This window comes from Python bivittatus, unplaced genomic scaffold (assembly GCF_059951505.1).
Source record: "Python bivittatus isolate LINGU-HERP-01145 unplaced genomic scaffold, Pbiv_v1 ctg000590_np1212, whole genome shotgun sequence".
In the NCBI taxonomy this organism is placed as follows: domain Eukaryota; kingdom Metazoa; phylum Chordata; class Lepidosauria; order Squamata; family Pythonidae; genus Python; species Python bivittatus.
Window position 1 is genome coordinate 11,172,720 of NW_028277086.1, and position 72,089 is coordinate 11,244,808.

The 72,089-nt window shown below is 41.4% G+C and overlaps 1 protein-coding gene across 4 annotated transcripts; it reads left to right on the forward strand.

Moving 5' to 3' along the window:
* Window positions 1-23,980: 23,980 nt before the first annotated feature.
* On the forward strand, window positions 23,981-44,009 carry LRATD2 (LRAT domain containing 2). 4 transcript variants are annotated; one of them, XR_015797559.1, is made up of 4 exons: window positions 23,981-24,406; window positions 28,601-36,090; window positions 40,962-41,200; window positions 42,734-44,009. XR_015797559.1 is itself a non-coding variant. In XM_088148968.1 (2 exons), exon 2 carries the CDS (start codon window positions 28,606-28,608, stop codon window positions 29,500-29,502), a length of 897 nt encoding a protein of 298 aa, XP_088005094.1. In that variant the 5' UTR covers window positions 23,981-24,406; window positions 28,601-28,605; the 3' UTR covers window positions 29,503-37,853. The 4 variants fall into 4 exon arrangements, 2 of the variants coding, with proteins under 2 accessions (XP_088005094.1, XP_088005096.1); XR_015797558.1 differs by lacking the exon at window positions 42,734-44,009 and having other exon boundaries at window positions 40,962-42,512; XM_088148968.1 differs by lacking the exons at window positions 40,962-41,200; window positions 42,734-44,009 and having other exon boundaries at window positions 28,601-37,853.
* The last annotated feature ends 28,080 nt before the right edge of the window (window positions 44,010-72,089 follow it).

The window sequence follows — 72,089 nt, forward strand, 5'->3', positions numbered from 1 at the left end:
TGGGATGAATGCTGCCCTCCCACCGGTGTCTTCCCAACCCAAGAAGAGAAACTCCACGTTCATTCATGTCCTAGATCCCACGTACTAGTACAGAGGTGAACAATTTATGCTCCAGAGGTGCATGTACCTTCAAAACCTTAAAGACAGCTGTGTCCTCACCAAACCTTAGTGCTGCCCAAAGACCACACACACAGTGATGTCATCATGCAAAGACCACTGTTAAGTACCTGCCTCCCAACATCTGACACAAGGGGTGGTATCTGTATGATGATGCTGTCCTGCACATGTCACCCTATGCCTCCCTTTCAGGAAAGTTCCAACTAGATCTAACCGTGTTCAGCTTCCAAAGCCCTTAGCTTAGCCAGTTCTGTCATCTGCTCTGACATCTTTCTCTTTATAAGTTATAATCTTGCATCAGTCTTGGGGAAGGTTTTGGGAGGGTGCAGTTAAGGATTTCAGGGGGCTTCCTGTTCTGTCCCATTGCTTTGCAATGAATAAAGTATGATGATGCAAATGCCATCACCCTCCCTCTTCCTCCACATTGTTTATTCTGCTATCAGATCAATGTTGTATTTCTTGCTTTACATTTTGCTTCCTTTTTCAGCGTTGCGATCTCCAACAGCTCAGGAACAAAACGACGCTGAACTGTTCTGTCGGGCTGTATTGAAATTTTCAGTTGACTGCACTGTCAAAAGATATTTGTACCAAACTGGATGACAGCACACGGAAGGAGAGTGTCCTACTTTACAAAGGGCAATGCTCTCTTTGAAGGAGTAGGTCTAGCGCAAAGCTGGATTAAAGTAAAACAAGAAAGACGAATAAGAACCTTGAAATTGCTCTGCGATTAGGCATTAATCAGTGGACCCTTACTCATTTGTGGCTGTACATACTTTTATAAAAAATAAAAACACACCTTTTTCATATTCAGGAATGAAAGCAATCTACTGCATCAGCAATTCACACCAGGATCACGAACTGGGAAAGTGCTGAGACGTATTTTATCTCCACTTGAATCACGGCGATTCTAAGTTGACATCTATACCTATAAATTAGCAGGTGGCAATTAAAGGTTGATCTGTACTTTCTTCAGCCTTTTTTGGACAACATGTAGATGTATAATGGGCTATTCTAATACAGAGCAAGATAGGATATTGCATTGCATAATTTAGATCCCACATTTCCTCCAGAGGCCAATGGCTTACATGGGGAACATCCTTTGTTTATACCTGTAACAGCAACTTTGTGAAGTGGGTTGGATTGAGACAATCACCCGGTGAGTTTCCATCACTGGTTTACGCCATGATGCATGAGGTTTTATGCATCCATGTAAAACCTCTTACATAAGGGCACGACATAATGCAACAGCCATATCTCTCTGGCCTGAGAGCTTAAGAAAAGGAAGGTCAAAGATAGATTCTATATATTCCTTCCTACAATGCCACTGAGCACCAAGGCCAGATAACTCCTAAAGCTAATCCATTGTTTATAGTCACCAGAAGGGCAATGGCCCAGTTCAATTCCTGGTAGAGAGTTTGAACCCCTTAGAACGATCTGTGGTGATGTGCTTCATGTCTCTTCTAACAGCTCTTTGAAACTCTTTGGTAAGTTCCTTTCTGAGATGTTTGTCTTTCTTGGCATTGGCTTCTCTTCTCTTCTCAGCAATTTGCATGGTTGGTTCTGACATCCAGCTTGCTTTCTTCTGCTCCTTCATTTTTGGCAGTCTCTTTTCATATCCATCCTTAATTACTTCTTTAAGTTCATTCCATAATTCTTCTGCTTCTCTATCAACGAAGTTCAGGACTTCAAAACAAGTCCTGATGTTCTCCATGAAAATGGTGGATATATGTTCATATCATGGAAACTGACTGGCTTTCTTCTTCTTCAGCTTAAACTTAAACCTTTGGTCTCCCTTAATTCTGTTCCTCAACTTCTTCATCCTAGTCAGATCCAAGTCTGCAAAGACATAAATGTCTAGAGAAGGACCATAACTAGTTAGCAGAGCAAATGCTTTGGTTATTAAGCCATCCAGATGTTAGAGACAGAAATCACAATTTTGTGGCCTCCCAGAAACTTCCAAAAAGCATTACCAAATTTTAATTATTCTTGTGACAGATAAGGACATTCTTCATGACTAGGGAATGGTCACCACTAACTATGTATATTGGTTTTAATTCAATGTAAATATAAATTTAGTCAGGTTTAGTTTCTATCCTGGCTGCCCACAGATTTTTGGACTGCAGTCCTCTGCATGATATTTATTTATTTACTAATCCAATTTGTATAGCCACCCATCTCACAGAAAAACAACTCTGGATGGCTTACAACAATCCAATAAAAACAACATATACATAAACAATCAATATAAAAATGTAAAAATAAATATTAAAAAATAAATATGATAAAAAACAAATATACAAACCCTAGACAAGAGAGAATAAGGACAGGTAACTCAACAATGGAGCCATCTAAGCATGTCTCCAGTTCCCTGGAAATAAATAATAACATTTAAAAAATCAAAATCAAATAAAAAAATATTCAGCCCTTGGCCAGGAAAAAGTTAGTCTTCTTTTGGTTAAATCCTTGGAAATCTCAGATAAGTCAGGTGTTTAGATTTGAGCAGCTTTATATATTCACTCACTCACTTACTTACATATTAATCACATTTATATGGCCGCCCATCTTGCAAAAAGCAACTCTGGATGGCGTACAACAATCAGCAAAACCACATATAAATGCAAGTACAAATACATAAAAAATAAAAATATAAAAAGTCATTATTAAGAATAAACATTTTATCAAAAATTCAAAATGTACAAACCACACGGAGAGGGTAAAAAGATCGACCACAGTAGAGCCATCTAAGAATATCTCCGGTTCCCTGGGACCCCCCAGGCCTGGTGACATAACCAGGTCTTGAGGGACTTCCAGAACATTAACAGGGATGGAGCTAACCAAACTTCAGGGAGAAGAATGTTCCATAAGACGGGCACCACTATGCTACACAGTAATACCTCAGTTCACGAACGCTTCTGTTCACAAACAATTCAGTTTGCGAACAGCACCGTTCGCAAATTTTTGCTTCTGTTCGCAAACTCCGCATCGGGTGATGACCACGACCCGCGGCCATCTTCCCTGCTCTGACATGTGGTCGTGGCTTCCTCTAGGTGAGATCGCGGTCACAGACAGACACTTGCTGTGAAGCTTTTTGGTGTCACCTCAAGCAAGGTTAGTGTTCTCTCTCTTCATACTGCACTGTACTTTGTTTCATATTTTGTGGTTAAAAAAAACAAACATATGGTTCAGAACGGATTAACCTTATTTACATTGAACCTTATGGGAAATTTTGATTCGGTTGGAGACCAGAATCGTGGAACGAATTAAGTTCGTGAACCGAGGTACCACTGTACTATAGTGTCGTGCTCTAGCGTAGCAGCAATAAAGTCTTATAGTAAAGACTCAGTTGTAGTAAAGTCTTACTATAGTATAGAAGCAAGAAAGTCCTCTAAAAGTGGCATAGAGATTGTGGGCTGTCCCCTCTAGCTGCAGCAGTGAAGGACATGCACAGCAGAACCTATGCTACCAATTGTGTGGAAAAGAACATTGTGAACTGTTGTTATTCCAGCTAATAATTACAGTGGTACCTCGGGATACGAACTTAATCCGTTCCGTGACTCTGGACGTATCCCGAGTTGGTCGTAACCCGAAGGAAATTTCCCCATAGGGAACCCGAGGCAATTTTCTCTTCAGAGCCTTACTCCCGCCAAGCCTGCTCTGCATTTTCTTTGAAGCTATGCTAACATGCACACCAGAAACCTTCGCAAAACACCGCAAAACACACACAAGCCTCACCGAACGTCTCCTTGCTACCGCGACCTCGCCCACAGGAAGCCGCGACCGCGTGGCAGCAGGAAAAATGGCTGCAGATCTGGTTTGTAAGTCGAGGTAAATTTTTCCTGCCGAAGCTGGTCATAACCCGAAATGCTCGTTAGTAGAGGCGTTCGTATCCCGAGGTAAATTATGCAACTTTACAATTCGGTGCCTGGTTTTTTCTCTCTCCTTTCCCATTTCCTAGTCCTGAATTTGAATTTTTTTTTTTTTTTTTTAGCTTTGCATTGGGGGCAGCACCATGACAAATGTTAATTACTATACTTCAGTGTTTTTCAACCTTGGCAACTTTAAGCTGTGTGGACTTCAACTCCCAGAATTCCCCAGCCAGCACTGCCGGCTGGGGAATTCTGGGAGTTGAAGTCCACACAGCTTAAAGTTGCCAAGGTTGAAAAACACTGCTTTCCATAGTGAGGAATATTTAATAATAATAATGCATAGAACAACAAGAACATGTAAATTAGTATGCATTTTGTTGTCTGCATCCCCTATCCCCTAATACTGAGTAGAAATGTGATGCAGAAATAGTTTTTCAAAAAAATACACAATCTGTGTATTTTTCAGCCAAATGCAATACAGGATATAACACCAGCGAGGAAATAAATTACATTTCAGCTTTGGTTTCCCTGTGCAAGACTAATATAACTGAGCACTCAGCATGTTCCAGCCTGCGATCAGCTTCCAGCTGAGATGAGTATACTGCAAAAGCCCTTTTTTGCTTTTCTCACATCTGTACCTTTCATGGATGCCATGAAAGACTGCTAATATATATTTCTCTTCCATTACCATTTTGCCTTTTTCACCTCTTTGACACAGAATCTTTGATTTCAATATTGTTGGGGAGAAGCTGACTGGCCAAAATTTGCTTGCCTCAGTGCACATGGAAATGCGAGAGCAGATAGCTGAGTCTGAATCCTTCCAATCTACTATGCCTCAGTTGTGGAGCGATAGTGTTTACACTTGTATTATTTAAATCAATGTTTCTCAATCTTGGGAACTTTAAGATGTGTGGACTTAAGGTGGCTGGGGAATTCTGGGAGTTGAAGTCCACACATCTTAAAGTTCTCACGGATGAGAAACACTGAACCATCACTGTGTGTTATCACTGTGTGTTAACCATCACTGTGTGGAATGGCTACGGAGCAAAAGGCAAACTGGAGGTCTATTTACCATCCAACTTTCTCCTTCTGTCCTGAATTGCCACAGTCAAAAGGAAATGCTGTAGAAAATAATATCTTTTACAATTGTCACTTCCCTGTATACAGGGATTGGCAAGGCCCACGTCTAGGATCACATGGAGCCCTGGGTTGTGGTTCTTGAAGTCTAAAGTAGAGAAAAGTGGAAAATTATAATGCTCTTCGTTTTGTCTGAAGTATTCTGCATCAGCACCTTACTTCAATCCACAGTGGGTTTTGACCACTCAAACCCCACATGATACATGTTGCCCAGGCAGCTGGTCCTTACAAATAATAGGATCTGTATGTTTCATTTTCCCCCACAGGGAAGTATTTTTAATCCAATTTTCTTTCTATCCTGTCTAAAATGGAGTTCGTTCTTTTCATCAAGATATATATTTTTAAATGTCATAAATCGCCCTCAACTTCCATTTCCCCTTACAAGGGCCCATCAAAGGCAGGGCCCCACCCTAAGATATTTAGTATATTGTGTGAACGTAGAGGTTGAGGATGGTAAGCCATTATTTATGGCTTAGCTCTATATATGAGCCTCTCAGTTGTGGCTTGTTCAGCCCATCATGGTGGAATCACAGCTGGCTCTGTGTGGAAACTTGACAGAGTCACACTCCATTATCACAACTGTATTGCTTCAGAGATTTTGCAAAAAGTAACAGCTATTACTTGATATCTTCTGACAGAAAAATTGCAGGGACTGTAACTGACACAGGCTTCTAATATAAGCCATGATGACTTCACAATGCCTGTGATACCACTTGCTGCCCCCTGCAGACACCCATTGTGATTGAACACCAATTGAACCCCTTCCCTGAAAATCTTGGATTTATACTTAAACCCTTCAGTCCTGTGATAGATCCATGCCCACCATTCCCATTCTTTTATATTTCTTCTCTAAACAAAGGCCATGCCCAGCAAAACAACTCAAAATCTATGTGAATCCACATTCCCCCATAATTTCTTCTTTAAGTATCAGTTCTAAGGCTACATACTGTATATATTATGGAACATCAGAACATCCATATATTATGGAACATCAGAACATCTAGCCCTGCTGGATCTTGCCAACATCCATTTTAATCCAGTATTGTGCAAGTGGATATAGCTAACACACTTGCAAAAAGTTGCTGTAGATCTACCCTTCTCCTGCTATTGTCCCCCTGCAACTGGTATAGGCTGCTCTCCCAAATCCAGAGGTAACACTGAGTCTTCAAGGCTAATAAGTCTTGATAGCCTTCCATTTGGAAAGCATCTGAGTAGGTCCCCAAATCAGTTGCATCTGCAGGGTTGGGTTAAAATTTGCAACACAGCTGATTTTGTGATCCAAGACTCACTCCTCTTGTACAAGCTTCAATATCACACACATATATGAAAGGGGCAAGGCTTGGATTGCAGAGTTTTTGACCTCCCCTGCAGATACCCATGATCCAAATATTGACTAGCTAATTTGAATTTCTCTTCTCGGAAACTTCTATAAGATCCTTTTGAGGATCATCTCTAACCAAGGAAGTTATCGGCTATAAGAATATCTTGGAAGAAGAAAACGGCAAACCATTTCTGTATTTTTGCCCCCCCCCACCAAAACAAAAAAAGAAACTCTGCAGAGTGATGTCCATGAAGTCACCAGGAGTCAAGCTTAACATGAGGAAGATTTTTTTAAAAAACAGCCTGTTTTCTCCAAGTGCCTGGAGAAGCCAACTGGCCAATTCAGGCTATAAAGTCCAGAGGTTAAGATTCGTGATAAGCTTAAGTTAGCTAAGTCTACATTTTATTTTCTTTTAAAAACGAGTGGATATCTATGACATATCTCTGCCTGATGCTTTGAAAAGTGTGCAAAATTGGAAGTTCATGATGATGAGTGCCTACGATGCTTACCAATTATTTATGGAGATAACAGGAAAGGTCTGAAACAAGGGTTTTTCCTTAGTCCTAGGTGCAGAACCCTTGGGCCTGGATACTTATGGGTTCAGGCTGAGATTTATTGACTATTACGATTCACAAAAGGGGTAACAGCATATCTACCTCTGTGAAGTTGTCAAAGGGATTCTGGCAATGGTGACAAATGTTGGAAAATTGCACATGCTGGGATCCTAATGGATCCCAGGCATCCTGAAACTCATACCAAAAGCTTTTGATGAAGAACTTTGGATCAGCAATCAACTTAAAGAAATGGTCATAAAGATGTACCCATCAGTCTTTTCCCACTAAATCATTCAATCTTCCAAAGGGGCAGCACCTAGCACTCCCAACCCAAAGGCCCCCACATTAAATATTTGCTGTAATTAAAAAAAAAAAAGATGGAAGATGATGGGAAGACACAGCCGAGTTACTTTCAGAGAGTTGTATTCCCATTTTACTCTTCCCTCCTTAGCAATTTTACATGTCTTGCCTCCCATCATCTTTTAAATCAAAGCAAACATCACCAGAGGTAAAAATGACCTAAATTGTTCACTCTCTTCAGAAAATAGGACATCGCCTGCAATTGCAGTCTCCTGAATATTATCCCTGCATGAGCCAAGATTTCATACTGACAATTATTTGCCTTTATTATTAATTTGTTTGCCTGGGAATACCTAGATTCCAGGATACAGTAGGATAGGGATCGGGATTTGAGGCCAAAGACTACAATGGAGCTGGAGTTCCAAAATGCAGCGCACTTCACCTCTCTCCTTTGGCTTTCCAATACTGTGCTTTCTCCCAAAGTCAGTAAAGCAGTCCAAGGGGAAAAGGCAGACAAGAAGATTCATAGACACATGAGACATATTTATTACCATTGGGGATGTAAATTTATTTCTGAGTCCAATTTGGTGGGCTCATTTCATCCAATAAAGCTCATTATGGCGTTAGCAGTTAGGACCTGATAAATATCATTGATGCATGCCCAAAGGCAGGCAGGGAACAGCCTTCTGAGGAGGTTGTGGTTTCAACAGGTAGGTGTGGGTGCAACCTGACAACCCCTGCCAGGCCAGTGGGCAAGGTTGTGATTTGCTTTCCACATCTCCCTTCCTCCCTTCCTCCTTTTTTCTTTTCTTTTCTTTTCTTTTCTTTTCTTTTCTTTTCTTTTCTTTTCTTTTCTTTTCTTTTCTTTTCTTTTTTCTTTTCTTTTCTTTTCTTTTCTTTTTTCTTTTCTTTTCTTTTCTTTTTTCTTTTTTCTTCTTTTTTCTTTTCCTTTCCTTTCCTTTCCTTTCCCCTTCCCCTTCCCCTTCCCCTTCCCCTTCCCTTCCCTTCCCCTTCCCCTTCCCCTTCCTTCCTTCCTTCCTTCCTTCCTTCCTTCCTTCCTTCCTTCCTTCTCTTCCAATTTTCAGCAGCAATGGTTGGATGGAGCTCCAAGGACTGCACACAGTTATGGCTAGCTTGACTATTTTTGTCCGTGGAGGAGCACCGAACTTCCACCAGTGCAAAGGACACATCAGCCTTTGTGTAGCATCTCAAAAGCTGTATTCCAAAACTGAGCAGGATTAGACATTTAAGGGGGAGGGAGAGATTTTAGGAGGTTTAAAGGGTAAGCAGAGTGTGTCAAGCTTCCTACAAGGCTTAAGGCCGAAAAATGTGGCCCTACCCCCTTAACATGGCTCAAGACTAAAAAGCCTACTGCATACTGATGGATATACTCTGGTGGGTTGGTTTTTTGCTTTTCTGGGGTTTTTTTGTGGGGGGGGGAGGCGGGTGCCTTAGAGTCTGTGTTGACTCCTGGTAACTGCCTAGACTAGTTCCTGCTGTTTTCTTGGCAAGGTTTTTTGGGGAATTGGTTGGCCATTATCTGCTTCTAAGGGCTGAGAGGGACTGGCCCACAGTCACCTGACTTTGTACCTAAGGCAGGACTAGAACTCATGGTTTCCCAGTTTCTAGCCTAGTGCCTTAACCATGACATCAAAGTGGTTCTCACTCAGGTAGTACTCTCCTGATATATGATCTTAGAGTCCATCCTATTTATTCAAAAAACTCAACAAGAAGTTATTAGAAAGGAGATCTTCTTGGTGCCCCTCTCTCTTTTTGGGGAATAGTCACCTAGTCTCCACACCAGTTTCTTTTATACCTTGGCCATTCTGCTTCTGTGACTTTGGACTGATCTCAAGAAGCTGAGCAGGATTTGATCTAGTTAGTATCTGGATGGGAGACCAACCAGGAAATCCCAGGGCTGTAGACTAGATTGGGAAGTTGAAAAAATGTGCCAGGAGAAAGCAGCTTCAAACAACTTCCATAATGTGGCCAAGAAAACTATGGGGGTACATCTGCTAAATCACCAGCAATTGAGCTTGATTCAAGTGAGACTTTACCTCTTTATTTCATTTCATTTCATTTATTGATTTAATTTATATAAGAGTATGCAATATCCTTTATTTGGCTTCCTATTATTTACCAATGGTTTCAACTCTTGCTTTTATTTCTGGCTGTTTTTAAACTCCTTGGATTATTAAATCAGATTTTGTCTGCTTCCCTTTGCATTGTGATTTTAGCACTTTGGATTTAGAACTTGCATTTTGACTTGTTGACTGTTCACAGTTCTGTTTTTACAGTTTGTTTCTCTTTAATTGACTTAGTGTTTTATTTCCATATTGGAATATCGGAGTGGAGAAAGAGCAGAACATACAACTATCAGGCGGGTTTCTGCTTCCAGTATAGTGTACCAAATTTTGTTCTCAGAACAGAAATGACCAGCCACCAGCAAAAGAATGTTGGCGATGTATTCACCATTAACTATATTTCCCTTATATTTATACCTATATGCATCATGTATTTTCATATTAATGCTTAATGGCTGTGGATTACAGCTATTGTAATGAAATGCTGGTAATAACCCAAGGAGATACAACTGGTTGATGAAGAAGGAAACAGAGCATGCATTACAGTTGAGTTGATTTTAACAATAGTTCTTGCCTTCCACCTGACACAAACAGTTTTGGCTCAGTGGCTACATATTCATAAAACCAGCACCTGCAATTATACATATCCCATGGCCTGTATTTTGTTAGGACCAGTCAGTGAAAACAGCAACTATTTCCTTCCATTGATTCACATGCCCTTGAGAAAATTGTTTTTATTTTCCAAGTCAAGGTTGAACTTGATCTCCTGCAATCTTCTTTCTTTCTTTTTATTTTTTACTCTTTCTCTTGAAATAATATCCTCCCTTATTAGCAAAATGCCTATTGGGGGCATGAACCTTCAGAGAAAAAATATTTAATAGCAAACAGAAATTATACTAAAAATAGAGGCAAAAGAATATGAAATCTAGGTGGGAATTAGTGCATTGCAGAGGTAGGTCATTTCTCCAGGTATTAGCTGAGAAAGCAGAACTATGGCTCTAATTGATCATTGCTTTTTAAATCTGAAAATGAGGGTCCCCAATCCAGAGAGGAAGGGCTTCTTTTTTACTTGGGGCCTCTTCTTCATACCTTCTGATCACACGCTATATTCTGAGCTATTGTTTCCCCTGCTTCTAAATATCCTATAACCCATGTTTCCAGGCCTTTTCCAACCTTCCCCAGCATATTCAGGCTGCCTCACGTTGGCATCACCGTGGCATCACCATGGCAGCTCGTCTGTGGCTTCCTTCCTTCTGCACACCTTTTGGCAGGACAGTCAGTTCTACACTTCACACCACCTTGCTCAGCTACAGTTTCCCTGCCCTATTACTCTGCAGCCAGCTCAGTTGGCAGCAGTCCTTGCGATGAATAGCTTATCTGGTGAACCAACAGCAGATGGTTGGCTCTGTACACAAATGCCCCAGTCACATCTGGAGCAACTAACTTTGTCAGGATCCTGGCCTCCTTTGCAGAAGCTGGCTAGATATCATTTGTCATTCCTTGTTATTCTTTCCAACCCAACAGAACATTAGAATTAGGGAAAGGAGGTCAGGTCTCTGTCCCTCTATCCCACAGAAGAACAACTCTCCAGAAACTGAACAGAATGAGGCCAAATTTGGCGCAGAGGGTGAAGCCTGTCGGAGAAAGATTGAGTTCAAAAGTGGGCTGGATCTAGCTCACAAATGCAAAGGAAAAGATTCCAGGAGAAATTCCCACAGTGGAACCTCATGGAAGAACTCGTTGGCCAGTGGCTTGGAACACTGGCAACTGAGCCCTTCAAAATCCCCTTCTGCTTCATCCAGATCACATGCCCCAGAGCAGAAGGTGCACAGCCCACCTAGGCTTCCCAGTGCATTCACGCAAACATCTTGCCACTGCAGGTAAAGGAGTTGGAAAGAATTCCAGCAGCTATGATCAGCAGGGTTCCCTATTTTTTTAGTGGCAAAATAAGGTCAAATAAATCCAATCCATAAAGTCAAATTGAGGTCAATACTCCCATGGACAGGCTGGGGGAGACTTATCCTCTTCATTGCCATGCGTCCACATGGGAGAAAATAAAGAGAGCGAGAGAGAACGTTTTAGAGGGGGGTGTTCTAGACTTCTGTCCAGAGGCATCTGCAGGAAGATTAATGACAAAAGCAGCCTTGCAATGACATGATGCAAGCCCCACCCTTTTGATATATGCATCTTAATGTTGCATGCATATACAAAAGAGACAGAGTGAGCACTGGGACGGGTAACTGGGTCCTGCAGTTGCTTCTGCTCCTGCCTCTATGTCTGCAACCCAGAAGACTGGGCTAACCTTATGGAAATCCCTTTTTCCACGCTTGTATGAGACATGGCTGATCTTGCAGTTGTTTGGGATCCAAACTGACCCTGTCTTGCCCTCGTGTTGACTGGCTTTTGATGTTCACACAGCACACTGGCTCCATCTTTGACCGACTGAAGCGTCTTGCATTAACTGGGCTGTCAGGCCTAGAAGGACTGTCTTGTGGGTCCTCCATTCTTGTGTTGTCCCTCAGATCCTTGCTTTCAAAGACAGGAGCATCCATTAGCCAGATGCTCAGGCTCTTCAGTACTGCTGTTTTCACCAACTTCTTCCCAAGAAATGATCTACCGTGGTCGGAGGCTGCCATCTTGGAAGATGAAAGCAGGTTGATTACTCTTTAGAAATGTGACCAGCAACAAGCATGATCAGTCATGCTGTCACCAGTATGACATCATAAGTATTCAGTAAAACCTTTAGGCTTCATATACTTCCCCAGGTCATGGGAGCCTTCAAGGAGGAGAGGAATCTAATGGGTTTCTTGTCAACACTGAGCAGCAAGGTTGTTCTGGACGCGGTGCCTTCTTGCATAATTTGATAGTCTTCCCTTCTCACTTGCTGTTTGGTCTGTGAAGGAATGAAGCTGGGGTTGCTGTCTGCGCTTGGGAAGGGTAGCTGCACCCAGGCAGAAACACTTCTCACCCCATTTCCCTCATTCATTCATTCATTCACAACTTTCCCCCCAAGCATCCCAGCCGGTGCTCCAGCTGCCTTGAGAATTGAGCCACACCCTGGCATTTTCAAGGACCTGCAGTCCTCCAGAGGCAGCCTCACCCCACCCAGGCTCTTAACTTACAAAAGCAAATGCTAAGACAGAGTGGAGAGGAGTGTGTGGAGGAGGAAAGGTGACAAGCAAACTGAGTGTGGGGACTGGCAGCTATTACAAGCAGGCAAGAGGACTATCATTCAACTGCCAGGACCACAAGTTATGGTGAGAAGCACATCCTGGTGGGAGTCCTGCCTGGAGCTGGGAGCTTTGCTGGGAGCTCAGTAGCAACTAGAAGAGGAACAACCCCACTGAAGGAGCACCTCATCTCAACTAGTGCAAGAACATTTGGAAGGAGGTGAAGGTTGCATTCCACTTTACAGACTTATAGACTTTTGCTTGAACGAAGTATTAAAGGACTGAGTATTAAAGACATATTTACATGGTAACATCACCTTGCAAGTCCTAGAAGGGTGGAGAGCAATAGCCTGTTGTTGGGGAAGGTGTGTGCTGTAATGAAGTATTTTGTGCAGATTTGCTACACTGTGGTGTGTCCATCCCCTGAAAAGCAAAGAGCCCTCACATGGTCATTCTCCCTTTTTGTTATCTCAGGCTAAAAGTTTGTCTTTCCGTCATTTAAAATACAAGTTTTATTGTAGCCAGTTATCTCTGATCGATGCCAGCATTATCTTGGGTATCTGTTGGTGGAAAAGCTATTTAGAAGAATTTAAAATAACACAGTTCACTTCTGAAGCAATGAGCATGAGGGACAAAGATGAGCTCCAAAAGTGCCCGCTATTGCAGAGAAGTCAACTGAAGGATGCCACCCTCACCCTCTGGAAATTGAAACAAAGTTATTGTTTCTCTTGGAGGAACGTGAACAACAGCAACAAAAAAATTCTAAATGCCTCTCTCTATACACCAAGGGTATTTGCACCTGGACACCATCTAGAATCTTCCATAAAGGATGGAGTAATGATTATTTATGTTGGTGTTGCAAGAAATTTGACACATATGTTATGGTCATGTCAGCGCTTTGAGGTAGTCCAGACATGAAGCACAAACCATGAGTACTAACACAACCTTTATTGTAAGGTTACAGTAAGAGAATCTTGCAAGTCTGAAAGCACTTCTCCCCTTCCTCACCTTTACTTTCCAGGGAATAAGGGGGGGGGTCTCTTCTGAGGCACTTCTCATACCCCTTTTCCTTCTGTGGGCTGAGATACCTTTTGCATGATGGTTGCCTAGGCTGTGGCTCTTCCTCCTGTCTCCCAAGGTCATTCCCACATACCATTCCAGATCATGCTGTTCCTTACACCCTTTTTGGAGTAAGATTATATAATACATTGACAAAGTTACTGGGAAAACTCTGGTTTTTAAAGACATGTATTGAATTTTATACTGACTACTTGGAATTTAACAAGTTCAGAACAAAGATGGGTTTTTCTGAAGATAATAATAGCAAAAAGAATAATCCTTAGGAGTTGGAAAAATACCATAATTCCAGATATAAAGAATTGGAATTCAGAGATGTATAAGTTAGCGATTTTAGAGATATTAATATGCATTAAAAAAAAGAAAAAAGAACATAGACCAAAGCTTTATTTAGGAGTACATTTGCAATGGATGAGACACTGGGATCAAGAGCCTGGATTTGGAAGTTGTCAGGCTGGTTTTCCTAGAAGACAGCCTCTAGCCTTGACCTTGGATACCTACATACAGGCAAGAAGAGTAGCTGAATTTGGATCCTATGGAGTTTTGAATCAAACAAAGGGTGTGCCAAGAACCAGGTCAGTGTGTAGAAACACAGTAGCGATGTGCACTAACCATAAAATGTGGTTCAGGCCTGATTTGACAATTTGAAAAATTGCTCGGAAGAGTTGGATCAAATCAGAGGTTGCCTGATTTGATTTGTATCCAAACAAGGTGCAGAAAGAAAAACCCGCCTTACCCTCACAGAGACTGCATTTGTTCATCACACTAAGATCATGTTTCTTAAACTTTTCAAGACCAAAGAATACCAGCATTGTTGCATTGCTTACGAATGCTTAGTATTGTTTCTTTTCTTATAGAACACTGAAATAAAATATTTTAAGAATAATCTTATTTCCTCTTGCATTTGAAGAATGCATTTGAACCTCTCTTAATGGGATGTATGAAGTTGCGTCAATAGCCTATTTCATCAATGACTGGAGTGAGATTTGCTCAAAAGGGTTTTAAGAGTCAGCCTACTTTAATATTTGGACTTGTTGCAAATGCTGAAGATCCTCTTTCACAAAGGTAAATTGCTGGAAAATGTAATTTTTATTTTTCAGAAGTTTCAATGTGACATACGAAGAAGGATCTGCCAAGGTCTCTTTTTCATTCCTGGGTAAGGTATTTGTTTGGTCTATGGAACTAAATGGATCTCTCAATTACTCTTATCTTGGATCTTAGAAAACCTTGAAGTTGTTTGGGGAATATTGCTATTTGGCTTAGCATTGCCTAAGAAACACTGCACTAAACCATGGTTCCTTTCACTCTCTTTCACTGAATAGAGCAGAATGGCTCATACAACACTTTAAGCCATAAACCATGATTTAGAAACTGCAATGGTAGGTTTCATGTTAAACCAAAACCACATAAACCACATTATGGTCTTGCATGTTATATGAATCCTGCTACTGTCTTTCTGAAACTCTTCAAAATGTCAGGTTCTTCCCAGTGTTTTTTTGAAGCCTCCCATTTGGTTCTCACTGGAAGATTCAAATTTTATCCAAATCCAGGCTGTATTCTTAGACTGTAACCAATGGATAGAATGTTGAAGGGCAAGATTTTGGCATGGTGGTGGAACGTGTGCCTTGCATGCAACCGGCCCCAGATTCAATCTGTTCAACTAAAGGCAGCAACTGCAGCAGACAGTGGGAAAGATTTCACCTGAGTAAGGTTTCACCTTGAATTTGGCAGTTTCCTACATTCCTGAAGATATATGATCCTCAGCCTAGTTAATGAGAGCTTGGAACTTTATACTGAACAGTAGAGGGTGTGCAAACATTTTTAATTGGAACTGTTTCAGGCTTAAAACATTTTATGCACCACCATTGGGACAGATTGCTTTTGTAAGGAAAATGTTGAGGCAATCATGGTGGGAACCCTCCACTTCATCCACTGGGGTCTGCATTTAGCAGAACAGATGGACATGGTAGAACCAAGCTCTTGAAGAGTATCTAGAGACAGATGCTTTAGCTCCAAAAGGAAAAGTAAGGCTTATTAAGGAAATTGCATGTTCTCATAGATGCCTGCATCCCTGAGTTCTCTGAGGGAGGGAGGGAGGGAGGAAGGAAGGAAGGAAGGAAGGAAGGTTGGTTGGTTGGTTGATTCTTCATGGCTTAGAATCTGGATGTCTATGGGACCACCTTCTCCTGGTGGCTTCTGCTGTTGGAGAGTGTCCTATCCAGGATCCTTTTCTTACAGATTATCATCTTCTCAACTGCAGCCCCCTTTTATGGAATATCATACCCCACCCTCCTAAATTAGATTATTCCCTCACCTTCCCCTTAGGAAGGCCATTAAAATGTGGCTTTTCCAAGGAGCCTTGAGGATGGAACAGTTCTGAGTCATCTTGAAGGTTTCCTGAGTGCCAGGGGATTGTAATTTTTTTTATATCATATTTCATTTGTTTTTAACCTTTTTTACTCTAAGAGGGTCTAGTAGCTTGCTTTGATTGCACATTGCAGCAGCCATCTTGACTTTTTTGACACACACATACATACACTCACACAGAGTCACTGCAGTTGAGATGAGTTCATGATTCTAATCTTTAAATTTCCTGATCCTGGACAGCTCTTTCTTAGACACCTGTTGTAACAGTGTTGATCGCCCTAACCAATATAATCTCTGGTTCTAAGCTTTTCAAGCAAAAAACAGTGATTCCTAGGACAGAAATATTTCTCCTGAACTGTCCAATTGTGTTTAGCCATGTTACATTATGTGTTTCACTGCAGCTCTGATGACCAGCTGTGGCCTATTTTGTACAACCAGAACAGTTCAGATAGCTGAACTGTTCCTGGATTGCAGGTAGGAGACATGCAGTGAATTTGTACATTACATTTATCCCTTAGTTTACATAGCAGCTGTGAGTCAAGAAGAAAGTTCATTGTCTCAATGCATTAAAATTGGCTGGAATTAACGGTGAGGGTGGGCAGCGTTAGCTTCACAGCAACAGCACTGGAATTAATGATATGCTGCAAAATTATCCTGCATTTTTTTTTCTTTCATTCAACTTGACAAAATGAAATTTGGAGTCAGTGTTCTTGTACTTTATAGCTGGGTTTGCTAAAAAAATAAATTCTCCTTCAAGTCGAGGCCAACTTCTGATGACTGCTTGGACAAATCTATATACAATAGTTTTCTTGGCAAAAATGTGGAAGTGGTTTGCCAATGTCTACACTTCTGGAAGGTTTTCGTTCAACTTCCTAGTTTAAACTATAGCCCTAGGCAGCCTACCATCCAGGTACTAACCAAGTTGGGTCATCATTAGCTTTTTAATTAGATAGCCAACTGGGTTAGTCACTGCCAGATGAACTGGGCAACAGTATACTAAAATAAGCTATAATAGGATTGGGTAGTGTGTGGATCCACATGCTGTGGGAACTCAGCCTGTGACTGAATCAGAGTTTGGGTTGGATGTGCTACACGAACCAAGTGATTAAGTTACAAGATGACCAAGAGAGGCATTCCTTTGCCCTTTCATTACTCAATCATCTCTTTAGCAGTTGACATCCTCCCTGACTTCCAAGACTTCTGAGGACACTCCACAGCTTCTTCAAACATGGAACGGGGGCTGTCAGGGAGGCGTCCAAGCCACAGATAGCAGCAGCTTCCCCTGCCTTCAGCAGTGAACCTCAATCTTCTCAAACACCAGCCAAGAAATCTAAAAGCAATTCTCAACTCCCTTTAGAATCCTGCAGAAACACAGAAGCTTTTTTTGCAAAAGGGAAAGAAAAGTTTTGAGAAACTGCAAGGCAGAATGGCACGCAGCGTTAGTAAGGGTGGACTTCCTTTACTAAGGATTATACACCCATGAGAGGAAAAAAAACGACTCTATTTCCTCTCTAAAAAAAGGATTTGCCTTTTTTCCCCTTTTCGTTAGCTAATTTCTATGGGAAAAGATTGCTTCAAATTATTCTGGGGAAGGGAATGGGAGAGAATACCCTTAGTAAATCAAATATGTAGCCATGAACCATTTACAGCAGAGCAAAAAACCTCGCCCACCTGCCCATTTTGAGAGATATTTTTTTCAATATGCAGAGTGTGTAAAAGAAAAGAGAGATCCTACTAGTCAGTACACATTTCCACACCTCTCTACAACCCTGCAATCTATGTATTCTGTGATCGTATCATTCTGGCAAAGCTTCCTTGTTCTTTACCTTGCTTTTGATCTATTTTCGTACCTGCTCCTATCACCGGAAGGTTTTTCAGGCTTATTCCTTCCTGTCTCTAAGATGGAGCAATGTAGCTACATCCCCAGCTGATGAGCTACAAAATTGGTGAGGCCATAATATGGGAGGAGCCAGGAGTTTTATTTTTCTTTGCAATGTTGTGGGGTCCTTCCTTCCTTCCTTCCTTCCTTCCTTCCTTCCTTCCTTCCTTCCTTCCGTATAAGCTTCTCTTAGGACAGTGTTTCTCAACCTTGGTAGCTTGAAGATGTGTGGACTTCAACTCCCAGGATTCCCCAGCCAGCCTTGCTGGCTGGGGAATCCTGGAAGTTGAAGTCCACACATCTTCAAGCTGCCAAGGTTGAGAAACACCGTCTTAGGACTTAGAACTTTTTTTCTTTTTACGGTCTGTTTTCTGCTTCTCAAAAGCGGAAAACTGCACCGCTGATTTTCAGCCACCATGGCTGAAAGGATTCCAAAATCTCATTTGAGAGCTGCAGACTGAAATACAGCCACTCATCAGAACAGCTATCTGCACACACAAGACCGACTACCATAATAACAACTTATTAAAATGAATCTGACAGCAATCAAGATATAATTATCTGTGAGTAACACCCACAGAAGTCAATGGCACTTATTTCTGACTGCGTAGGTTCAGACAGTGAAAAACAGTGGCTGTGTTCCCACTTCACTCAACCATGGCTCACTTGAATGAATGAAGGTCCTGCTAAATCAGTAATGTTCATAGAGATGCAAGAGGAAACTTCTTCTGAGAATGGATTGCTGCAGAAAAGCAGGAAGGGGAAGGGAAAGGGAAAGGATGCTAGTGTGTCTGGACCAGCATCTGGAAATAACTGGTAAAGAAATCCACTGGAAATTCATCCAATCAATGAAATTTTCCTGACCGTAGACTGCCCAGCTCTTGGGCAGAAATCCTCATTTTAAATATATCTCCGTCAGCCCATGCCTTTTAAAATTTATTTTATTTGAAACATTTATATCCTACTCACTATTTGGAGGATCTCATGGCAGGTTTCACTCCCTCAAAACAAGATTAAAATCAAGGTTTAAGGAACGAGTTTAAAGTATGCAACTTAAAAGCCACAATAATTAGCAAGCGAGCCTGAGAGAACGGCTGTTAAGGGACAAAAGGCACGATCAGCCTAGGGTCACTAAGTCCCAAACATAGACTGGAAAGTTTAGTCCTCACTTACGCCAAAAATATCTGGAGCAGATCTGTCCTGCTCTTAGATACAATTCATGACCACAAGGAGCACACGCTCCAGTGCAGGTTCATTTAGAAGTCACCTTCAACTCAACAGGGTTGATACCCAGAGTAGTGAGCAACAGGATGTAAGATGTTTGAGGTGGTCAGAAAAGCTAACAATGGCAGCCATAACCAGGCAATGAAAGCCCTGCCCCTTTTTAACGCCCCCCCATGAGGTACATAAAAAAGGGGTGGAGCTTCCATTGCATGGCTACAGCTGCCATCTTGATGTTTTGACCCCCCTGACAGGTTGCCACACAAATCTCTCCTTCAACGACTGGGGAACCACCCTACAAAATAAGCTTCAATACTGTCCAGCTTGAATGACTAGACTCAAAGGACAGGCTGAACTTGGTTATGGAATTAACCCATTTTTGAGGTCCATGGAGCAGTTGAACCATAAAGCAGCTGAACATCTTGAGCTTATGGAAGACGCAGTAACTAAACAAATCTCTAATCAAGCTCCACATATTGTCCAAATGCAGACGCATGGTCTTTCAAGCATGCTATGGGCAAATGCAGCCCACAATCATTTGTTATTACCCTTGTTCCTACTATTATTATACTATACTGAGCTGACAGCCTGTATTGGATACAAATCAAAGAAGCCAACATTTAAGAGATGCAACTTTACAACAAGAGAAACTGAACTTTTGGAAGCTTTATTTATCTATGGATGTGCATATGGCAGGGGTTAAGGGGTTTCCAGGGGCCCAGCTTAGGGAAGTCTGAAAGCTTATTATAAATTGATTTTAAATTTACATTAAGGCGAGAGAGGTTAAAACAAATTCCCAACTAAAGCTTAGGGCTGATTGTCAAAGGCAAAGAACTTTTGAATTCAACTCAAAATAAATACCCACTTTTTTGAAGAAAGGGGGACAAGCAAGAACAAGGTTGGATGGAAATCAGTCCAGAGGTTCCCATTAAGTTAGGTGTAGGGCCTTTACTTAAGGACAATGTCTAGCATCCTTTGCCTTGAAGGCAGTGGCTCTTGGGAGTTGTAATTCAGCACTCCAAAGCAAAGAGGATTTCAGTTTTTTCAGCCCTACCTGCAAGTTGAATTTCTAGCTTTGCTGGGCAGTGGGGAGCAAGAAGAATGGATAAGGTGGCTAATGGAAAAGATGAGGACCTGTTGGCCATATTCACATAACCTGCATAATCAAGACAAGTTAAAGAGTACCTGCCTTCATTAGGATTTTTTCCTGGTTTAGCAAATCCAGATTCTTTGCTTAGTTTTATAATTCAATAAATTCTACAAACCCAGAAAGCAGGCTTTTTGACTAAGGTCCCATCTACACACCTTCCCTGGTGCTGAGATAGACTTGTTTTTCATTCGTTGAGGACATGTTCTCACAAGAGGACCTTCACTTTGGGGCTAACAAGCCACTGAGGAGGCAGAAGTCAGATCCTGGTGATCTGGCATGAAAATCCATTGAAGAATGCATCAACCTCTCTTAGGAAAACACTCTGTGTTGCATGGAGGAGGGACCTATCTGCCCTCTGCCAGGATTACACATGCAGGGAGTCAGACTTAGATCAGATGTCTTTAACACAGCTTTACATCTCACTCCAGTAATGGAATGTGAGAGTTCAGGAAAACTAAACAAGCTTACTTCAGAAGCCACATTTCTGTGCAGACAGATCCAGGAGTCTGAACCAAGTGTAGTCTTTCCCAGTCCAGAGGGTCATTCTGCAATCAGGAATAGCACATGTTTAAGTCCAAGGCTGGAAAGTTGTTTGTCAATGGAAGTCTGATCATGTCTCTTTCCTCTGAGAAGCCTCACTGAAAGACTCTGTTCTAGTCAAGTGATCTATTTGATCTGATTCAGCTTCCTGTTCTTCTGCAACAAGTAGCTGATTACCTGACTGCTCCAGACCTGCAGGCTTATCCTCCAACAGGTTTTGCTCTCTCTGAGCCTCATCTACAAATATCTAAGAGCCCACTGGCTCCTGAACTGTACGATCAGAATCTGACCAAGCCTTGCTCCTCCAATTCAGAGTCTGACGCATCAGCCAAGTCCATAACACCAAAAGAGGTCAGCAACCTGCAGGAGTGCTCCCCCCCCCGCCACCGCCCCAAATCTGGTCACAGGACTTTGACCCCAGCAATCTTTTTTTTCTAGTCACAGACATATTGGTTTTACAAAACCTTCCATGAGGTCAATATTCCTAGTGGAGAATACTAAGCAAGGAAGGAATTCCAGTGCTAACAATAACACCTGCGATATTGCAAGTTTTTTCCAACAGAAAAGAGGGGATAAGGCCTTCAATTAAAACTAAAAGCTGCCTTGGCTTTCTTTCTTTCCATTGTGGGAGTGCCTTACCAAGTAATATAACGGGAGGGAACACCAGGATCTTCCTAGATGTATCTCATACCAATGATTCTCTGGTTCTATGGATCCCAAAGCAGAGAGTAATCAAACTGACCAAGTTTTGGTTTGGACCAATGTAAAAGTTGCACCTTGTAGGAAAAATAGGAAAGGGGTAGCAGTGATTCAGCTCTGGTCTCAAGAGCAGCCAGTACCTTCTGAAGGACATCGATTCCCCAATACTCAGAACTCCTGCTTCCAGTCCCCCTGCCCCGAGTCCACCACTTTTTGCTTAAGTAGGTAAGGTAGCATCTCTCTCCATATCATTGCCCTAGCCAACGCCATGTGAGGGCAGCAACTCTGCATTATTCATTTCAGCAATGAGTGAGAAGATGACCAAGGGGAACTATTTTCCAAGAAGCATACTCTCCTATCTCCAGGACAGGAGAAAAGCACATTGCTAAGGACATTGGGAAGAGCATTAAGTGATGGGTTGAGTGAACACAGTCAACTGGTAACTCTTTTGGTGCTTGTAGGACAGACAGAATCGCTGGAATGACAGCTAGTGACCCTCCTGGATGCAAGGTAAGTTTCTCTGGGTGCCAAGGTATGCATCCCAGCATGATCCAACATTCATATGGCTATTTTCATAAGATAATACCTGGCAAGGGCATTATCACCAAGATTGATATCCTAAATAAGCTGGGTAGACTTGCAAACACTTTGAGGCCATGGACACATTTGAGAGGATGTCACTCATGTTCTCGGTAAGTGCTGACCATACTATACTGATCATTTACAAGGCAAACTGGCAAGGATGGTTTCCACCACTCCGAACTTCAGACAGTCAGTATAGTATAGTGGTGAAGGTACCAAGAGAAGCAAATAGGTGTACCTCAGGGTTGAACTGTGGAGTCCTTGGGGCTCTCTGGGCTTGGTTGTTTTCTTGCAAACACTTCGTTACCCAGCTAGGTAACATCTTCAGTGCTAGAATGAAGATTCTAGCACTGAAGATGTTACCTAGCTGGGTAACGAAACGTTTGCAAGAAAACAACCAAGCCCAGAGAGCCCCAAGGACTCCACAGTAGTGAAGGTGCTGAACTGGCATTAGGGAGACCTGGGTTCAAGTCCATCTCCAGCCCTGGAATCTCCTTGTCTGACTGTGGTCCAGTCCTTCTCTCATTCATCCCAACTTCCATCACACAGTTGTTGCCATAGGAGTAAAACAGGAGGAAGTAGTGCTATGCATACCTCTCTGACCTCCTGAACAAAAGGCATGATATCAAGCTGACATAAATAAAATAAATGGCACACATTTTTATTTCCTAAGAACGTCTGTGGGAGATGCACGCCTTCTGAAAAATAGATGTCAGGATTTGCAGCACAACAGCTTCCTAATTCCTTTTCTGAAAAAAAGCATTATTTTTAAAAGATCTTTTTAAAGAAAATCTAAAGGGAAGGATTCTGGCAGGCAGTGAGGGAGTTACCACCAGCAGTAGTTGGGTCCCCAATTTTTAACACAAGCCAAATTCTGGGAGTCTCTAGAAATGTGGACTGAACTACATGGAACGGAGTTAAAAGACTGACATCGTTTTTCCATCTTCTTTTTCTTTCCTTCTCCTAGACAGCCCTCTCGCATCTTTAAGAACCAGCCAAATCTGTGGATGCTTAAGGGCACCCCTGAACGGGCAAACATCACCTTCCTTTCTTTTCCACACCAGCCAGATTTCCATATGCCACACATTTAGGATCACAGAGCAAATCTTCTAAAACAGATGGCATAGCCCCTATATAGGCCTAGAGCACCGGCACAACTTTTTTAAAAAATTAAAAGATAACAGCAACCAATACACCAGTCAGTGGTCTTCGAGACATGTCTAGCTTAAAGAATGACTCCCAAACCACTTGGAAATCTTAGTAAGTCGACCACTGAGACAAAGTTGCCTTAGTCCAGGTTAGTCTGTTTATCATATAGCCCCAGTCCGGGCGGGGGGGGGGGGGAGGCGCTGTTTCTCGCCACCTAGAGCAGCTCCTGAGGGTAGGATTGCTTTCTGCAGACCACGCGTGAGCCCTACCCCTGAACTCCAGCCTGCCCGAGGAAACTAGCCTTGCCGGTCGGCTACGAAGACAGCAAACCGCCCGGGCCGATCTCCACCTTGCAACTGGCAGAACACCCCCGCTGCCCACGCGCAGCAAGGAACGTGAGAACCTGCTATACGTGCTCCCCGAACCGAAAACCCGGCTTCCGTCGTTAGTACAGTTACGATTCCCATCTGAGGGAGGGAGGGAGAGAGGGGGGAAGAGAGCGCGGGCGGGGGAGGGGGAACTGATCCGCAGCCAGAAGCGGTTGCCGGGTCTGTCATCCATGCCTGGCGAGGAGCGGTCTGCCTCCCCCCCGCGCCCCAAGGCACAGGAGTATAAACCTAGCAGAAAGTTGCCTGCCCCCGTACTCACTCCCTCGCCGCCTGGACAGCCACCGGCGCGGCCCGAACGCACCTCCCCTAAAGCGGGGGGGGGGGGGCGGCGTTAACTCCTCCTCTCCCGCCCCCGAAGGAAAGCTCCCTCCGCTGGCGGCGAGCGGTGCTGCGTCGGGAGCGGGGCACGCGGCGGAGGAAGCGCCTGGCGCCGCCGGGCTCTGCCGCCGGAGCGCGTGGCACGCCGCGGACCGGGAGGGCAGCGAGCGGCGCCCTGCTCCTCTCCCGAGGGGCGAGCGGCGCCTTTAAACGCGGGGGGCGCTCCCAGCCGCAGGGAAGCCGCGGCGGGGTCGAGCCTCTCCCGGCGCCCCCAGCCCGGGCTCTCGCTTGTTGCTCAGGCCGGCAGGAGAGGCGGACGCGCGCCGGGAGCCCAGCGCAGGACCATGAAGAGGGCGAGCGGCAACTCCGGGCTGCCCGCTGCAAGCAGCTGAGGAAGCGCCCGCCGGGGACGGGGACAGCCCTCGGCTCCCCCCAGCAGCCGCGTCCTCTCCTCCCGGCCGCAGCACCGCCAGCAGCCGCCGCCTGGTAAGTTTCCAGCGCCGTCGCCTCCATCATCAATCAGCCGCTCAGGACGGCGGAGGAGGAGGAGGAGGAGGAGAGGCGGGGGCAGGTATGGGGAGTGGATCAGGTGACGGCAGCAGCCCGGCGCACCTGGGCTGGTCGACGGGTTGTTTGTTCTGAGCAGGCGGCGGGCCAGGTGAGTGGGGCTCTGGCTGGCGGCCCTGGGGCCGGGCGATCCCTCCCCGCCCGTATACTTTGATCCCAGGTGCTCAGGGAAGAACCTGATGGAGAAAGGGGGCGGGAGGAGCTGCCCTTACAGAAAGTTTTCAAGCGCCGATGAATAAATAAAAGGCAGGGCGATCAGGCAAGTGTTATGGGGTCCTGAAATAACGCCCCCCCCGGCTTTCAAAAGGGGGGTAGGCAACGCTGGCTTAGGTTTGGAGTAAGGCTTCCATTCTTTCAAACTCTCAGTTGTTCAAGAGCAGCTTCAGCTATGCCTCTTCCTTGATGTTTGCTCTGCTCAAAAGATGTGGCGGTTTATGGTGATAAAGCTTGGGCTGAGACTTTCTATTGGAACCCGGTAGTCTATTTGGCCGAAACAAAGTTCTGCGACATTTCTTTGGCCTTTAGCAAATGTTCCTAGGATCCTGGGGCCTTCGACTTTATTCTCAGCTTCGGCCCCAGGCCAACAGTGACTGACTTTTAATAAGGGCCTACTGCACAGGGTTGTTTTAAGGTAAGGCAAGCTGGAGTGATTAGCAGGAAGTGCTGTGGAAAGGCAAAATAGAAATGTCATTTTTATTATGGCTTTCTCATCTCCATAGCTTGTTTACTGTCATGTCCTGCTTCCGAAAATCTTCCAAAAACAACTGGCTGGCAGTTGGGAGAAACAGGAGGCTAGAATGGGCAGGTACCTTGTCCAGCCCAGTGTGACTCCTGTAATGCTCTTGCTAATGAAGAGGATGGCTTTTGCCTTTGATTGTGATGATACACACTTGAACTACATGGGAACCTGGTTAATAGGCTTCTAACCTTGTTTCCTCAAATCTAAGGCCCCACTGCCTGATGGGACTTACTCTCCAAAAGGCTTGCAGCTGTAAACTTGCCCTGTCTTGACTCTCCTCTTTGCAGAAAGCTGGTCATTTCCAGCTTTCAGCCAGAAACAGATCTAAAGCTTCACTTTTCTCCCATTTCCTGGATGTCCAAGTCCTTCAGGAATTATTATCACTTCTCTACTCAGCTAAAGGATCTGCTACCTAGGCACCCCAGTTTCCTTTGTAGAATATATATCTACATGTAGAGGTGACATTCTGATGCCTGCTGCATGGGGCTTTATGACCCATTCAAACATTTGCTTAACATATTCTGGGGACCTTTTGTGCCTGCCGGTCTCAGAGGAAGTGGAAGCAGATACACCTCTCTTCCTTCCTCTGGGATCTCCCGTAAAGTTTAGGCTGCCTTTACCAATAACTAGAAAGACTTCAAAATATGCCTCCACCCCAGTGCAAAATGAAACTGCAGAGAAAGGTGGAGAAATAATCCTCCTACTTCCTGCTAGGTTCAGCAAGCTTCAGGGCTCTCTTGCCCATCACGCTGTGTATGGAAAGTGACTCTCTCTCTGGCTTTGTCCTATCACCTAGTCGTATCTACTCCAGCTTCCTCCTTTGTGCCTGTTGCAGGTTCACTACCATCAACAGGTGGGAAAGTCTCTTGTTATTTTCAGCCTCTGCCCCTCCTTTTCCCAGCGTGCCACGTGCAACTTACCCTAAAGTCTTTTCTGCTATTTGCCTGTCATATACTCCTCCCCCTTGCTGATTGTGTCTCCCAAGGTGATGTGTATGTTCTCTCCCTTTGCTTGTCTCTGTGGCAATCTCTCTTGCTGAGCCACAGTATACCTTTACACCGTGCTCAGCGAACGGCACCGAAGGCCAGGGAATAGTGACTTCCTGACATTTAGCCTTTTCTGTTTTCTAAAAGGAAAGCAGAGAATGTCAGCTGCTGGAGGTGATCAATGTGAAGATTGCAGCTGGTGGGAAGAGAAGGGTTGAGCCTGTTTTTCCTTGCTGAGGTCCTGAGAAAAGTTCATCCTATAAAGATAGTATTCCTGTTGAGAAGAAATGCCCCACTGGCTGCCTGCAAATACCAGTTTTACAAGGAGGCTCTTGATTGAGACATCAGCAGGATGAAACTCTTTCTCCCTGACTTCTGCATAATGTTCAGATCGAATATATGGAAGAAGGAGACCAGGCACCTAACCACCCACAGATTGTAGCTTTGGATAGGTGGGTTCCTGTTTTAATCATGGTCATGCTTACTGAATCCCGAGTAACAGGCTTAGAAAAGGTTCCAGCTGAGATGTTCCTATTCAGAAGGAAGTGTACCTCTTTAAGATGGCCCAAGATGTTCCAATTTAAAATAAGGCAGCTGCTTACATACTAATGTTGCATATGAAAATAGTTGTCGCCTAATGAATTTGTAGCTAAGGAGAGTTCTTGTGGAACTGTTCTCTCATAATTTCTTATGCAGCATGAAGGAGACAGAGCTATGATCCAAAAATACCTTGGCCCAACTCTTTACTTTGGCTGTGAATCCTCTAGGTGGCTTTAAACCAATGTTTATTGGCCTCATTTCCAACATGAATATATTACTGGTTTCCCTTATAGAGAGGTTGTAAAAATTACATGGAAGAGGGTTACCCACCCTTGTTGGTCTATGAGCACATCTAGAATTTTGAAAGCATATTGTGGGATGCATAAGTGCTGTGTAGGAGTAGGGACTCCCCATTCATTACATGCAGGTTATAGTCGCATGACCAGTTAACAAAAGGTCAGGTGAGGCATAGAAGTCTGGAGGGTGCTAATGAAGACCTCTGTGGGCGTATTGGATACTGTGAGCACCACCTCTGAGAACTTTAGTAGATATGAAAGGAGGTGTGCTTCACATTCAAGGGGACTTACTCCTAAGTGAGTGTAGGATTTCAGCCTATCTTTTTTTCTCCAACTATGAACTCCACCATGTGGGAAAATGCCAACAGAGTCCTACCATGGCATTATAAAAATCCAAGCGTTCCCAACTCAGCGTGTTTCACAAAGGCTAGATTGCAATTATATGAATTCCTAGTTCCCTATGCAGGATGGTAGAACTAGCACTCCCATCCCTATTTCCATCAGAAAGTGTGCGTATGTGTAAGAAATGTTTATTTTTGCATTGTTAATGCAGCCCTGTCTTTTTCCAGGTTCATGCAGTGGCTTCAGAAGCTGCTCCTTAGCTATCCTGCCTGCCTGTCTGTGCATTTCATTTCACTTCACTTCCAGATGTGGAGACAGCCAGGAACAGATTCTAAAGCAGCTATGCAAGTTTGAGGGGGGAAAACCCAGATGCTATAATTATTTGGGGGGGAAAAACAGCGTTTTGTGCAGCTTCTGCCTATTCTAAATAATCTCTTTCAAGGGATTTGGACAGCCTAATAATTTAGATTAGCGGTACAGGAGCCCTCATACTTTTTATGCTGGAGTAATGCCCTGCACTTAAGGAAAAGAGGTGGTAAGAATGAAGGAAGGGGCTGCTTAACTGTTTTGCTTGCAGTTGTTTCCCCATTTTGAAGTTTCTCCCTTCCTCAGCCGGCAACTTTGAATGAGGGGGAGGAGCCAGTTAAGAAAATGAGATTTGGAATCTCTCTTTTTCTCCAGAGCTTTGTCTATTCAATACTGCCCCCTCCAGCTGCTTTTTATTAAAGAAGAAAAAAAAATCAAGTTACATGCTATGGAGCGTGATCCTTTCTAATCCCCTTTCAAGACGCTTCAGTGTTGCACCCCTGGGACCTACGTATATGTGCAGTGGGGCTCAAGTAAGTCTAACTGTGGCTTTAAGAAGAAAGATGGTAGAAATGTTGTTCTGTGCTGTTACAGAGAAGGCAACTTAACTATACGAATTTGCCCTTATCTCAAAAAGAGAAGGAGGAAAGAGAGGCCACTCCCAAGGTGAGCTGCAAGAGGTTATCCCAAAAATCTAAGCACGGCGGAGAGACTACCGGAACAGTAGACTAGCCTGGAAGGTCAAAAAAACCATCTTGACAATCACAAGCCACTGATGGAACCCTGCCGAGAAGATTGCACGGTTCTGTCCATGAAGTCACTAGGAGATTCACTTAGGGAGATCTACTTGATTTAATCCTCATTGGTTTATACCTGTACTAATGCCTATTTCGTTCTCTTTCAGCAGGCATGGGGAATCAAGTGGAAAAACTGACCCACTTAAACTACAAAGAGGTTCCCACAACTGACCCAACAGGCATGGACAGAGATGAGGGTCCCAGGATTGGAGTTTCTTACATATTTTCCAATGATGATGATGATGTAGAGCCTCAGCAGGACTCAACAGTGTCAGATCTTGGTGGGGATCGTCCTGCATCACAACCGTACGACCCTCAGCTTCACGAAGTGGAATGCTCTATCTATTATCGTGATGAGTGCATTTATCAGAAGAGCTTTTCTGGAGACCACACATTGTCTGGTGAGGTAGATGGAGGCGGAGGGGGCCATTTAACCACCTACACACCAGAAAACCTATTGAACAGGTGCAAACCTGGTGATCTGATAGAATTTGTGTGCCAGGCCCAGTACCCTCACTGGGTGGTATATGTTGGGGACTTCCAGGTGGTGCATTTGCATAGACTGGAAGTGGTGAACGGTTTTCTCACAGATGCCAGCCAGGGCAGACGGGGGCGCATTGCGAACCAGTTGTATCGCTACAAACCACTAAATCCTGCCACAGTAGTGCGAAATGCCCTGGATCAAGTGGGTCGCAAAGACCGGGATCTCAATTGGAGGAACTCTGAATGTTTTGCAGCTTGGTGCCGCTATGGCAAGCGTGAGTTCAAAATTGGGGGCGAGCTGCGTATAGGCAAGCAACCCTATCGGTTGCAGATCCAGCTGGGAGATAAACGCAGCCACACTCTTGAGTTCCAGAGCCTGGAGGATCTCATTATGGAAAAAAGAAGAAATGATCAAATAGGGAAGGTGGCTGTCATCCAAGAACTGTCCAGCCATCTTCAGGCCGCCGAGGCAGACAATGAAGAGGATGCTAACGGCAAACCAGGTGCCTGGACCAGTGCTGAGTAGCAGTCCTTGCACAGTCAGGCTGCTTAACCTTGGTGACGGATTAAAACTGAATCCTGCGAAATTGAGCTGTTATAAGCCCTTTGGGCTGTTTCAGTGCAGCTTCACTCCAATCCCATGTGAAGGAAAGGGAGAAAGCTGATTAAGCACCAGTCCTTCAGCACTTAACTCCTTCAGTGCTTGGTTGAACCAGCAAGTTTATTTGTTGAGGGTTAAATCTCAGGAAGATCTTCCTAACTCGCTGTTTATACATGTCTCTCTTCCCAAATTGCATCCCTCTTCCTCCCACTTAGCTTCTGCTGTTTTAAATTGGATGGGGTCCAGCATCAATGAACTACATGATTCGATGTTGGAGCAAAGACATTTCCCCTTTATTCTTTTTTTTTTCTTCTTTATTTCCTACTTTGGCATTTCTGGAATCTCTCCCTTTCATTTTACTGGTTATGGCCTTCCATTCTTCCTGTCCTCAATATCTCTGTGAGGATTGAATGGTTAAATTATTGTTAATTTTGGGTCACGGGGTTGGCCTGTTTGTGCTGAAAGATTTGGCAGAGTTGTAAAGGAGAAATAGCGTTTCCTGTCTGTGGCTGAAGCACCTTTTCTGGGTTGTATGGAGAGATTTAAAATATTTTCACAGAAGTGAGATTACAAAGTACATAATGGAATAAGGGCTGCAGCTTTTCAAAACACTACCAAGAAACTCTTTCCTTTAATTACAGTGGAGTTGGGTTAAGCCATGGCCATCAAGACTCTGTGTAAGTCATTGACGTTTAGTGGGAGGGCAGCTAAACCCTCTTAGCACCAGTGGTTACAGCAGGATTAATTTGCTACAAATCCAAGTACTGTTTGGGCACATTATGTATTGTTGGAAAAGGTGACACAAGAGACAGGCAACTTTTTTTAAAAAGGCATTTTATTCCTAGGCAGTGAAGCTGGTTGTCTCGCCATTACTGTTAAATATCTGAGGACAGGCTGTTAGTGCATCTGGAAGAAACGTCTTCTTTTCAATCTGTTTTTTAACTTCTTTATGTATAAAATCATTGATTTCATTTTTTCAGTACATTTTTTTTTGTTTTATTCAGTGGCTAAGGGCACCAAAGTGGGTCCTCTCCATAAAGAATAGGAAAAGAGGAGCAAGATAGTATGTAGTGCCCATTTTTAAGTTAGCAATGTTCTGTCTTCAGCCTCTCCAAGTTGATTTCTGTCAATGCCTTTTTTTCTGGCGTACTTCTGCTTCTCTAGGCATATTGTTACAGAAGGAAAGAGAGAACGGCCGTTCCCCTTGTAGAAACAGAGGAGATTCAAAGGTTTGCTTTGCTGGCAGGTCACAGTTATGAAGAGAGAACTGCCAAAAGTTCTGTTTGGGCATTATTGCTGCTACCATAAAATGTCCCAATCCTATAAAAACTGTTCAACGGGCATTAACTAAGAGCTGTGCTTGAAGAATTGCTTTGTAGCTAGGAATTGATTCTCTTTATACCTATCAGCAAATAGAAGTAAGAGTTGTGTGTTTGTGTGAACAGACTGTTAACTTTCTTGCTAATGGCTGATTTCTCATAAAAGCCACTGATTTGATTTAAGTAGCAAAGATGCATATTTGGAAGTAAAGGTGTTTAGGGTAACTAAGCAGCATTTTAAAACATGCTTGCAGTTATTAACCACTACTTAACAGACAATATTCTCTGCTACCTCTGCATTGTAAAACCATAAGGGATGCTTTTCAGACACATGCATCCACAGTGAACTAATCTATTACTGTCTTTGCAAAATATTGAGTTGATGTTCCAGTGGTTGGTTATTCCTCTAGAGTAAGCAACATATGGATTGTGGGTTGATAAGGAAGAAGCAGTGATAAAGTCTCGCTCCTTTTCACCTTATGCTTGCAGAACCTTGTTTGTCACAGTGGTGGCTAGACAGACCCACAAATCAGTTTAGACAAATCACTGATCATCTGAAATGAGCTTAAACTGTGATCCTTGATCTTTAAAGGCTTTTAAAGAAGCATTCTCAGATGTCCTGTTTTGTAGCATTCAACCAGAAGTTAGTAATCACATGATTAGAAGCTGCTTTGCTGTCAAAAAGTCCTACCCTTCAGAAAAACAATCCTTCCTGTGTTTTGAAAAATGCATACCAGGGGAAAGTGTAATGTGATTCCTCCTACCTATGCTGCTTAGGTTATCTTCACAGTTTCCTATATATTGGGACACCCAAACTAGGTTGATTTCCCCCATTTCTCACTATAGACTCCAATCCAGGGGACCTTTTGCAACAATACTTGATTCTGCTGAACGTATAACCCACCATTGTCAGCCCATAAATTTCTTGCATACCAAACAAGACAGGCTCAACTTCAAGACCTTTGGTGTATTGTGCTAATGCCCTGCGTGATTATTTGCATTAAGGGAGAAGGAAGCTAGTCATGCAGAAAGTGAGATAATCCAGCAGTAATTTGGTTCCCCCATTTGCTTCTGAGAGTTCCATTTTGTGATAGTCGAAGTTGATAAAAGATCTCAAGGAGCTACATGTTGAAAGTGATGTCTTTTTAAGAACGGGATGTATTCTGAGGTATGAGCTCTGCATACCACGATTGTTAAGCTCATATGCAATATTGTATGTTTTTAAGCACAAAATAACGTACCTAACTTGGCCATTGAAGAGCAGGACATGTCCTTAAGCAGTCTGGTGAGGCGTACAGCAGTACTTCTGCACACACGTATCAAAGTTCCGCAGTTGTAACCATAAGAGGAAAATTTGCAATGGAAACATTCTGCATATATTTCACAGGAGTACACAATAAGCAGGACTTTACTAGCTTATTAGGACTGATTAGCATGGAGAACCTTTTAAAAATAAGTAAATGTTTACTGCTATTAAAAAGGCCAAGAAGTTGTTCTTCCTGTTGAATCCAGCAACTGTATCCTAGATTCAGAGATATTTAGTTATTAATGATTCTGAATTTTGTAGAGAACAAAACTTATTTCGCTATGTAATAGGTGGTTGTAAAATGATATTTTCTTACAAGTATTTTTGAAAGAAAGTCCATCATAAAAATATTTACATTTTTTGAAAGTTGTATTATTTTCACAGAGAAATATATCCTTCAAATCAATTTTTTTTTATTTTTGTCATTGGTGATCTAAAGGTATTTTCTAGGTCATAAATAAAGTGTAAAAGAAATGATAGATGTTGAACATTGTAAATCTATGTATCTGCTTGGTACTACATTGTAAATTAACTGAAAATATTTTTTTCTTGTCTAGAATATTAGAGATAGTTAAAGAGGAAAGAACTAAATTACCATTTTTTTTCCAAAGGCATGATCTGCTTTATTTATAAAAGCATACTTGTTCACTGCTGGACAGCTGGTCAAATTCAAATCAAATTAATTTCTTGAAGTATAGTTACACAAATAATTCAAATATTCTGATTTTTTTTTAAATAATGTAGTTCCCGTTATTATGCTGATATTGTCAGACACTGTTGAAGAACATTATATCATTATTTTATCTTTGTAAAAGCTTTCTGTTTACATTCTTGGTCCCAAAATGATGTGAATGTCAAAAGAAGATGTAGTAATTCCGTCCTCAGCTTGTGAAATGAAGAGCCGTAAAAGCACTTTTTTTTCCAGTACTCCATGTGGCTGATCACTACAGCATTCTTCCTACCATCAAACTGTGATTAGCATTTCTATGGGTAAGGCCTTGTTTAAAAATGAAAGTAGTTCTGCTCAAATGGTGACACCTCTCCCCCAGGTTGGACGCACATCAGTAGCTCAACCAGGATCCCAGGTGTGTGTTAGCTGCTCTTGTTCCTCTTTTTCTCAGCCTTCAAGATGAGAAGTAACTTGCCAGACAACATCACTGAATGCAACAAGATCTCTAACAGTCATTGGAACTCCCTATTGGAGGTTTATGGTTTTTAGCTGGATGTTCTGCTAATTGGATGGGTGGAATATTATATACATACACACCATCTGTTTTCTTTCTGCTGAACTCTGTTTTCAGTGCAATAGAAAGATAATAGCGCATGACTTCATAGCATGGGGCAGGCCTTCCTGAGCTACATGATATTTATGCTCTCATGGAAGAATGGATAGCTACTACCTACGTACATAGAGTTGAGCTGGCAGTGTTGAGACAGCATGGTAGCCATGCTTTGATGTGCCCTTTACAATTCATCTTTGCCCCCTCTCATTTGATCTCTTTGTCCCCAAATGGGAAGGGTAGAGCTGATAATTATATTCTTTGGCTGTAAGAACTTCTTATACTTGGATAATTCTCATGGCTTCCTGCAAATACTCCCAAAAGAAGATGATCTTTTGGCAAAGATGGTAACTCTATGTCAGAAAGCTATTGCTGCTTTCACAGAACCCCAGTATCCAAGCATTCATGTTACTTTTCCTGAAGTGCAGATAATTTTTCTGTGCTTTTGACTTGGAGTTCATTCAATGTGCAGTCATGTTACAATCTGCATGTGGAAAACTTGAACATACGTGACTGCAACCATCTTCCCCAATTTGATCCTTTTCAGACTTCATACTTTAGGCTACAAATCTCCATCAATCTTAGCATTACCAGGGGTTGGGATGGTGGGGCAGTAACCCCAAACATATGCAGGTTGAGGAAGAATGGTGTAGGGTCTGCTGGAGCATTGCTAAGAGCTTGAGTGGTTTATATCTCAACTAAGCTAGGTGTAATGGATGGGCTACACCCGGAAACAAAAGGTTCAAATCCATAAACATGGATGTCTTGTGGTTATGTGAGAATGGATATGAGGTTAAATGATGGCGTGCCCCCTAATAACTTGCAAACTGGGTTTAAGCAAGCCACTTTTCATTCAGCCTCACCCTGACCTGAAACACAGGAATTACTATAGTGGCCTATCTTGGAAGGTTGTAAAATGTATGATATAAATGTACATTGAGCATATTATGGATTCTAAGACCTGTTATGAAAACAAGGAATTTTGTATATAGAATTCTACTAATGGAGGCTTTAATATGACAAATGTTAAATACTATCAATCAAATTTTTATTATGGTCATAGACCAACATAATTACTATGTTTATTGTACCCCAATTTTACATGGGGCTTCCTAGGTTTGTCTGCCCCATTGCTCTTGAGGGGTTGATCAGGGCTGCAGCATTAACCTATTTCAAATTCTCTAAACCTAGATTAAGAGTACAGAAATAGCCTCTTCAGATATGGCTGATCTACAGTTCTTTGAAATCCTAGCCAGCAGAGCTAATATTGAAAGTTCTTCAGCAACAGTTGAAAAGCCATATAATCACTATCCATATCTAGGAGTTGCTCAAATAAGCTGTGTGTTTTTTCTTTTAAAATAGCAATTACTTTTGTATTTCTTTTAATTTAAAAAAAATGACTAATTTCTGATAATCTCAAAAAGCCATGTAGCCAAGGTTCACAGAAACTGAAGTCTAACAAAACTGGGGCACATTGGTTGGGAAAGATTGCAATAAATGGCTTTGTTTGGGCTTTTGACTTTAAATTATTGAGCTGACATTGACCCTTCTCTTATTTTCACTTGGCTTTGAGTAGCACTTAAAAGGATGACTCATAAACGGTTTGAAAATTTACATTTTCATATAGGCCAAAGGTAAACTCAACTTTTCAGAATAGTTTTAAAAGGGTCATGTTTTAGCAGTCAAGTCCCTTTCTTAAAAAAAATAGCTGGTTTAAAGGAATGAGTGAGTAAAGCCATTGGTGAAGAGAAAGTCTATATATGCTACTTTTAAGCATCCTCATTTCAAACTGGTCATGCTTTCCATTCACTCCAAGATTGTGTACTTTATCGAGTTGGATTTTTTTGAGCAGATGGGCAACTAGGAAAGTAGGTATACTAGTTCACAAGATCACCAGATGAGTGTTCTTATATATGAGGAATATCTTCATGGAGAAAGCAAGCACGGGGGTGGGGGGAGGGGAGGCAAGATGAGTTTAGAACTTTTCAATATTAAATTTATTTTTCCATGCTTTTTGTACTTAATCATAAAATCTTCCTCTTATACTCTACTTACATGGTAAGGCTGGGTCCAGACATCACACTAGGCCAAAATATGGCTTTGTTTGACATCTAGTGTATTGTCTAAACCCAGCCATTGTGGTTGATAAACCACATTCTATGATGCAGCCATACTGACTATGACTAAGTCAACAAACCAGGGTTTATCTTGATGTGTAATCCAGCCTAATTCTTTGCAGAATAAATTTACCCCTTGATCTCTTGGTATAGATTATGCCCAAAATAGCGTATGTATTCTGAATAAACATTTCAATATATTAATTACTTGAATCCAGAAGGATTTACACTGGTAACCTGATCTCAAACAGGTGAACTATTATTTCGGCATATTGCTCTGTTTCATTGTGATGTTTTTGTGTTTTTTCCATGTGAACTATGTGAACAAAGAAAAAAAGCACATGTGAGGAGAGCGTTGCTGTTGAAATAGCTGCTAATTCTGCCCTGTGTCAGCTGTGGGAGCAAACTGGATCTTCTTTGCAGAGAGTTATAAATACACATTTACCCACGTCATTCAGATGGTCGCTCAACCCAGAAGCAACATTGCCAGGGTGAGCTGGTACAGTGCCTCTTTCCAGCATTTATGCATATGTCTGTGTTTAAAAGATGTAAATCAGAAGTCTAACTCTAAACATGATCAAGGCAGGTGGTAGTGCCTACCAACCATAGCTTATCTTGGCAAAGTGAAGTAGGGTCAGTGACTTGGAAGACCATCAGAAATCCTTCAGCTGCTGTCTATAGTGGGAAGTTGAAAAAGCATCTTGGAAGAAGACAAAAACATATTGCTGCCCCCAAACAACCATGGGCATATCTGTGTTGTCACCAGTAGTTAAATTCAAGATTTTATCTTTACTTTAGCTGTAAAATAATTATAATCATGCTAGAATTAAAATGATGTGCTTTGTCTGTTAAATGTTAAAACAAGGGCATCGTGCCCCCTTTTGTAGAAGTTTTCCCAAGAGGGATGGAAAATTGTCAGCTGCTTTGTCACCTGTGCTCTTGGACAATTAACTCTAACCATTTCTAATAGCAAGAGCCTTCTAGGAACAAATATTTCTGAAAGCACATTTGTATAAATTCAGGCAGAGCAAATGATGGTGTACTGTATAACCGGCTGTCCTGTTCTTCCATCGTTCTCCTTACAATTTATTGTTTTAGTGTGAGATCTGCCAGTTTCCACCTTCAGACTGGGATATGTCAGTGAAGGAGTACACTTTTAATCCGTGGACATCATATGGCAAATGAAAACTGGGAGGTAGCCACTGCAAAAGCGTTTATAATATTATTTGAGAAATCACTATTAGGTTGCCTACAGTCTGTATTAGCAATAGCTCAGTCTTCTTGTGATGGGGGTGGTTCCCTTCCTTCCACTAGTCATCCTTCCCTCTGTAATCAGTGTTTCCAACATCTTCCATGTCCAAAGACAATGACTGGTTCTGGTTGAAACCACTACCAGAAGATCTCAAAGGCATTTCAGCTTCTTCCATTGCTTCAACTATCTTATGGCTCAGGGATCCAACATATGCATTCTGAGTGATGGGCTTCCCTTTCTTCTTGAATATAATGTGGGTGTTGTTGGGAAATCCTTGGGATGACTGGCTGCCTAAATATTGATCCAGGACTAGTGAAGATTAAATAGGGATATTCTGAATTTAAGGGGTCTGTAGATCCAAACATACTGTGTAAAGCAGTGTTTCTCAACCTTAGCTATTTTAAGCTGCATGGATTTCAACTCCCAGAATTCCCCAGCCAGCATGCTGGCTGGGGAATTCTGGGAGTTGAAGTTCATGCAGCTTAAAGTTGCCAAGGTTGAGAAACGCTGGTGTAAAGAATCCATCTTTGGCACTTATGGAACAAATCATATCTCACTCCATATAGTTAGGGAATCACCACCGTAAGTTATTTTTCCACCGTAGATCATAAAGCACCAGTTCTTTCCCTGGGGGGAAAACATTAAGATTCCTGATGGTATCACTTCCTTCAAAATGAAGGGTATGGCTTAGTTATTAAAAATAAAAGATTTATGATGTCTTCTATGTGTGTGCTCTCTGAGGCTTTCTTCTCTTATGGAAAGAGCAGTAATGTACGTGTGGTGTCAATGTGGTTGTGTTGTTATCACAACATCTTAACAGCTGCAGTCTGCAATATTGAAAGGCGGGAGGGTCAAGATATTTTTAAAAACAGTTCCAGACCTATTTTATGGGATAATCCAACCAGTCCCAGTTCAAAACGTATAGCTGAATAAGTACTTCATCTGATAAAAGCAGCCAATGATGAAAAATAAATGGGAAATGGTGAATACAAAGAAGGCTTTTTATTATTTCAAATTAAAACAAGTATGGAAGAAGACTCCTAGGCTTTTTTTTTTTTTTTTTTAATTTTTTACAAAGCATGTTATCAAGAAGAGGTTCATATCGGGGCCTTCTAAAAGAGTCCAAAACAGAAGTGATGCCATTTTTTCAAAAATGGGAAGAATGGGTTTTCTCTTTAAATCACAAAACTTCTGACCATGCTGTTTTGGTGGAGGGGTGCAGGTGGTCACTTCTCTTCTTAACTCTGCAGCAAAGACAGAAGAAAGCAGAAAGCAAAGGACCTTTGCAGTAGTTTTTAAAAGCCAGATTCCAACAGATGTGGGGGAGAAAAATACCATCCCTGCTACCTCTTTATCCTTTAGAAATGTTTTCTTACCTGCACGTCATGACTTCAACATTCCATCCTTCCCAGTCAAGCTTTATCCCCATGGCAACTGCTTTGTAGTGATGATGACTTTCAGAAGTCCTGTAAACAAAGTGTCCCCCCCCCCCCACCTCCCGCTGAAAATGTGCAGCTTAAACCACTAAAGAGCCATATTGGAGGCTTGGAGCAACAAACGCTGCCTTGTAAATAATAACACAATGGTTTACTAGCCTGCAACTAACTTTTTTTAGCTTAGGTTTGCCCTCTGCCTTCGGCAAAGCAGCTATTTCGGCAACGTAGCTTGCCTGATGCTTAAGGGAATGAAGAATTCTGAGCCAGCACGGTATGGGGGAAGGCTGTTTATTTCCTCTGTGGCTCACACAGAAACTAGCACCTGGCCCGTTCACTTGCTCTGTCTTGACTGTAAGGTTGCATTAACAGAATCTTGCAGGGCTGAAAGTATTTCTCCCCTCCTTTCCTTTTGCTCTCTGCGGAGGGTCCCTTCTGAAATGTTTCCCACACCTTCCCTCCTGTGGGCTGAGACGTCTTTTACGTGCTGGTTGTCCCATCTGGGGCTCTTTCTCCTGTCTCCCAAGGTTATTCCCACACACCACTGCACTTCCCTTCCCTTGAATCAGTTCCCTTGAGCGGTGCTGTCATGTCACTTATCGAAAAGTTGAGTTGGGTCGTTCGTATTTTGCTCCCAGCAAAACGGCAACGTCCTAAAGAGGCTGGCGTCGTTCGTTTGCCTGTGGTTTGAACGCGGCAAATCCCGTGATCTCCTCTGAGCTGTGGTTTGAACAAAAAACATTTGCAAAAATGAGTAGGGTAATGCTAGACAAAACCAGAAATGATCTATGCATCATGAGGGAATAATTTAGAAATGTACCTATTTTTGCCAGTTATCCCTTAGGTTGTGGCTGCATTAGCAGATGATGAAAATGAAAGTTTGGGTATCTGTGTACATGAGTGTATATGGATATATGCCTTCTTCGTCCTCCACTTTTCATTCAGAGAAAAAACAGGGACAAGTTTATCACTTATCCATAACGAGATCTCTTGCGGACAGAACCCAAAGCTTTTACTGGACAGATGGGCATTTGGGTGTGGATTCCTAGTATAATTATTTGATTTATATCCCGCCTTTATTTTGTGCATCTCAGTGCAGCATACTTGAAGCTCTTGCCTCATTTGCCCCACAACCACCACCCTGTCTGGTGGGCTGGGATGAGAAGGAGTGACTGGCCCAAAGTCTTCCAGCTGGCTTTCTTGCCTAAGGCAAGATTAGAACTCATGGTCTTCTGGTTTCCGGTCCAACATCTTAACCACTACACTAAGCTCACTTTCAGTAATGGCAGCTGAGAAGCAGGGCACGTTCTACCATTAGGCAGAGTGACTGGGTCACCAAATGGGAGATGCTAGAATATAGGGAAATGGGGACAGTGTGATGGAGGATACAGCTGTGAGCCCCACACCATCTGCTAAAATTTCTGTCTTTGGGTGTTGGAATAGATGCTGTCTTGTTGCAAGTTGCCAATTTACAACTGGTTTCTCTTCATGGAAAGGGGAGGTCCCATCTTGGCTTCTGCCCCCAGCAGAAAAATATCTTGGACCAGGTTCTGCTGGCAAGACAGTCGCTACCTGCACAACTCAAAACTTTCTACTTTGCCATTTTTTTCCTTGCCCTAGGAAATTGCCAGTAAACGTCACCATCTGCTCGTCCTTCAAGATCAAGCCTTTAAACTCACCATTATAATTGAGGAGGAAGGGCTGGGCTCCTAACCAAATAAAGGATATTATTAAAGGCAACCCTTACATGTTAGCTTTAAATGAATGATCTTGCCAAGGGAAATGTATAGTTTTTGGAAAATTAAAATGTTTTGATGGGAGAGGAAAAAATTAACCTTGCTTCTTTTTTCCTCTGATGATCATAATGTTTTTAAAATGGTTGTAGATAAACCTTTCTAGTTTGCCTCCCTTCCCTCACCACCCATATTAACCTTACTTTCTGGTGCTAATTAAAAAAGGAACAGTATGAAGACTGGTGAACCAAATACTTTTAGCATGTCTTGTAACCGAGCTTCACTCCTCACTGTCTTCTAGATAGAATGTAGAATAGGGGAAAAAACAGCACCCATCTATGTCCTTCACAGTCCCCTTGAAATTAATGGAAACTCTACTCAGACTTTTTCAAAACTCTAGTTTGTTTTTGTGGGAAATGACTAGGAAAAAGGTTCCAACATTCTTGGGATGAGCAACGAGGTGTTGGATCTGGTTTTTTGATTCCTCAAACTATCAGCTTTCAATTGGTTGTGTTTTGTTTTGATTGAGCCTTTAGCTCTCAAACTTTTCAGAAGTGGTAGGTGGGTAATGCCTGCTGAAATTTCAGTTGGCTTTAAAATAAGAGTACAACCCAACTAAATAGTCCACTGTTCTGAATAACAACAGCAACAGCAACAGCAACAACAATAATGATATAAATAATTTGCAGGAAATGTGTACTGGTTCCAGAATTTAACATTTCCCAGTGTAGAATCTGGAATGCCCAAGTCAAGATTTCATTTCTCTGAAATATGGGGTGTACACAACTTTTGCATTAATGAATTCATTCTTTTTGTAGAAGCAGTTCAAGTCTGAAGACCCAGTTCTTCCATAAAATATTAGATTATTTTGTAATGTCTTCACCCAGCATCCCAGCATCCTATTCAAAACCTATCCCTAGAATTATTATATTTTCTCCATACAGGAAGGGAAGCTGGCCATACTGAAGAGGAAAGGCAGATCATGAATCATATCTCTGATGGACTCCATTGTACTATGAGAGGCTGCAGAGACAGATAAGTCAGAAGCTGGTATGTGGTTATGTATCAAAAGCATGCTACTGGAGGAAGATAATGCTGACCAGGCAACCTTATCTCCCTCTGCTATTCCTGGGAGAATGAAGAAGATCAAAGCTGCTTATAAGTCTGGCTTTCTTGGTTTCAGGTAAACAAGTGACTAAGTCTTTGTTTGCAACTGCAATCACCTACTTCTCTTGAACTTTGTAGATAACAGAGTTTGCATAACTTAAGCCCAAAGAACTTGAGACACTTCCGACATAACTGAGATATCAGATCACATCCTACTGGCCCATGTAATTTGCCCTGGAAGAAAAGCTATACTGCAGGTACTGGACTAGGTGAGGATAGCAGGAAGAGGACAAGGATAATGCTTTTTAAGAGCTTCTGCAAAAGTCCCAATCTGTATTACTCTCTGCTTTTTCATCTTTAAAGAGTCATTCATGAAATTGCCTTTTATCTGAATGGCATCTCTTCTGTTTAGAATTACTGCTGAAATGAATTCAAACCATTCTAAATAAAGCTCTTAGATCAATAGCAGCCAAAGAATTTCAGCCTTTTTGTTAAGATAAGCAAAAAGTTAGTTGCACACCTCTTTAAGGCTGGCACCAAATTCCATCAAAAACAGAATCTGTTTCTTAGGAGTTTCATAGACAAGAGCTAGGTCAGGTTAGACCTAGGACCATCTAGCTCAATAATGCCTACATGAATTCTGCTTAGGAATGATGAATTTTGTGGCCCAACCTGTATAGAGCACATCACATTTGCAAAGATTGAACTCTGCATATTAATACTAGCTCTCTGGGTCTTCAGAGAAAGTTCTTTCTCAGCCATACTTGGAAAAACCAGGACTACATCAGGAGTCCAGCCTGGATATTATATATGTATGGACAATGGAAAAAAAAACAAACTTCTCCAGATAGGACCATAGCTGGCACAGCAGTCTAGATATCAGTAAAAGGTGTTCTGTGTTCTTGCTGACATCTGAGTTTCTCCAAGTAGTGCTAACCAAAAAAAATGAGGAAGCCTCACATGTTTCAGAAAATTCCTTTATCAAGAACACTTTGCATTCTTAGTCAAGGAATTTTCTGAAACATGTAACTATCCTATATAATAAAAGATTTCCTACTGGTACTTGAGATATGTTATGCTTGAGCCCAGACAATCTATCCAACTAGGTCCTTCAGTAAACCTCTACTCTGAATACAGGTTTGTTATCACAGCATCTCCACCTTTTCAGATTAGATTTGAAAATGACAGAGTTGCATATCATCCACTTATAGACATAGAGAAAATGCTTCAGAGAAAGAAACAATGATTTTAAAAGAATGCTATGAAATGTTGAGTTTTCCAAATGCTTGGATAGATGACACTTTTTTTACTGATAACTTCATGAGTCTTTACTTTTAAAAGTTTTGAAATTAGTTAATATTTAAACAAATTCCTTCCTTTCCTTCCTACTTTTTTGGGGGGGAGGGGGGGAGTCACAACTCAGTTGACCACACAGAAAAACAACAGCGGTAAGAGCCCAGGTTCCACATTCATCTGCCAAATCCTTCCAGTTTCTCTTCTTGCTACCCTTTTGTAAATGTCTGTTCCTATCTGCCTTGCATTTCTCACTTTTTTCCATATATTTCTATTATTTACTTACTGGGTATTAAAATGAATCCATGTGCTGCAGTGAAGACTCTTCAGGAACATCTGGGTTAACATCCTTAACGGCAAAGTTGAACAGCTGGAGTACACTGTGCCAAACAGCTCATACCACTTTAGTGGACACAGCTGAGGAGCTAAAGCCAATGACAGCAATGAAGGATGATACCATATGAACTGTAATCCATGAAGAAACAGAAGGGATATCATATGGCTACTGAGGGTGGTTAAAATTGGAAGCTCACATTTGTTAAAGGAAAAATTGTCGCAAAAACATAGGATATACACTGCTGTAATCCTTAAAATGAAGATTGCATATGGTTTAGACCAGTATTTCTCAACCTTGGCAATTTTAAGATGTGTGGACGTCAACTCCCAGAATTCCCCAGCCAGCTAATGAGGTCCACACACCTTAAAGTTGCCAAGGTTGAGAAACACTGGTCTTGTTATAAGCACAAAAGAAACTAGGGAAATGTCATCAGTTTGCTTACTTTTAATTATATTTTTAGCACCAAAGTAAAGGAGGCATGCCATTCTGTTCTAGAACAGTTCCTGAAGCCATCCACCGCAGTGCTCTTATTTTGAATTAGTATTTGACTCACTGGCTGGCTTCTCAACTAACACAGACTCCTGGGGTCTTCTTAATTCTAATTTAATATTGATGTTTCTTTTGGAATTCAGAAGATGGTTTGACAGTTGTCGGGCCTTCGGGCAACTTCCTGAAGTGAAAACGATTTTTTTCCCAAGCACAAACCTCACAGCATTCTCTTTCGCAGGATTATTAAGATGAAAAGGAGGATTGAAAAGAAGTCCAGGAATTGAAGTTAATTTTCAGTGTATTTAGTCAGGAGAATCTACAGGGTGGGGTATAAAAGGCAAGATGGCACTTCATACATGTGAATGAAGCCCCCATCTCTTTTTTACATGCTTCGTCACACATAAAAAGGGGCAGGGCTTCAATTATGTGCTCATGGTCTCCATCTTGACATCTTGACTCCTATGGGTGCTCCTGAGTAGTATGCATTACAACTGAGACTTTCTGAGCTTTCTTCAAACCATCCTCTAAGGTACCAGAAGTGATGGAAAAGTGGCTGCCTTCACTGATAAGAGAGAGATCTGGTTGTTTACCTAACAGTTATCTGAATCTTTATCAGTGGGAGAACAAACCATATAATGACACTGTTGTTCTGCCTCAAACTGAGCTAATGTTTGCAAATTTTGTTGCATAGAACCTGTGGACCCCTTGGGGTTCTCTGAGCTTAGTTGTTTTCTTGCAGACATTTTGTTACCCGTCTAGGTAACATCTTCAGTGCTAGAACCCCACTCCCTTCTAGCTCTGGAGATGTTACCTAGATGGGTGATGAAACATCTGCGAGAAGACAAACAAGCTCAGAGAACCCCAAGGACTCCACCGTTCAACCCTAAGCTGCACATATTCTCTTCTATTGATACCACATAGAACCTATATAATGACTGACCCATAAAACAAATCTGAATATCATGCTCTGATTCCCCCCCCCCCTTGAGGAAGGGGTATTTGAAGTTTGGGACTGGACTTTGTCCAAGGGCTGCAAATTTAGGGGCCCTGGACCATTTTTACTCACATTTCACTTTTATTGGAGTTGTTTTTGTAATGCATTTTTTCTTCAACCATCAGACTTTCTTTAGATGTACTGTACACTTACACAATATTTGAGGGTGATTAGGTCTTCATAAGAAGACTTAACAGCAAGGAGGATTAGCTTCAGTTTAATTAATGTTTTCTTTCCTCTCTGTAAAGGCACAACTTCTATAGTTAAATCACCTTTAACCTCATATGGATTAAAATTAACAAATACCTTATGTAAACTCTTAGATTTTTAACTGTTTAAGCATTAAAAAAAAATCAACTGTGGTGTTGGAAAAGGCTCCTGCTCATTCCTTGGACAGCAAAGGTGACAAACAAGCAAGTCCTGGGGCATATAAAACCAGACATATCACTGGAAGGCAAAATCACAACATTTCACCTAACTTACAGTATTTCAGCCATGTCATGCAATCAAACTCACTGGAAAAGGCAGTTATGCTTGGAATGGTCAGCTGTAAAAGGAAACGAGGTTGCCCAAAAACATGGTGGCTAGACACCATCAAAGCTGACACCAGCCAGAGCCTTAAAAAACTGAAAGAAGTGGTACGAGATCAGAAAATGAGGAGAGAGCTGGTCCATAGAATTGCCGAGAATCAGACACAACTGAATGGATAGCATCATCATGTATAGTTAAATATTAGAAACTCAAATAGCAACACAGTTTAGGGATTAACTAATCCTATTTTTATCCTATTTCTAGAATGCAGAGCAGTTTACATATAAATACCACAAGAAATTCCCATTAGTTATCTTCTAGGACAGTGTTGTCTAAACTTGGCCACTTTAAGATGAGTGGACTTCAACTCCCAGAATTCCCCAGCCAGCCATGCTGGCTGGGGAATTCTGGGAGTTGAAGTCCACTCATCTTAAAGTGGCCAAGTTTGGACAACACCATTCTAGGACTTGATGGATTTTGATCTTCTTCAGATCAGGTCCTCAGTCTAATAGATCATGTACCACAATTCTTGCTGCTTCCTTGCAGAGACTTAGAGTTATTCTTTACTCTTTGCCTTAATGTCTCTGAGCACCCCTTGACTTTTCTTTGATATTCAAGGTGGAATTAATTATAGTGGATGTCATGGCTCCTCATATCACAGAAACATGGATAGCTTCCTGAAGTAATAGAAAGTATGTGAAGTTTATAAGTAGGCAAAATGAAAAAGCTTTGGCAGAATTTGACTGTTGTAATATTAATCAAATGTAGGGTTTTTTAAAAAAATGATTGAAGGAATGAGAACACATTTTTTTGTAAAATATTTCTAAGGTAGCTTAGATCATTACTACTGGCTAATTGTCCAATTCTATAAAACCATTTGAATACCAGATGAGGACATACAATCAATAAAATTAGTACAATATGCAAGAAACATATGCACATTCCAAATGTAGAATTATAGACTCAGAGGGTTGGAAGGGCCTTTGGGGTCATCTAATCCAACCCCCTGACAAATGGCTGTCCAACCTTTGTTTGAAAATCTCCAAGTTGGAGCACCCACAATTCCAGGAAGCAGACTTAATAGTCCTCACAGTCAGGAAAATCTTCCTTACTTCAAATTTGGATCCCACTGGTTCTTCTCCTATCCTCAGGCACCTTGGAGAATAAATCCACACCCTCTTCCTGGTGATAACCCTGCATGTATTAGAAGAATGCTATCATGTCTTCCTTAGCCTCCTCTTATCTATCTATCTATCTATCTATCTATCTATCTATCTATCTATCTATCTATCTATCATATTTATATAGCCGCCCATCTCATACAAGGTGACTCTGGGCAGTGTACAACAATTAAAAAATAAATACATAAAACAGTTACACATAAAAAACTGTAAAAAACACACAAAACAGAAAGGGATAAAATTAATAAGGGAGCCATCGTAAAATCTTCCCAGTCCCCTGGGAGCCCCAGGCCTGATCACATAACCAGGTCTTGAGGTATTTACAGAATGTTAAGAAGGATGGAGCTACATAATCTCACTTCCAGGGGGAGAAGATTCCACAAGGCAGGCACCACAACAGAGAAGGACCACCTCCTGGGATCCGCCAAATGTAAATCTCTAGCAGACAGGATCCGCAGCATACCTTCTCTGCCAGATCTGATGGGACAGGCAGATGTAATCGGGGAGAGGCAGTCCCACAGGTAACCCGGCCCCATGCCATGAAGGGCTTTAAAGGTCCAAAACAGCATCTTGAATTGGACCCAGAAGCAAACCGGCAACCAGTGCAGCTCACAAAGCAGAGGTGTAATGTGTACCGCCCTAGGGGCACACATACTTTAGGCTAAACATACTTAGTTCTTTCTACCTAACTCCTTGGTCCAATACTGCATTCCTTCCAGGGTCTTTCTGGAAGTGTCATTTATTCCATCATGAAACAGAAGAAAAACATAGTGGTCAGTAAGTTTGATAAGTTGGCCATCACATCCTGGATCTTTGCATCTGGAAGGCACCAAACTTCCCTTGGTCTGTAGATTGCTGACTACGTTCTTTTCAGGAGTGGGTCAACCATCTATGCCACATACCTTTTTCTCTTTGGGACAGCCTCACCTATGAGGAAGCCCAATTTCTCTCCTTCCTGTCCCTGGAATGTTGGGCATAAACCCTTCTCCAAGTCATCAGGGGTGGATCTCAAACTGATTGCACAGCTCCAGTGACAGGGACTCTTTCTTGGGTCTCTGGGTCCTCTGAGTTCCTGCAGAGAGTAAGGAAGATGACCTTGACCGAAACATGCAAGAACTGTTATCTAGGCAAAGGGGGCTGAAACATTTTTAAGCCCTGAGAAACAAGATTATATCTGGAAGTGGCTCAGACAAATGCCTTCCTGATTCACTGGGATACAAGAAGTGGAAGGAAATACAGCACAATCAGACTTGCAAGATTCTGTTATCATAGCCAGTCTCTATAAAGGTAGTTCTAGTCTTCATGTGTTATTGATTTCCTGGTCTGGTCTACCTAGTGGGGCTGACAATTACATACTGTCAGCCCTCCTCCTCTGGGGCTACTGTTTCCTTGTAATAGTCTCTTCCATCCTATGTAGACATCCTTCTACCACGTCCAGAAACTCTTCATCTTCCCTGATGAGTCTCAATATAGCTAGATGTGCCTCCAGATCTTCCACTTTTTCCTTTAGCAATACAATGCATTTGCACTTGGTGAAAGTGTAGTTGGAATCCTTCTCAGACAGGAACACAAACATGGCACATAACTTGCAGATCACAACAGTATTTGCCTTCTTGTCCAGCAAGTGAGCATGGCTGCTGGAATTATTTCCAAACTCTTTACCAGCAGTGGCCATGTGTTTCTGTGTAGTGTGTACTAAGAAGCAGAAGGTGTGCTTCATGTGATCTGCTCTGCGTGACCAGGAGGGAGGAGGAGTAGAATGGATTCTAAGCCACCACCCAACTTTCTCTCCCATAGAGATGCACTGGAAGAATTTTTAAAAATGTATTTTCTCCCCAGCTCTCAGCTAGATCTGGCCCATTATCTGAACAAAAAAATGTATTTTATTGGTTTCTCCCCACACACCAAATTTGATCCCATTCTGTTCAGTTTTAGAGAGTTATTGTGCTGATGGACAGATGGACAGAATCACAACGCCCTTTGCCTAATTTCTTTCCAACCTTCTGTTGGGTTGAAAAGAATAAAAAAAGCCTGTTTGGGGAGGGAGGAATATTTGGGTTCTGCTGGGATTAGAGAAGGCATAAAACTGAATTATTACCACAATCCTATTGCATTATTGAACACCCCAGTTCAGGCTGAGAGACTAAGGTGGCATATTTGTGGCATGACCTTTCTAAAGCATGCACTGACCTTCCAGTTAGCTACATAGTGAATACTAAACAAGACTTTAAAGTTTTAAGACTCTTGCTGGAATCAGTGACTCAGACATTGCTGCTTCCTTGGAGCTATATTACCTCTTTGAAATAAATAAATATGTTTTTAAAAAAAACTGTGTCTGCCCCAACTTACCAGCCAGCCAACTTTATATATTACAAATACATTTAAAAGCTGCAGATGGCAACCTTTTATGCTGCTGTGCTTCTAAAGGATTTATCATCTAGTGATTTAACAACCTTTTCACCCCTCTCTTTAAAACATGAGATGCAACCATTGATTAACTGCTGAAGGAAAATTCATTAGTAATATGGCCTGTTTTTGAGAGGTATCATCTTCAGGGACCAAGGCAAAGCAGACCTTCATGTCAGAAGGCTACCACTTAAGATGATATCCTTTCATTGGATTTCTTCTCAACTTCTGTAACATACTTTTCTTTGCTACGTTCCTCATAGCCAAGCTGCAGTACTAGTCCTTGAACTGGCAGAAAACTATAAAAGTATATAATTTACTGCTCCCATTGGTGATCCCTATCCTGCATCAGGTACAATGCTAGTAAATACTACTGTCCTTAATGTACAAGGCACATTAAGGAGAGTGATTAGTGCATCCCCTCAGCTTTCTTCCCCTTCCCTCCAACCAAATTAAACCAGGTGGGGAAAAAATGTGCACCAATCACTTTCCTTAAAGTGAGCTGGGTTGGGGAAGGTGACGAGTTTTGATAGATGGCTAGACTGGTGGGTTTAACCACCTGTCCAAACTTGTACAGGTAGTCCTCATTTAGCAACCATTCACAGTTACGACAGCGATGAAATAGTAACTTTAGGACCAATTCTTGCAATTATGACCTTTGTAGGTCAGTAAATCAAAGGAAAGCTGAAGTAAGATCATAAGCACAATTGTGGTTTTTATTTAGTGACTGCTTCACTTAACGACCATGTTGCCAGTCCCAATTGTGGTCACTAAATGAGGACTACCTGTAGGTGTTTTGCATGGGTATATTCAAAGGGAGCCTGACTATCAGCAGACATCAGCTGATAATTAGCCTCCTTTTGGGGATGGCTTTAGTGCTCTTCCAGAAGAGCACTAAACCCATGTTCACAAGCAGTCCAGACAACAGCAGTCAGACATCAGCACAGAGAGTCAGCTTCTCTCTCCCACTTCAATGTGCAACCATTCCACTGCCATTGCTGGTTAGTTGATGCTTAGGTTGATCCCAGTCTCCAATCAAGGGATAAGTTTGGAAATTTGCCAAGTACAAAGAGGGAGCCCAATCTAAAATAACCAGACTGTCCTACTGCTAGAGAGCAGTATGTACTGACCAGAGAGGAAGGAGTGTGCAAGCAGCTGAGACAATTCAGAGCCCTAAGAATCACCAGACCACATCAGCTAACAATGAAATCCATCAGTTTGTACCCATGGCAAATGGATAAGAAGGAATATACTACTTTAAAACTTCAACAGCTAAAGAAAGATTGTCTCTGGTATGGATTAGGGACTAGATGAAGGTTATTTCATGAGGATGTAGCACAAAAAAATTGCTGGAGTATCTTTTTGCCTTGACTAGGTACAAATAAAGAAAGACTGATTGTTTTACAATATTGTACACCTTGTTTGGCATGGCAGCCAATGATGTAGAATGGAAAAGTATTTTCTCTCTTGCCTGACAGAAAACACATTGTCAGGCAAGACAGATACGTACAGGGCCCACATCGGGGAGGAGATCAGCACACATATACTGTATTCCCCACAAAAAACCACCACTAGGGAAAAGACCCTGAGGTCGTACCCCAGAGCCTGTCAGCCCTTTGAGTTACTCCAGACAGGAAACCAAAACCATGAGTACTAACACTACCTTTATTGTAAGGTTACAGTAACGGAACCTTGCAAGTCTGAAAGCACTTCCCGCCTCCCCTGCCTTTACATTCCAGAGTACTAGGGAGGGTCCTTTCTGAGGTGCTTCTCTACCCCAATCCCTGCTTTGGACTCAGATTTCTCTTATCAGACCATTGTCTAGGCCAGTGTTGTCCAAACTTGGCCACTTTAAGATGAGTGGACTTCAACTCCCAGAATTCCCCAGCCAGCATGCTGGCTGGGGACTTCTGGGAGTTGAAGTCCACTCATCTTAAAGTGGCCAAGTTTGGACAACACTGGTCTAGGCTGTAGCTCTTCCTCCTGTCTCCCAAGGTTATTCTCACAGCCCATTACAGACCTAGGGTTTTATGGCTTAGAAGAACCCTGACAGGGTCAGGGACATATGGATCTCAGGTGATATGCTGTCATTTTAGTAGAAGGATCAACTCAAGATGAGGGTTGTCATTTTTTATAGCTTTCTATAATGTGTAACTCTACCTGCAATAAGGACACCAAGTCACCCTCCACTCTCCATTCTTACTGTGCCTGAAAGGTTATTCTGACATTGGGTTAGATGTTCAGTGTAAATCTAGTATTTCCTCTGGATATCTCTGCCCCCAGTTGTCCATTGTTACATGCACACCAGTCTGGTGCTCTTTGAGATGCGTGGTCTTCAACTGGCAGAATTTCCCCTGCTAGATTGGCCATTGCTGAGAACTGTAGGCGCTCTAGGAGTTGAAATCCACATATCTGGGAGATTTCCAAGTTAAGAAAGGCTTTAATACATCCCCAGGGTTTCCTGTGGCTGACATTTTATTATTGTTCATATTTCTTCTTCATTAAGAGATGCTAGTTTCTTCCAGTCAGCAATAGGATGATGTGCTTGATGAAATGTATATGATAAAGTAACACCCTCAGTAAAAAAAAATATCCCTGGAAATACAAGTAACGCCTAGTTCTGTCCTATGGAACCTAAAAATACATTATATTTTTATAACTGATATTAAATAGGGATAGGTTAAATGTGGAAGATCTTAAAAAACAGGTTGTGGGCAAATACGGTCTGCTTGAAAAGCATATTGGTAAGCTACATGTTGCAAGGTTTAAGGCAGGCCTGAAACACTTTTTATTTAATGTACAGATCCTCTTTCCACATGTTCGGTGCCTGTAGAAGACTCTGAAGAGCTAGCATATCCGTAGGCTTTAGGTCAGGTAAACAACTGGCTTTATTACTGTGTTTAGTGCATACCCTGAAGACGTGTATGTGCATGTCTGCAAATTATTACAGGAAAATCTGTAATAAAAAATACAGGATTTTTAGACTGGTGTCATGATTATAGAACCATTTGAGGGAGTTTTAAGCAGTTAATGCCATCTTTTCCTGCTTCTCTTCTGTTGTGTTGGGACTACCATTCTAGGAACTGTATAATCGGCCCAGCCAATTCTAGGAACTGTATAATGAAGACTCTTAGAAGGCACCAAGGTTGGAAAGAATAGATTGAAGAATAACGAGATAGCGTTAGTGAGGTGGCACATATATTTAAAAACAATGTAATACTCCACCCCCCAAAATAAAAAAAAATGATAGGCTATTTCCAACTATTGTGATTAGTCTAACTACTAAGATTTATATTCTCTTTTCTTTTTGGCATATTGAAGTGTTTCGTAAGTGAGGAAAACAGATTCTAAAGATATTTTAGAATAAGTACAACATGTTCCTGAGATGTATTTTGACAGCTGCCAGGTTCATGAGCATGACATCCAAGTGGTATTAATTAGGTGAAATTTAAACATGCAAATTAGCAGAAGTATTTCACTCTACCCTTTCCTCTCTTGATGCAGAATAAACTCCTTTATGGATTTTCCAATCTGCTTGCCTAAGCTCAAATCGTCTTTGCTGACAAAACAGCCCTATCTAGACACAACAAAGAGATATCCATAAGCTGAAGGAACCCCAAGAACTGGATCTGCAAATAATTGGGACCAGAAAAAATAGTTTAATGTGGATGGATGTGCTCACTTGTTACAGAATTTTAACTGATAGGTATAGGTAAGAGAACCATGTAGTCAGGAGAATGAAATAAAGTTCGATAATTTGAATTTAAATAGCAAAATTTCACATTGTAGCCCCCCTGAACACTTTTTTTTTACCAGAGACAGGAATTAACTCTCCCCCCACTTCCCCCCCCCCCCCCAGATTTCATTCTTAAGTATGTTTCTTTTAAGGGCTATTAATGACCAAGCTATTGCCATTTGCAAAAGGAAGACTAGGTCATCCTCACACAAAAAACCTAGAAGCTATTTTTGTTACTGTTCTTATTCCTATTCCTATTAAAAGCATAATAAAATTAAGCCGTACTGCAATCATATTGTCTCCACTAATTTCATTAACTTATGTTTATTGCATTCCACAATTTCTTTAAAAACCAGTTTATGGCATATATGAATGACATGCTCCATTGTCAATGTGTAGGAATCTTTCTCTACTCAGCAAATGTATTTGCCATCTGCTTACTGAAGGAATTAATTGTCTGGCTGATGCTCAAGAAGCCAACTTGATGATGCTCTTCTGACCATCTATTATCATATATCCAAACTATTCTTCGGAGGAAGATTGTGTATAGATTATTGTTTCTCTTTTTCTGGCACTCTTTGATACTGCAAAGCCCTGGAACTATTACGAGTTTGATCCTATGAGTATGAATCATCTGGGTTTCTGCATTCCCTAGCACTATAGTGATAAGAATTTGAAAGGGATTTGCAAATGAGATCCTGTTAAATCCATTTTTGCAGGTTTTTAGATCTGATTCCATCCATTTTGCATTTTTAAAAGAAAAATAAAACAGGAAAATCCACAAGATTGGTGGGGAGATTTTTTTCTCTAATATTTGTGTATTTGTGTATAACTCTCTTATGTATGGGATGTTTCTGTAAGTTAATTTAATGCATGCTTTGCAGAAAGGCATAATAAAGTAAGTAAATAAAGTCTCCATTGAGTTGAGCTCAACCACTGGTGATTTCAAAGACACCCCCTTCCTTCTTCTGGTTAATCTTATTTGGACTTCTCAGCGTTGGGTACAATCCTGAAATTCTCCCCTCCAACTAACCAGGACCTAGCCCCTTTCGTTCTTCTAGCCTAGACAAGATTAGCCAGCTGCTGCCACCTGCTGTTTTTTTCATGCAATTTCCCCTAATGTATGTTTTTTCAAAAACAATAAACCTTAATAGACACTTTTTAAAAATCCCAGTGCCCCTAATATGTCCACATAAAAGGTCAAACCTGTTATCAGTGTCCAAGGTATGAAATAGCAATCTTAACATAGAGGAAGGTAGATTCCTGCTGAATGTTAGGAAAAACTCCATAACAGTAAAAGCCGTTCAACATTGGGACCAACGGCCTGTAGAGGTGGTGGGGTATTCATGGGGAAGCTAGAAATCCACCAGTAGTCAGGTATGCTTTAATTTGGATTCCCAGCACCGACCAGAGAGTTGGACTTCCTTCCTTCCTTCCTTCCTTCCTTCCTTCCTTCCTTCCTTCCTTCCTTCCTTCCTTCCTTCCTTCCCCTTCCCCTTCCCCTTCCCCTTCCCCTTCCCCTCCCCTCCCCTCCCCTCCCCTCCCTTCCGCTTCCCTCCTTCCTTCCTTCCCTCCTCCCTTCCTCCTTTCCTCCTTTCCTCCCTCCCTTCCCTCTTTTCTTTCCTTTCTTCTATCGTCCATCCATCCATCTCTCTCTCACTCACTCACTGTCTGCTCTGTGGTATAAAAATGAGTGTTAGCAAAGTCCATTCACTACAGCCTTTCTGTGCTGATGCCATGTCATGCATTCAGTTTTATGTACATATGTCAGAAACCTGAGGATCTACTTGCATTATGCATTTTTTAAAATACTGTACATCTATGCTTTTTTTCTCTTCTCCATCTAGACAGCTCTTTTACTAGTCTTGGAAATTATGCTGAGGTTTGTCTAATTCTCAAATGACATTTGAAAAAAAAATAATATAGTTGGAAGGTTGCTAATTTCATCTAAATAGGTGCAAATGCACTTGAGTTTTGGACAATCATATATAGTAGGTATGGCCCAGAACGTTGAATGCATCATCTCTGTCCACCAAATTGTTTCCTTCATGGTTCAGAATAGATCTATTCTGTGGTTGCTATGTACATAAAAGTGTTAAAGCTGGACTAATCAAAGACTCTGCCATTTGGGAGTCTCCATGCTAATTATCCATGATTGTTTCCAATCATGCTGGCATATCCTGTGCCTTTGGATAATGTACATCCTTGTCTGTTGTTCACATCTCTCTCTTACCCTGCATTTGCCTGTCTTTTACCCCATTTTTGCCAGTTAACTGTTTTTGCTGATGTTTGCTGATGTTGGGTTAAAAAAAAAATCAAGCTATATTTTTTATAGCTGAACCGAGTGGTGCGTGATCTGAATGGACGGATTGACTGGGAGTGTTCTGGGTGCCAACTAAACTGGAAATTACCCACAGTAATTTTCCAATACAGAATTACTGACTAATGTTCTGTTAGGAGACTTACTTTTGAGGGGTTGTTTGGAGGGGAGTTAAGGAGGTCCAGAGGAAATGGTTGAAAAAGTCCATTTTTCGCACATGTGACACGCATCAAGTACAGGTAGAGCTTCAATCGGACTGTCGTGGCCGCCATCTTGACCTTTTTAAACCATATCCAGAGGACACCTCTGGAGGTTTTGATTTCTTGATCTCTGGAAAGTGGAAGCCACCAATTTGGGAAGCTGGCTTATCCTCCCCTCTACTTTCCCAGCTAAGTTTGGGGGTTTATCTGATACTGTGCTTGAAGGACCATAATGTCTTGGGGTACAAGAGTACTAGACTACAGGGGTAGCTTTCTTGGATGATCTATATAATTTGGGATGGCAGATATCTTGCCCATGTTCAGACCATTGGTTGCATGCCCCAATCATAGTTCAGCTTGTATGTTTGTATGGAAACCGAACAGGGCACACCTATGGTGAGTTTTCAGTGACCTCCCCTTGGAGGAGAAACCAAACTCTAATTAGAGTCGTTCTCATCACATGGGGAATAATGTAATGATACTATGAGGGCTGACTTGCCAAATTTATATTGCTTGATGCCTATCAGCTGCAGTAGCTACAGTAGAAGCATCCATAAAGGAATTGGAAACACTCCAGCAGAATTTATAGACATGCATGGTCAAGTGATGGTAGTAAATCAGAACCCGAAATGGCTGACAGTTTCATCAAACTAAAGGCCTTGCTTGACTTTGCCTAGCATCCTGGAGTGGGTAATCTGTGGGGATGGGGTGTCACAGAAGTCAAGATGGCATCTGTGATAAAAAAAGGAGGCATGGCTTCAGGCACACCGTCCTGGTTTCCACGTTAGCTTTTTTGGTCACCTCTGCTCACACCCCTGTTCTGGAGAGTGCACTCCCCAAAAATGGACAGGGCTAAGACAAAGGGGAAGCCAGGATGAAAACAAATTTTGATTCAATTAACATGTTTAGTATGGTTGTTTCCCCCTTATATCACACTTTCCGCTTTTGTTAATTAGAAAGTACAGTTCAGCAGCAACCCTTGGAGGGACTTCAGGGGCTTCAGATAAGGCCTTTGGGAAAAACAGCCTGGGATGTTTATTTTGATCTGGGTAATCTAACTGATTTACCAGAAATAGTTGGCATCATCAATCAATTAAAGAAAGAAACACAACTGTCACATTTCCTCTTTACTCTCCATCCATCTTGGTTTGCTGTGCTGCAAAGAACTCTGGGAATGGAAAAGTGGTACCTAATAAGAAATTTGCTCAGCATCAAAGGTGACCTCTAGTTATTAGGTGAACATACAAACACACCAAACTGAAACAGGCTGATCTTTCTTTAAAAAAGAAAGAAAGGGTTTAATAAGGTATCTCAAACAAGATTGTATTGATGGTAAACCTCTATACAGCCAGGGTTTACTGAGCACATTTAAGCTGATGTGACTTGAAGAATAAATCACGAGTGGCTTACCTCTCCTTCAGTTTCATTGTGAACTCTTTTGCTTCACAGAACTGAACAACTCTCTACTTCAAGTGGGGGCCCACAGAAAACCACAGATCATTTAAAAAAAAAAAACTGGTTCACCATTTCCAGAGAGTTCATTAAGTGGGAAAATTCTGCAAGACTAAAGATACATGTTCAGAAGATTTCAGAAAGGCTTCTTCCAACCTGAGGCCTTCCAGATGTGTTAGCACTGCACTGCAACTCATGAAGTTTCCATCCATCTGGCTGGAGAACTCTGGATGTCATCATCCCACATGTTTGGAGGGCATTGGAATAGGGAAGTCTGGATTAGAAGGACCCAATGGCGAGTGGTAGGAAAGATCAGTGCTTGAGCATCCTGAATAGAGTGGACTGTACTGAGTTAAATAGGCAAACATAGTTTGACCCGATGTGGTTGGAACAGTTTATGTTTGAATCTAAATTGAAGGGCTAGAAAGATTTCCAGGTTAAGTCTTCTTCAAATTTCCTACAGAAATAGGGAGACAACCCAGAATTGCAGTGATATTCACAGATTAGAAAGTGGCAACAATCTTCCCCAATTGTGGCTGCTTACAGTCGAAAGTGGACTACTCTAGTTCTCAAAAGAGATCATACAAAGAAAGGTGCTTTAAGATGAAGTTCCAAATCAATGAATTCCTAGGTTATCTGAATCTATGTTTCTTCCTGTTGGTTGGTTCTTCAGAATACTTTCCTGATGTTGCAGGTTAAGCTGTCAAAGTTACTTAGAAAGCTGGAGTAGGGGTGGAGAACCTGTCGGCTGCATCCATTCACCAATACTAAAGGTCATGCTTCTGAAATTCAGCACTAATATGAGCAAATTTATAGCACAGTCACTCTGGACTTCAAAATTAAGGATGAGAATGGGAACACGAGGCTGCCTTCTCCTATGCCTGTTCCTTAAACAGGTCAATGTTAGTTATGTCCCAGCCAATTTTGGTCTGTTTCTTGGAGCTGGCCTAAAAATGGCCATTTGGAAGTTTGCTTCCCAAAACCTCCCACATCTGCAGGGCTACCTGTGTCAAATCATGTCTGACAGGGTAGACATGCTCCATGTTCCTTCTATTAAACAATGCCACCTGATGGGATTCTGGAGTCACGCCTTCTATGCCACAGCACCTGCCCTATGAAACAACACACTCTCCAGATCTGGAGGACACTGACGCTGTTGGCCTTCTGTGAGGTGCTGAAGACCTAATTCTTTCCCCAGGCAGTGGGCCAGGCTATTGGGTGAGTCCTTCTTGATGTTTCTGGTTGCATACTTTTGAGACACTCTGAGTGGATTGTGTTGTTTTTAAAACGTCTTTTAAATTGCTTTCTTTTATTGTTGATTTTTTAAATTGATTGTTGGCCCTCCAAAGTTGTATATCAAATGGGTGGCCATATACATTGAAATAATAAATAATCTATTCACTTCCTTAACACACATGCATGTGCACACACATGCACACCCTCAAAAAAAGCTGAAAAATGTGAGTCCCGTCCCTTCTGTTGTGTCACCACGCCATCAGAAGGCTTCCTGTAGCCACTGCCTTGAAATTTCCAAATTGCAGCTGTTGACCCTTCAGTCACCTCCCTTCTTGAACTAAACTCTAGCGCTGAAGCACTTTAGAGGTGGCTATATGGAGCTCCCATTCTAAGAGCTGGAATGTACCAAGTCCAAGGCCTATCTAAAACATTTTGAAAAAAATAATTAGATAGAATTGACTCCCCCGTGCCTGTTAGTGAATTTAGACAACATAACCTACCTTTTCTCCTTCATTTGGACAAAGCTGCAACTTAAAAAAAAAGATATAAATGCTTCTTTTTCCTTTCTTTTCTATTTTTCTTTAGCCTTTTTTCCCTTTTCTTGCATTTTTTGCTTTCTCTTTGCTTTCTTTCTTTTTCCTTATTCTTCCTTACTTTATATTAGTTTAAAAGTTTTAATAAAAATTAGACAAAGCTGCAACTTTCTCAGGCTGAAGGTTCCTTTGCCTGAAAAGGATATGCTGGTGTATCTGCCCTCCCCCCTCCCAAAAAATAAGCAGAACCAGGATAAAAGAAATTAATGGAATACTAACGTTTATATATTAAGTAAACATTAAATTAATTGCTCTTTCTCTTCCCAAGCTTTTTCACAATGCTGATTACTATTACATTGAAAGCACACAATCTTTCTTTCTTTCTTTCTTTCTTTCTTTCTTTCTTTCTTTCTTTCTTTCTTTCTTTCTTTCTTTCTTTCTTTCTTTCTTTCTTTCTTTCTTTCCTTCTTTCCTTCTTTCCTTCTTTCCTTCTTTCCTTCTTTCCTTCTTTCCTTCTTCTTTCCTTCTTTCCTCTCTAACCCGCATTTCATTGCTAAAAACCATACCAAAGTGGGGAAACAAAAATTAAAACAAACTATAATAATATCACTTCACCCACAGATTTTCGTGGGGCAGGGGGAAATGAGGATAGCATCATCCTCCTTTTGCAGCACAAGCCCCATCCCTTACATATGTATGTCATGATGTCACACACACGTATACAACATGGCAACACCACTTTTTTCATTTTGATAATAGCTCTCCTGCAAACACCTCTGATTTTAGCAAAACCCAGAATGAAAACAACACCAGTCCACCACTTACTCCCAAAGGAAAACCAGGGTGTTTTGTGCTATTGACTCAATAGTCTGAGAACTGCAATCTCTTCACATCTGGGGAATGCAAATGGAGAGGAGGTCAGAAGAGACCAGTAGCCACTCTGGACAACGGCTCCCTTGCTATTCTTGCAGAAATAATTTAAAGCAAACTTAGCAGTGACCGGATGTGAACCGATAAATCAGCCAAAATCAGCCGGTGTAACTACGAACTCATTTAAAACCATCAGGACTCCTCTTCTGCTATTCATTAATGAAAAGAAGAGGAAGGCTTGGTAAATAATGGAACTGAAGAGTCACTTTTAGAAGTTAATAAAATCTATCATCTTGTGTATGTCTTGACGTTGAGAAAAACAGCAGGAAATTCACCTTGGAAACCTATCAAGTCATTTGGGGAGCAATGGGGGGTGGTACTGATGTCTCTTTAAAGTTTCTCTTTACTTTTTACTTTACTTTACTTTTCCTGTTTTTTCCCCCCCATGGGGCCAATTTTAAAATGAGCTTTAAAAAATGAAAATTGGATCAACAGGTTGCAGGAGTGTGGAGAGTAAATTTAACCATTGTCTTCCATGCTACACTTCTGGAAAAAAGGTATCTTCAGAAGCTAGCATTCGTTTAGAGAAAAATAACAGTAATAACAGTAATAATACTGGTCTAGAGTATCTAGATAGAATTCTCTTCTATTGGTTAGAAGTAATAATAATATTTATTTATCAAATTTGTCACCTCCCACCCCATTGAATGACTCTGGGTGGTTTACAAAACAGTGAAAATCAATTAAAATTACAAAATTACAATAATAAATAGAAAGTAAATATGATTGTATGTATATTATGAGTTTTCAGAGTTTGGGTAAAATTGTGAAACTATCTGTATTTGAAAAATCTGCTCATTTAGTGCAAAAATGCATTTATTTGAATTGGCCTTTAAGCTTAAAAAGAAAAATAAGAGGAAGATTCAGGTCATGTATTTAAATGGCATCATCGAACAAGATACAGATGGGGCCCTGTCAATTAAGAATGGCAAAAATATTGAGTTGATTGGCTTTTGGTCATAATAATACCAGGCTACCTGGGGGACTGCCTGCCCCCACGATTTCAACCCGTCCCACCTGATCTCACAGAGAGGGCATGCTCCGGACCCCCTCGGCAAAAGAACTCCGACTAGTGGGGTCCAGAAGGCGGGCCTTCTCTGCTGCAGCCCCCGCCCTGTGGAATATCTTGCCCCCGGAGGTGAGACAGGCCCCCTCACTCCCGGCCTTTCGGAGGGACTTGAAGACCTGGCTCTGCCATCTGGCCTGGGGTGGGGAGGGGAGGGAGGTCATCAGATATGGGGTTGGCTAGCCCCCTAGAGGCCTGGTGTGGCTTCCATCAGCCTCCTGGATTTTTCCTCTTCCTTTTACTCTGTGTAAATGTGTGTTCTTTATAAATTTTAACTATGTATTTATTTATTGTTAAATCTGTTGTAAGCTGCCCAGAGTCCCCCATTGGGGGGAGATGGGTGGGGATAAGTTTGATAAATAAATAAATTAAATTAAATAAATAAATACAGAATGGTCAGTGGAAGAATATTTTATTTATTTGTTCCAACCAATTAACTGTGTGTATCCTTAGTTTCCATCCCAGTTTGTGCCATTCTTAATGAGGAATTTCTTAACATTGCACATTCATAAGGTAACAGCAATAAAATAATGTGATTTATATTTGTCCCTGCAATTAAGATCTGGCTAAAAGAAATTGTGGGAAATCACTGGTCTGAATGATACTGGAGGATGTACTTCACTGGAATAAACATAATACTGACAATATCTGACTGGAAACTTAAACCCGAAGAATATGCAGCAATGGTGAAACTAACAGTATATATACATAACAGAAGTTTAATTAAATTTAAGCAAGAATGGCTTCCATATGTATTATAAATCACGCAGCAAGGTAAATGCAGATTTAGAGTATGATTTCTAAAGCTTATGACAACAGGTATTGCAAATCAGTTGGACTACAAAGAAGAGGGAAGTCAGAAATTAAATATTTACCTATATTAATTTTAGGGATTTTTTTTCTTTTTCTTCTTTTTTAACATTTGTAAATAATACAGTGGAGATTTTGGCATTAAACTCAAAAATTTATACTTCTTTTTTATATCATTGAAAACAACTCAATCTACTCTTTCGCTAATGTTATATTGAGCATTAATTGTACAACTTCAGTAATCTGTCCATTCATAATATCTTTTTTGAAAATATACTTTTGTTTTAAATAATAATTTAAATTGGATTGACTTTTCTAGTCACATGCATTTCAACATTTGAGGAAGTTGGCTGAGACCTCTGCTTGACTAAAAGGAAAGAATGAACTTTCCAAAAGATCGCCTCTTGCTCAGGGGAAAATAAATAAATAAATAAATAAATAAATAAATCTGGACTTTTATTGTCTCTTTTTGGTGAAACTATGAGCAGAGGTTTCTTCACACCTTGAATTAAATGTAGTTCCCCATCCATCCACTTCCGGATAAAGAAGTTTCTTTAATGACTTGGTCTGCTAATTAATCATTCCTGATCAGAAAAAGAGCTTATTTTTATTTACTTAATTTTTGGCCTTAATTTATGTTTAAAATGCATTCTCAGGTTGACTTGCAGTTTAGCAGAACCCAGACACACCACTTGGGCACGGAGATAAAAGACAGCGATCAAAAGAGGCCAATTAAAACATGAATAATAAATGCAACCCTAACTGGTAAGGGCCTAGGAAAAGAGTGACACCTTTAAAGACAGAGAATGGAGGCCAAAGTCAGTTCCCAAGGACAATCCATCCCAAAGTATGTTTCCTTGGGTGAAATATTTTTGCTATCAAGGAACATTGTAGGAGCATATGGGGTTTTGCAGATCAATTCCCTCAAATAATTATAGGGCTTTTTAGCATTAGATGTAAGAAAAGATCCACAAATGTTATCCACCTTTAGAGTAAACTAATTCCATCTCACTCCAAATATCCTTCTTTTTTTAAAATTAAACAGTGGCCACCCCAGCAATTTAATTATTTACTAGATTCTTTAGTGGGTCTAGCTTTGCTGAACTTACTGTCAAAGAAACTTACAAGCACACAAGCGACAGCCTGGAAAACCTTAATGGGCATCTAAAAACAAAACCTCACAGCAACAGCAGATCCAAGCACAGCTGATTCCATCCTTAAAAGACATCTATTTAAGAAACCAGTGAACATAAAAACTGCTTTTCAGGACAGTATAATGATTAAGGCAGTGTTTCTCAACCTTGGCAACTTTAAGGCATGTGGACTTCAACTCCCAGAATTTCCCAGCCAGCAGGCTGGCTGGGGAATTCTGAGAGGTGAAGTCCACATGCCTTAAAGTTGCCAAGGTTGAGAAACACTGGATTAAGGTGTTGGACTGGGCTGCAGAGGCTGAGCTTGAAGTCCATCCTCAGGCACTGAAGCTCCCTAGATGATTTTGGACCAGTCACTCTGCTCAATCTATCTCACAGAGTGTTTATTGTGGAGGGAAAATCAGAGGAGAGAGTAATGTATTAATCCACAGAGGAAAGGCAGGTTTATTTTTTAATTCCTTTCAGCCTTTCCCCTAAGCACTTATGGGAACACATATTAGGTCTTCCTTGATTTTAGACGCATGGGCTGAGACAGAATGACTGACCCAAAGTCACCAAAGAGACTTCAGCCTGAATCTCCTTGGTCCAAGACCAATACCTTAATCACTGGTCTACACTGATAAAATTAATAAATACCGCAGTTTCAACTGAATGTGAGCAATGACATTCACAGAACCAGATGTCCATTGCTAGATGTATTCCAAAAGGTGGACATCACAGCCCCAAAGGACCTGTCTCTGGTGCCCAACTGCCATGCAATAGATCTTAAAGCTACTCCTGAGTTTCAGCACAGAACATCTTCTACATTTCATGCTTCTGGGTGTCACTTTTGCCTATTGGACTTCTTCCTTTGTTTGATTCTCCTCCTAAAAAAAAGTTGTTAGTTCCTATTCTATCTTCTTGACCTTCTTGATCTGATAAAACTGTCTCCTCTTGTATCAGCTGAGGTGTGACTACTTGCAGCTCCAATCTTCCTACATTTTCTGCAAGCTATAAATTTGCAGCTCCGGAGATATGCCTAGTCCTTGTCCTAATCCTAGTCCTTCTCTTCCTCCTCCTCCTCCTCCTTTATCCCCTCACCCCTTCCTCCTCCTTTTGGGTTGTCCAAGTACACAAACACTACATATACATGGTGGAAAATAATCCAGTAATAATTATTTCAGATCCAGATCAAACTATGCCTGAATTGTGCAGGATGTTCATTGTTTCTGCCTCCCTGAACTATGAGATAAATAAACTTTCTCCAGAGAGTTTTAGGGCTTGTTTTGGATGACACATGATTAAATGGAAAAAGTGATGTTTCTCAAAGGGTTTAGATGCCTAGGACTAATTAGTACAAGCCTGGAGGCACAATCAAATTCACTCTGGTCCAATAACTTAACTCCACCAACTGGAAAGAACCAAACACTTGTTTTACGTGGGAAATTCAGTTTAAACAAAATTTGATATTACAGGACATTATAAACTACATATACAATAAATATGGATTATTAAATATCACATTATATGACATATTATTACATTCTCAGCTCACTCATAGATACTTGACATACTTTATAAGTTCTAAAAGAGGTTTTAAAAAGAAAGCAAAGAAGTTCTTCTCTCCTTTCAAGCAAGCCAGCAATCTGCATCCTTTAGATCATATTTGAGACCCCAGATCCATTGAGGGGGCCTCAAAAACACCCCCAGATTGCATTGCTGGAATTTGATGTCAAATCACCAGTTTTTGGCAGCACAGTGTTTCCATTTTGGCAGATAAAATAACAAGTGTTTTACCTCTTAAAAGCCCTTAATTTACCCCATACTATTGGCTACCAGGTGACCAACTGTTTGGGACTCATTTTTACCTGGTGCAAGAGAGAGCCAAATTACGTACAGAGTAGAGGGAAGGCTTTCACATTTTATTCCTGTACAGAAGCAAAGAGGCACACTCAGGATCAAAATCCAAATCGAGTGCCCAAAGGGACATTGTCCAAAGGTTTTGATACATTTCACTTAATTTCACCAAGTAATTCATCACAGTTCCTATTGGCTAAAACAAATCCATGGGTGTATTACATCATGCACGTGCCTACTACAATAATGTAGTACTCCATAATAAGCCATGAGGGGGGCTCAATAGCATCTCGTGTTTACTCCCAGGGGTGTGTTTTTTTACTATTATAATAAGGCAAAGGATCCTATAGTTCAAATTTTAACTAGTCACGTATCAAATCAAACCAGAACAAGTTGGAGTGACACAGGAAATCCCTAATACACAAATACAAACAGCACCCAATACACAAAGAGCCTTCATCAGGGCCCATAATACCCTCCAAAATGGGTCTGAAAATCTCAGCTACTCAGAGATGACATCGTGTCACCAACCAGTCACTCTATGGATTTTGGAGGTCTTGAAAGAAGTTAAACACTAAAAGGGGTGTCTTCCCACACCCTTCCCCCTGTGTGTATGTGTGTTCCTTAAAAAAAATCAGTTTTTGCAGTAATTTCAGCACCCTAGTGCCACCAGTAAGAAACACTGATTTCTACACAGTGCGTGCTCTTGCTGGAGCATTGTTATCTGATTAGCTCCAGACAACCACACAGTCCTTTCCGGTCCTACAAAGATCCCATTGTTCATTGGTCCAGGGAGTGCTTCAGATCCATTGTAATATAAATTCCCTTGATATCTCACCCTGCTTAAGCTCCTCTCTCTTTAACTTTTTAATTGTTTTGTCCAACTCCAGGAAATACAAGACTCAAAAGAAGAAGAAGAAAAAATACCCAAGAGAGTGTATCTGAAGGAGGTGTATGCAACGCATTTTAGGCTTTGAATAATAATCAGCCTCTAATATACAGCAATAATTTCTCAGAGTGTTTACCCAAAGCTAAGGTTGTTTAATTTCACTCTGATTTTATGAGCCATTGGCTTTGATATTAAGCCGATGAACTCCAATCAGATAAGTGTCAATCATGGTTTGAAAAAGGAAGCCCAAAAGAAAAGGAAAAGCATAACTCATATTGTAAGATTTGGAGGTTTTTATTTTTTAATCTACTCTTCCATACACACAAAAATAGTTGTTTTATGTGTACTTCCCTTTTAGGGAACCTGCTATGTAAAATCATTCAGGCTGGAAAATGAAAGTGATGTGAAAGCAAGAGAACAATGGTTGATATTCAGCCAATTTCCATAGCTCAGACATTGCAAGTAGACGTCACACTGGGAAAATGGGGTGGGGAAGAGAAATATACACTTTCATCTGACAAACCTGGAAAGATATTAGAAAGTTCTTCCAGAAATGCTTAAAGAGTGCAGGATCTTTAGAACCCCAGGTATCTCTGTAGACCTTCATTGTAAAGGTGTTTAAAGTAGAACCATAGAAGATGCTTATTAGAAGATCACAACATGATTCAGACCAGTTGGTGGCCCTTGTTATCCACAATCTCTGTATTTACATCTCTGTGATAAGTAGAAACTAGATCTTTATATATATGTAAGAGTTTTTGCATATTCATGGTTTTGGCTTTGTTGCGCCTCCAAGCAGGAAGAGGATAACAATAATCAGTGCTGTGATTGGGAAGCTTCAGAGAAAAGAGGACTACCCCAGCCAGCCACATGGTCATTGTAGAGAACCAAGACATGTTTGTTGGCAGAATGAGCATCCAATAGCATGATTAATAAGCTCTAGATCATAAACTAACCACATGGAGTCGGGAAGCCAGCATGAGCCATGTAATATGAGCAAAGTGATTCCTTCTATCACCAGTTGAGCATGTTGCTCCAAAAATGAAGAAAACAGCTTCTGCAAGGAAGCCAGACTGATCCAGCAAATACAGATAAATTGTGTAGATGTCCTGTGAAAGACTAAGAGGGAAAAACTGCTTGGGGGAGGCAAAGAACAATTGTAATTTCTGGAACCTAACCCTCAAGTTCCCATAGACTCAAGGACCGTTATTCACAGATTCATTATTTGTCATTTTATACAAAAATAGAACCCTTGGGAGTAAAATGAGTCACCAGTATTTAAATACTGTCAATAAACACGATCAATTTCTTTTGATGGTATTTATGAGCTTATTTTATGGTGGCAAGATAGTCACAAATCCATTGTTGTTTTCTGCAATATCTCCCTGTATCACTTCTTAGCTCCCACTGCACACTTTTTTAGCTCCCTCTTCATCCTGATCTGAAAAAAGCCTACTCCCTCATTTATGTCTTCCTTGGGGATTTAGTAAGGCCTGGGAAGCCCCAGAGGCCACAGATGGCTAGAGATATACATTGAAAGATAGAACATTCACTCATACCCCTTGCAAGCTCATTACTAAGGTAAACACAAGAAATATGCATTCCAGCCATGAGAATTTCACTGAAATGTTCTGTTCCTTTGAGGGGGAAAAATGAATGTAAATTCTTTTCCATCAAATCAAATGAGAATGACTTGAGGTAAGAATAAATGCTGAATAAATTTCCGGCATTAAATTGAAGATCAAGCAAGCATGTGACTTATGCTGCAACTGTATTCATCTATGGATGTTGAAAGAATTGTTTTGCTTGGTCGGACAAATATTTCATTTTGGGCCAACATGATTGTTGTCTCCAACAATGGATGGGCAGATGCCTAAGAGAAGACCGGAACCTGATGGTACTAAGTCCCTGACCTATCAATTTCAAAGAACAGTAGGAAAGGCCCAGTTAACTGGGCCAACCTCTTCATAGACTTGCATGGGCCACATTGCAAGAGAAATGTGGCCCAATAGTACATGTGGAATGTAGACTTAGCAAAACACAGAATGGCACCACCAAGTAGGAACTCCAGGAACAAAGTCTAGGCCCTCGATGAGTAGAATTTGCTGGTAAATGCAACAGGCTTGGTTTAACAGACATTGGCATGGGGCTGTAGGCTGCAGCTCTTCCACTGTCTCCCAAGGTCATTCCTACATACCATTAGATCCCAAAACATTGGATCTCAAGCTCTGCTCTGTAATTCTACCTCCTACACTTCCCTTTTCTTTTCAGTTGGCACCAGCCTGCAAGTTAAACATACCATACCTGCATTGCAAAATCCAGAGGATCACTAGATGGGAGCAAATAGAAATGGCTGTTTGGTGATTGTCCAGTTTTTGCAGATACAGAACATCTGCTGCATGTGGTATCAGATAAATAATTGGAGCTATGCATAGCAAGGCAGCCAATATTTATTCTGTGATGTTTTGCAAGAATCCAGCAATCGCTCAAAGACAGCAATGATTTGCACTGGTGCTCTGAAGTTTAAGATGAACTACAGCCGTTTTGACAGTATAGTTATGAGCATTTACTCTCTGATATAGCTCTTTCTCCTGGGATATTCAGAAAGCAGAAATGCTTCTTTCAGTGCGAGCCATGGCAAGCAAATATAGCCCACACTATAATTACCAAGTTTAATTAAGTAGAGCCGTGCATACATACACGCATACTATAAGTAGACACATACATACACCCATCCATACCCAGAATAGCATAAAGACACATACATGTACGTATATGCTAATTGTAATTTTTATAAGAAGCATCTCCTCCCTCCCTAACCAGGGTAAATATGTGTCAATCATTACTTGTACCAGGAAGTCTGGAATAAATCAGATGTACATTCAGATGCCCAGCTGAATGTTTTTCTAGGTGTACTCTGGTCCCCAGGACCTCATGCACATTATCTTCCAAACTATCTTATTCCAGTTGAGCGCACAAGGCCACCTAATATTCAAAGCATATTGAGTGAACACAGGTAAGCCAGTTAGTATTGGCTGGTCCTGCTGGGATTATGGAATTGTTCCAACATGATCTAGAGGGCACCGAGTTGCTTTTTTAGTGAAGTATCTGATTTTGCTGCTCCCATCAGCTCCCTTGAGTTATTTTCAGGGGTATTCCTGAAAATTATAGCACTGAGCATGTGGACAAGGAAGTTTCCATGGACCAGGCCTCCACCCTGGCCTTCAATGTGTTCAGCAGAAGGTCTTCCACAACCTGCTGATATCTAGATGTTCCAATACTTATATCAACTTTTTTGTGGGCAGAGATTGCTGGATGAACACCCTATATCTGGGGCTGAAAAGGTAAGAGATGGCTCTGGATAAGCTTCCATGGAGAATGACTGGGTAACCCAACAAGAAAGGACAGAATCCATGTCACTAAACAGAGTACAAGATCCTACAGGAGAGCCTCTGATAATGATATTCATAGAAGGACAGATTTATGTAGAAAGAGGAGGTTCTTGAAACATCCTAGTTTTCAAATTTTGGGGATATGAAAATTAAAACCCACATCTTATAGTCTTTTTCCTCTCATTTTTAAAATAAATTCCCTTCTTTCTTAATCTCAAGCACCATCAACATAGTAGCAAATTTTCATTGTCAATAATTACTTATTTATGCATTTATTATATTTCAAATATACCCTATTGTTGAAAGGGTACTTTGGACATTCTGAAACCAAAGGCTAGCTGAACCAGAGAGAATCCATGTTTGAAAGTGTCAGGCCCAGCCCAAGAACAATGGTGAAGCAGTCCAGTTGAGTTCAGTTCCTTTATTAGCTTATACCTTATAGTCAGAATCTTGCCAGACTAAATCTATACTACAGCAGCTAGTGGATATACCCTGGTAGATTCCAGGAAGTGGCTATCCTGAACCTCTTATGCTTCCCACGCTCCATCTCCAGACTGTGTTGTCTTTTGTCTCCTTGCCCTTCCTGGAGTGGATCCCCTCCTTCCTGATAGCCTTGCTCTCTGCTACAATCCACCACAGAAAGGACTGTAATCTCTTTGCAGACTATCCTGCACCTACCTTTTCTAATGATCATGATGGATAATCAGCTTAATGAATTATATGATGTCTGAGCCTAATGAAGTACATACGGTCCATCTGAGCACACAAGTGTATGGAAATGCAACAGCATGCTAGGCTGGACTAGAATGATGATATGCCAAAGACCAGGAGAAAATTAAAGCAGTGTCAAAAGTCAGAACATGAGCTTCCATGATCAAGAACTCCCTGAGAACAGCTAGACCCCCTTCCAAATTGTTTTCTAAATCTGTGATAATAATCCAAGACAAAATGATGAAAAGCAACTGGTCAGAGTCCAGTATGTTTCAGTTATAAATAAGAGACAAAAAGGAGTTTTTGTCCTTGCACATATGTATCTACGTATGTGCAAGTTGTGAGAACAGTAAATAAGCTGGGCATGTGTGTGAAGCGTGTCAGAGTTTCTCCATTCTATAGCTTGCTAATTTGTTTGCTGCTCTTTGCCTCTATCTTTTTCGCCCTGGGAAATCTTTCTGAAATCAAGACGCTACAAAAGAATTTTTGGTAACTATCTGATTACTAATTTAGATAACGTCTCTGCTTACATTAGTTAGGAAAATTGTGTTGATCGGCAATGTGAACCTCAAATTAGTTGTGCCAGAATTGAGAAATGTACTAAAGGGACAACTGTATTGGAGCTTTGATTTAATACATCGATGCAATTGTTGCACTGTGTTCTGTTGCTTTCCATGGTGGTTGTGCCCATTCGGGTCAAAGAACCTGATAAGGAAGGAGATTTAATTTAAGTCCTTGGGGAAAATTATACAAAATCTTAAATCGTTTATTTGAAAAACCCTGTCAAATACATTGTAATTTTGTCTGTGTTTTTAATTATTTTAATTTAGCATTATATTTTGTAAACTGCCCAGAGTCCGTTGGAGTGGGTGGCTACAATAAATTTAATGAAACAAATAAAAAATAATGAAATAATAAGAAACAATGGAAGAATGTAATCAAAATGTATACAAGCCACTATTTCAATATCCCCATTTGCACTTAACTATGGCACAATTATTCCTTGACAGTGGCTATTTTCCTCCATCCCCATGATGTGACTTCTTCTTGTCCCCAGCCTGCAAATGAGAACGGTTTAAAGCATCTTCAGCAGTCCAGCATTCAAATAGTATTCCCCACCACCAGTTATTCCAACTCAGTTAGGCAACAGCTGCCAGATGTGTCAAATCAGGGGACCAATAGTGAGCCTGATCAGAGATGCTCTATTGGGCATTTCTGGCTGATACAGGCATGCTTCCTCCTCCTCCTCCTCCTCCTCCTCCTCCTCCTCCTCCTCCTCTCTGGACTCAGGTCACCTTCTCCCACCCCATTCTGCTATTGTCTTTCTAAACAGCCAGACACAGCAGGCAAGAAACCTTTAGAAAACTTTCTGTCATGTAATGATGAGAGTCAATTTGGTGCAGTGGTGAAGGCACCAATCTGGAAACCAGGAGACTATGAGTACTAGTCCAGCCTTAGACACGAAACCTGCTGGATGACCTTGGGCCAGTCATACCCTCTCAGCCCTAGGAAGGAGGCCATGCCAGATCACTTCCAAAAAATCTTGCCAAGAAAACTGTAGGTACTAGTCCAGGCAGTCACTAGGAGTCAAAAACCTGACTTGAAGGCACCCCCACACACACACACATACGTAATGTTGGAGACTGAAATAGCATAATAATGAGATGGTGTGAGAGATTGTGAAGAGGCTGAGAAAGAAGCAGGAGGAATTCTAGATGTAAGCAACCAGAAGAAGGAAGAGTTTGTTAGTGGCTTATCACATCAATGCAGCCCAGTCTAGGTTGCAGAAAACTCAGGAAAAAGAGATTCAAAATGTTTTAAGAGATTCTGCCTTGATGAACTCGGTAATAAAAGAGGGCTAGAGATTCCTATTACTTTGTCCAAGATGCTTTGTCTTGCATTGAGACTCCTTAGCAAATCTGATTCTTGCTCCCTTGATCATGCCCTGCTATAAGATGCTCGACAAACACTGCTAAAGTAAAATTCCAAGTTCATCCTCCCCAGCGTCTTTGGCTCCAGAACACAAACCCAACAACTGATGACTAGAAGAAAGAAAAAGAGAGAAATCCTAAGTAAAGCACTTCCCCCAAGAACCACGGCCAGCAACTCAGCTTTGTGGTGATGGTGGTGGTGGTGATGGTGATGGTGATGAGTTCACAACTTATTTAATGGAATGGGGTCCAGGATGAGAGCTAAGAAAGCAATGTAACATTGCCTGACATAGCCCTAATGTCAGACCCATCACCTGTCATGAGAGGCAGATCATTTTCTTGCTGGCTGATGACACTGTTGAAGTGCAAAGGGAGAAAAGCAGGAGGATTCATCCAATCGCTTGGTTTATTCCACTCTGGACGTGCATAATCAGGACAATACCTTTCAACAGAGACTGCAAACAGTAGCAATTGAGGCAGGATCAAAATTGGCAGTGGGGACAACACATTTCCTGTGAGTAAAGTTTTTTGCTGACTGAAGGGTGGGTACAGAGCACATTAACTCAGCAGTAAGAAAGGCTATTACTCAGACAGATAAAATCAGAAACAAACCATAAAAATGCTGTGGGGGAAAGGAATATCTTATCTTTTGCCACACAAAAGACATCAGTGTGAGTTCCAGGTATGCTTCCTTCAGGTTGTAAAACCCCATAGTTACTCCACAGGTAAGATCCCATAATTAAGAGACCCGGTTTGGGGTAGTAGCTAAGGGGCTGGACTAGAAACTGAGAGACCATGAGTTCTAGTTCTCCCTTAGGCATGGAAGCTGGCTGGGTGAGTTTGGGCCAGTCCCCTTCTCTCAGCCCAACCCACCTCACAGGGTTGTTGTTGTGGGGAAAATAGGAGGGGGGAGCATTAGGTATAGAGGCTGCCTTGAGTTGGCCAAAAATAAAGGCAGGATAAAAATCAAATAAATAAATAAATAAATAATATTTATTATTGGTGATTGTACAGTCAGCCAGATGTTTAGACTGGATTTGGCATTTTTATCCTCCTATCGAGTCCTTCCCAAGGACCTGGGATAGGGAGATGTTCTTGTCTGATGGTGTTAAAGGATAACAGGATATAAGCTGTTCCAAGTCAAGCTGCCTTTTGCAACTGACTGATGGTGAGTTTGCCAATGCTGATGGTGTTCAAGTGGTGCTCCAGACGTTTTGGGATTGCACCCAAGGTGCCTATTATTATTGGTACTATCTTTACTTTCTTTTGCCACAGTTGTTCTATTTCTATTTGCAGGTCTTTATATTTTGTGATTTTCTCTAGTTCTTTCTCTTCTCTTCTGCTGTCTCCAGGTATTGCAATGTCCACTATCCAAACAAAATTATTATTATTAATTATTATTATTATCCATTATTTTATTTAAGCCCCATAATTCAGAAGGAAAGCTCCATTGTAGCCTTCCATTTGGAAAAGAACACCTAACTAGAATGCCTGGCAGGAAATGTTCCTGGAGATAATCTGGCCCCAGTATATAAAAATCA

Excerpts from the sequence above, each read along its gene's own strand:
- LRATD2 (XM_088148968.1), top strand. The coding sequence starts at position 28,606 with ATGGGGAATCAAGTGGAAAAACTGACCCACTTAAACTACAAAGAGGTT.